General features: G+C 41.6%; 1 protein-coding gene across 1 annotated transcript; it reads right to left on the bottom strand.

Annotated features, from left to right (window-relative positions):
* Window positions 1-39,619: 39,619 nt before the first annotated feature.
* LOC309852223 (uncharacterized protein) lies at window positions 39,620-67,575 on the bottom strand (the record flags this gene model as incomplete). Its single annotated transcript, XM_082708522.1, has 6 exons — window positions 39,620-39,928; window positions 43,003-43,093; window positions 43,824-43,910; window positions 45,955-46,360; window positions 66,790-67,008; window positions 67,497-67,575. The coding sequence occupies 6 exons, from the start codon at window positions 67,573-67,575 to the stop codon at window positions 39,863-39,865; spliced, it is 948 nt and encodes a 315-aa protein (XP_082564648.1). The 3' UTR covers window positions 39,620-39,862.
* Between the last annotated feature and the right edge of the window lie 4,514 nt (window positions 67,576-72,089).

Genomic DNA, 72,089 nt, shown 5'->3' with positions numbered 1-72,089 from the left:
CCAGAAAAGATTAGCTGGTTTTAGAATGAATATTCACTTTATTAAAGTTATAAACTCAGAACCATAGTTTTCCCTTAAGTTTTTTTTATTCAACTTATAAATTTTACACCTTTTATAAATCTAGCAGATTTTTATAATTGCCTTTAAGGGGGTTTTGATTAATGTTTGGCCCAACTCACAAATTTGATTATTAATTCCTTTTAAACATTTTTAAACTGCACTTAGAAACTGAATATAGGGCGCCTGGGTGGCTCAGTAGGTTAAGCCACTGCCTTTGGCTCATGTCATGATCTCAGGGTCCTGGGATCGAGTCCCACATCAGGCTCTCTGCTCAGCGGGGAGCCTGCTTTCCTCTCTCTCTCTCTCTCTGCCTGTCTGTCTGTCTACTTGTGATGTCTCTCTGTCAAATAAATAAGTAAATCTAAAAAAAAAAAAAACAACAATATATTTGGTTTTATCTCTAAGTTCTTTAGTAGCCTGATTAAAAAATAAACCATTCACCCATACTTAGAGAATTATTATAAATCTAATAAATTAGACATAACTATGATAAATCTTAAGTTCTCATAAGTATTCAAATGCTGTTTATAAACCGGTATGATTTGAATGTAAAATCACAAGTTTGAATCAATGAGGGGCACAATTTTAATCCATCAGAGTCACAAATTTAATCCATCATAGGCTCTGATACATTAAATTCTCTTAAACATCACCCATTCCTAAGCAAAATAAACAGACTCTCTTCCCACCAATATATTTATAGAACAGGCCCAAATGACATCACTGGCTCTCTATTTTAATTCTGGAAAGCCACAGGGATAAGATGTTTTTCCATACTAAGGACATCATGGTGCCATTCACAGCAATGTTAGGACTGCCTTCTCTCAAAGGATTTGGGGGGCTAGTTCCCAGGGGGATGAAGCCTTCTCAGGTGACAGACAACCAGCCAGGTCCTCAGCGGGGCACAGACTTTGTCCCAGCCAGTGGGGGCGCTGGAGTGACCCAGCAGGCCTGCTGATATTTCCTGTAACAAGAGCTCCGTAATGAAAAACAATGGGAACCACCAGCCCGTGGTCCTGGATCAGGACATCCTACCATTGGCCTTCACTCCCCCGACCCCTGTGCTGCCGCTCACTCACATCACTCACAGCCTTGCTTCTGTTGTGTTTCTCTGGCTCGCTTAGATATTTAAGTATCTCATTTAATTCTGCATGTGACAAGGTTTTTCCTGCTTCTTAGGGTTCTACAGTCTTGCCAGTGACACGGTATAGTAGTGAATGAGGGAAGGAAAAGTGAGTCTTCCTTACCCAGACCCATCTCCAGAGTCACCCTTGGTTAGTTTAGAATCTGTTCCTCTAGATTCTTCTGTGCACAGAAATGTGTGCACTCTCTCTCCCTCATGCAGGAGGAAGATAACTACACTGTTTGGCAACTTGCTTTTTTCACAAAATATTGGTCACCTTCCCACATTGGCCTCATTCTTTTTTTTTTTTTTTTTTTTTAGTTATTTTTCAGAGAGAGTGGGGAGAGATAGAGCATAAGTAGGCAGAGTGACAGGCAGAGGGAGAGGGAGAAGCATGCTCTCCACTGAGCAGGGAGCCTGATACAGGACTTGATCCCAGGACCTGAGCTACAGGCAGCCCCTTAACCAAGTGAGCCACCCAGGTGCCCCTGCCTCAATCTTTTTGCAAGTAGCCTAGTTTTTCATTGTATGGTTATGTCATAATATTTTTAAACAGTTCCCACATTCGTGGATATTTGTGTTTTGAGATTTTTTTTGCCACTAAAGCAGTGCCATGATAAATATGATTTTATATTTATCTCTTTAATTTCACTATTATTTTTCTGGGAAAAAAGCTGTAGAAGAGGAATTGTTGAGTCCTAGGGTGTGTGCATTTAAAATTTTGACAGATGCAGCTAAGTTGCTGTCCAGAAAGCCTGTGCTTATTTTCATTCCCTCTTAGCTGGGAGGGCACTCGTTTTCCTGAGAGCTGGGGTATTGTCCTAGGCATCTTTTTTTCTTATTTCCGTCCTTCATGCCTGGCACAGAATCAGCACTCAATAGTGGGTGACAGTCGACTTCATGAAGAGAACAAACAGCATGTTTGCATAATGCTGAGTTAGTTTTATTGTTCTTAAAAATGAGGTAAAATTCACATAAGGTAAAATTCGCCATTGTGAAGCCTGTGATTCAGTGGCTTTGAGCGCATTTACAATGTTGTGCCATCGCCGCTTGTATCTAGTTCCAGCTGCTGTTTTAAAGTCATCTCTATGCCCAACGTGGGGCTGGAACCCACAAACCCGAGGTCAGGAGTCACATGCTCCACCAGCTGAGCCCGCTGGGTGCCCCTAGTTCCAAAATCCCAAAAGGAAAACCTAAAGCCCTCAGTCATCCCTCCCATTCCCTCTGACAGCCACTGACATGCCTGTCTGTCCCTGTGGATTTTCAAATCTGGACACTTCATATCAATGAGCTCGAACAATGTGTGGTCTTTGTGTCAGGCTTCTCTACTTCACGTGATGTTTTGGGGGGTCCACCCTTGATAAAGCAGGGGTCCGTGCTTCCTTCCTTTGTATGGCTGCATCACAATCTGTTGTATGGATGGACCACATTTGTTTCCTCCATAGCTTTTGAAGCGAGTTTCTCTGGGGAGCAAGGCAGACCTCCGCAAATGGGTATTCCCTGGTCCTGTTTTGCAGCATTCCTGTGCACACAATATTGACAGCTGCCCAGAAGGCAACGACATTGGGGCCATAGTATCATCCAGGATGCCAAATATCTGGCAAACATCTCTGATGCTGAAATCCAGTTATGGGGCACGTGGAGGCGGCCTCAGTGGGCTGGCGGGCCTATCAAGTGGGTCCTGATGAGCAGCTCTCCTTGGGCCATGTGGTGATGTGGTGCTCTCAGGGAAGGACCGGACCCCATGGCCCCTCGTTGGGGGTTCTCTTCCTGGGGTTTAGCTCATGTTGCCATGTTCCTTAGCCAAAGTTACATGGCTACCACGAGAGGTGTCGGATTTGTCAACAGCCTTCAGGAACCTTCTCATTCTCCTCCATCTGCTGTCACTCACAGGAAGTTTTGCATCTGGTGGTGGACCTTAGCCGTGGAAATGCCAGCAAGCACCTTCAACCTACTCAAAGAGTATGGTGTTCAGGTGAGCTCAGTTTGAGTGTGCCAAGCTAGTTTACAGTCACACCAAGCCCAAGTCCAAACGTACTTTTGGTTTTGCTGGCATTCAGTTATGGTTCAGTAGCACTTGTAAACAAAACAAACAAAACAAAACAAAACAAAACACGACCATATTCTTGATCTCATTTTACTCTTCTTAATAGTGAGCAATATTTTTTTGAGCATGTATTATGTGCCAGGTTCTGCTAATTTTGTTACAGCAAGTGTCTGACGCAATCCATGCAAATGTGCTGGGAAGGAGTTTTTTAATAACACAATGGACGGCTACTGTTAAGTACTAGGTAATTTGTCTGAAGTCACGGGCCAGCGGCCTTTCCTGTTCTAGACATGCTTTTAACTGCTCCTGAGACCCAGAAATTATTAGTCTCAGTTTGCTAGAAGCGACTTGCCAAGGACACCCACCGAGTCAACTCTTCCATTCTGCGTTGTAATACTCATCCTTGCACCCTTCGCTCACCACATGGCTGCTCAGTCCCTACAATGTGCCAGGCAGTGCAAAGTGCTCACCTGGGTGCAGGACCCAGAACCCAGTTAGAGGGCCTGGCTGACTGGGCTCTCCTGGGCACATGTCATGCTGTAGCTTCATGTTCACGTCTCTCCTTCTGACCCCTCACCTTCCCTCTAGGTCACCTTCCTCTCAGCTTTTATAAGCTGAGCTGATACAGTAGCCACCAGCCATAGTGAGTTTTTCTGTTGCTGCAAGAAACCGCTCTGAGACTTTTTAGAGCTTGCATTGAATCTATGGATTGCTTTGGGCTGTTGTCCTCTTAACAATCCATGAGCACAGTGACACCTGTGTGGCTCAGTGGGTTAAAGCCTCTGAGCTTCTGTTCAGGCCATGATCCTAGGGTCTGGGATTGAGCCCTGCATCAGGCCCTCTGCTCAGTAGGGAGCCTGCTTCCCCCCACCTCCCGCCTGCCTCTCAGCCTACTTGTAATCTCTGTCTGTCAAATAAATAAATAAAATCTTTAAAGCAAGTAAACAAACAAAAAACAAAAGAATCCACGGGCACAGGCTGTCTTTCCATTCTCTTACATCTTCTTGAGTCTCCTTCAGCAGTGCCCTTTGCAGCAAACAAACCCTCCACCGAAAGTTTGTTCCTAGGTCTTTTCATGATATCATAAGTGGATTGATGTTCTTCATTCCCTTCTTGGGTTTTCATTGCTAGTCTATAGAAACACAACTGCTATGTGTAGGATTTTGTGTCATGAAACTTTGCTGAATACATGTGGCTACTTGGATTTAAGTCAGTTAGAGTGAGATAAAACTAGAGATTCAGGGGCGCCTGAGTGGCTAAGTGGGTTAAACTGCTGCCTTTGGCTCAGGTCATGATTCCAGGGTCCTGGGATCGGGCCCCACATCAGGGTCTCTGCTCATCAGGGAACCTGCTTGCCCACTCTCTCTGCCTGCCTCTCTGACCACTATGTGATCTCTGTCTGTCAATTAAATAAATAAAATCTTCAAAACAAATCAAAAACAAACAAACAAAACTGCAGATTCATTTCCTTGGCATCACTACATTTCAAGTACTCCCCAGCCAGCTGTGGCCAGTGGCTGCCAGGTTTGACAGAACAGATGAACCAATATCTCGGTCACAGAGGAATGTGCTGTGGACAGCGCTGCAAGGCCCCAATTCTGGAAGGATTCTGCCATCTTCTGCCTGCTCTACATTCCTGCCCACCCCGCTGGACCGAGCCCTTCCATTTGGGCTTGAGTCACAAAGGGTGCCCGAGCTCTCAGCACAGCCCAGCTTTCTAGGAGGCTGGCTGTTTCATTTCTAGAGCAAACTGTCTCACACCTTCTCTTCATCTCTCCCCATCCCTTCCTATTCCTCTTGACTGATGACCTCTCTCATTTTGCGTTGAGAGAATGGGGGCCATCAGATACAAACACTGGCCTGTTCTCACTCTCAGCCTACAACCTGCTTCGTCCTCACCACTCTTTCCCGCCCCTCTGAGTTTAACAGTGGCCAGTGCCCGAGATGCCACTCCTCTCGGGCACCCAAGGCCCTCTCCTGCAATGATCCGCTCTCCTTCCCTCACTGGCTATACCCCGAGCAGACACACATGTGTTTGTTTCCCCGGTCTTTGGGGGACACCACTGATGGTGCATCACCCTCCGGCCTGGCTCTCTGCACCTCTTCACAGTTACATGTCTCTGAGGTGCTGTCTGTGCCTGCTTTCTGACTTCATCATGTCTCATTTACTCTTTTGTGCCCAAAATATTTGATCTCTTTATATTTTCATTGCTAAAGGAGGCATACATCCAAAATGTGTACATTTTAAGGCATGAAACAAAAGGTACCTGTGTGTTTACTGCCCGATGAAGAAAGAAAATCACCCAAACCCTAGAAATCCCTTTGTCCTCCTTCCACAGTCCTGTCTCCTAGTTAACTAGGGTTAACTAGTTAACTAGTGTCCCAGATTTTGTGTTACACATTCCCATGCTTTCCTGTATACTTTTGTCTAGCAAGTATCTCTCAGTACTTTCCTTTATTTATTTATTTATGAGAGAGAGAGAGAGAGAGAACGTGAGCAGGGAGGGGCAGATGGAGAGGGAGAGAGAGACTCTCATGCAGACTCCAGGCTGAGTGCAGAGTCTGATGTGCAGCTCGAACTCAGGAGTCTGAGATTCTAACCTGAGTCAAAATCAAGAGTCAGATGCTTAACCAACTGAGACACCCGGGTCCCTGTCACCAGTTTTTTAAAGTAGACTCCACAGCCAGCATGAGGCTGGAACTCAGGACCTTGAGATCAGGAGCTGTGGGCTCTACTGGCTGAGCCAGGCGGGTGACCCTCCCTCAGCACTATCCTATTTTGTTTTACTTGTTTTGTTTGGGGCATATCAGGAAACATAATTGCTTCATTTTGTCTACCTTGTTTCTGAGAATCATCCATTTTGATTACTGATCTATAATTCACTATTTTCATGCCTATCTAGTCTCTTCTACTTTGAATATAATATAGCTCATTTATCTATCCTACTGATGATGAACATTTTGGTTCTTCTGATCTGTCTTCCACCTACCCACAGCTCTACCAAATCTGTGCTTATCACAGTCACTGGCATTTCCAAGTGAAGCAAGCACTATTACATTGGCACGAGCACCGTTCCCAGTAGGTGCTGAAGACACCTTCCTTGGGCTCACAACCTTCCCTGAGCTACTCTGTGGCCTTATCCTCTTTGACTGCACACCTTCTAAATGCTGGCTGTCCTCAGGGTTGAGTTGTGGGAGCTCCTCTTATGGCCACACCTTCTTCCTGGGTGTTCTCATCCATTCCCATGACTTTTAAGTCCTGTGCACTCCCAAGATAAACCCGAAATCCTTCCTCCCCTCTCCATTTCCACGGCAACCACAGCTCCCTGCATGACTACAACATCCTTCCAGCTGAGCTGTGTTCACTCTTGTTCCAGTCCTTCCTGCCACCCTGCAGCAGCCAGAGCGACAGTTCTTAAGTGAGCTAAACAGATCATACCACTCTCTTACTTAAAGTCTTTGAGTGGCTTCCCTTTGTGATGGGGATAACCCTAAGCTTCCCTCCACCCATCTTCCAGCATCTACCCTCCTGTTTATTAATATCTGTCCATTTTTATTCCCTGGAGTTTTACAGAAATGGACTCTTTTTGTGGCAGGTGCTGACTTCTTTTAATCAATTTAATTTTTTTTATTTGATTTAATTTTTGAGATTCATCTATGAATGCAAAAATAGTTTATTTCTCTTTATTCCTCTTTATGTGTCCTTTAAAATGTGAATGCTGAGTAGTCATCAAATGGATATGTCACAATTTGCTGATTCATCTGTTAAAAGACATTTGCTCTGTTTCCTGTTTGTGGCTGTTGAAAACAAAGGTGCATGAACTTTCATGCACAAGTCTTTGTAGGATATATGCCTTCATTTCTCTTAGTAATTATCTTTGTTTTTGAAGGCTATTTGCCCTAACTATAGGGCTGTAGGGTAGTAGTTATTTCCATATGTTGAAGATACTATTGTCTTCAGACTTAACACCATTTCCACTGAGAAGTCAACTATCAATCTTATTGTTCCCTCTTCTGAAAGTTATGTATGTCTGTCCCCTCCTGCCCCATTCTGGCCGCTTTTAAGGTTTTCTGCTAATTGTTAGCAGCTTTTAAGGATGTGTCTCTATGTATATGGATATGTTGTTGATTTTTTTTAAAAATCCAAAATTGGTGTCTAGCTGGCTCAGTCAGTGGAGTATATGACTCTTGATCTTGGCTTGTGAGTTCAAGCTCCATGTTGGGCAAAGAGATTACTCACACACACAAAAAAAGAATAAATATATAAAAATGAAAATCTAAAAAACAAAAACGTATCTTCTGGAGTTCTTTGAACTTGGAATATTGTATCTTTCTTTAGTTTTGCAAAATTCTCTTCCACTACTTCTTTTAACATTGCTTTTATCACCTTTTTTTTCTTTCCTCTCCTTTTGGTACTCCAATTATACAGAAATTAGACCCGTCTTGTGCTCTATCTCTCTTATTGTCTATATTGTCTGTTCTTTTGTGCTTTATCCTTCAGTGTGGATATTTTCTCCTACAATTTGTCTTCCCATTGTACTGACTAATTATTTCTTTGGCTATATTTTATTTTCTGTTAAATTATCTTTTGAAGTTTTTTAAATCAGTTTTTTTTTTTTTTCAGATCTAGAATTTCCGCTTGATACTTTTTAAAAATAGAGTTACTGCTGAGATTGCCCATCTTGCCCTCTACTCTCTGGCACATCGTGACCACAGTTATTGTCAAGTCTGTGTGTGTCGATGTTATGCCTGCATCTCCTGGGGTCTCTTGCTGATGATTGCTTCCCTCCCGATTGTCAGTTGTTTGGAAATGTCTCTTTCATATGCCTGGTTGTGTTTCATCGGATGCCCAGTGACATGCTTTAAGAAGTCTAGGAATAATTTGATACTCAGGATGGCACTTTCCTCCAAGGAAGATTCACTTTTGCTTCTTGTTGGCATCTGACAAAGTTCACGAGATTAACTGATTAATTGCATCACAAATCACAGTGATTTGAGGCTGATTTCCAGCATTTTTGAGGACTTGTCCATGCATTTACTTCCAACAGTTCTTCCCCACCCCTGGCCACCCCATTCCTCCCGCCCCTGCCAAGGTTGATGAGCTGTCTTGAAATTACTTCTCAAACATTAGGTCTGGTCCTTCACATACCTGGAGCAGGCATGGAGTAGGTGATAGTGTGGTGAGATGAATGGAACTTAAGTCGTGTTTCTAGAAGTTGTCTCCCAGGGCTGCCCCCTGCATCCCTTCACTTCAGGCCGCAGCCACCCCCTCCCATACACATACCCACACAGGACACGTGCCTCAGTCTCCCCAGGGGGCTCCATGATGGTGTGGCTGTTGTTCAGCTTCTGCACTTTGTGGTTTCCTCACTTGCATGGTTACCACAGGGTTGATTTAATGGAAGGGAGCCAGGAGTCCATGCTATTCACCATGTTGGCAGGAATCAGAAACTCTTTCCAGTATTTGCATTCATTCCAAGTTACCTTGTGGCCTTGTCAAATTTAGAAATGTGTATGCAGCAGTTTTTGTCCAAAAAGACACAGAGTAAAGGTTATCAGTGAATATTGTGCTACTTTTGCTTGTTCCAATTTACAGATGATGAATTATAATAAATAAGACTAAATAAGAAAGGGGACACATTTGAGGCCATTAATTTTAATGTTCAGGTTTTCAATTCTATTCCTATTGCTTGCAAAATGCTGTTGTCTTTTCTGTTTTATATTCCTACTCATCTATTTAATATAATATAAATATTATTTATTTTTAACATTTAGCTTAGCCAGAGAGAAATAGAAAATTTGTCATAATGTAATATATTTCCATAATTTATATTTCAGAACTATTTTCCTTTTAATCCAACAAACAATAAAGAATTGGTGAGCAACAGTAGAACACAAGTAATATATTATTTGTGGGTAAGTAGAAATATTTTGATTTGTCTTAAATGTACGGACAAGTATATGTTCATTCCCCAAGTAGAGATGTTTTGGTAATGTAACCATACAGTATCTACTTAGGAAGCAATAAATATGTGTTAAAATGTTTTGATTTAATTATAGCATTTACTTTAGTCTCATTGGAAACTAGTGTATTAAGTCAGAAGCAGATAATTTTTAAAATTTATTTCTTATTTGTTTTAGGCATAACAGTATTCATTATTTTTTCACCATACCCAGGGCTCCATGCAATCCGTGCCCTCTATAATACCCACCATTTGGTACCCCAACCTCCCATCCACCCACCAATTCAAACCCCTCAGATTGTTTTTTAGAGTCCATAGTCTCTCATGGTTCACCTCCCCTTCCAAATTCTCCCAACTCCCTTCTCCTCTCTAACTCCCCATGTCCTCCATGCTATTTTTTATGCTCCACAAATAAGTGAAAGCATATGATAATCGACTCTCTCTGCTTGACTGATTTCACTCAGCATAATCTCTTCCAGTCCCGACCATGTTGCTACAAAAGTAGGGTATTCATCCTTTCTGATGGAGGCATAATACTCCATAGTGTATATGGACCACATCTTCCTTATCCATTCGTCTGTTGAAGGGCATCTTGGTTCTTTCCACAGTTAATTTAAATTTCATTTAATTTTTTAAAGTAATGAGGCAAATATTTATTTGAATGTATTTAACATGTTTAAAAAATACAGGGTTTTTCAAGACCTTGGTTTTTACCCCCTTTTAGAAAGGAATTAGCAAACAGATGAGCAATGTATATACTGACACAGGGCAGAATCATGAGATTAAAAAAAACATCAAACTTAAACATAAAATTACTACATGACCCAGCAATTCCCAAATCCAAAGGAATTTAAAACAGGCATTCAGACAAATACAAACATACAAACATTCATAGCAGCAGTATAATTGTCAGTAGCCAAAAGGTAGAAGCAAACCACATGTCCCACAGCTAAGGAATGCATAAACAAAATGTGGTCCTTCCATACAGTGGACTATGATTTGGCCATACAAAGGAACGAGGCACTGACACCCACTACGACATGGATGAACCTTGTATACATCATGGTAAATGAAAGAAGCCATACACAACAAACCATGTGCTTTATGAGTCCATCGATGTGAAATGTCTGGAAGAGGAGAATCATTGAGACAAAGTACAGAATGGTGGTTGTTGGGCCTAAGGGAGGGGCATGCATGATAACTTAATGGAGGGGGGTCTTCCTTTTGGGGTGATGAAAATGTCCTGAACTAGACAGTGGGGATGGTGCCCAGCGTTGTTAGTGTACTAAGTGTCACTGAATTGTATACTTTAAAATGACTAGTAGTTGGAATGCCCGGCTGGCTCAGTCAGTGGGGCACGTGGCTCTTGATCTTGGAGTTGTTTGGTGTAGAGATTACGTCAAAATAAAATTGTTATTTATATATTTATTTATTAAGATTTTATTTATGTATTTGACAGAGATCACAAGTAGTCACAAGAGGCGGAGGGGAAAGCAGGCTCCTTGCTGAGCAGGGAGCCCAATGTGGGGCTCGAACCCAGGACCCTGGGATCATGACCTGAGCTGAAGGCAGAGGCTTAACCCACTGAGCCACCCAGGCACCCCTCAAAATAAAATCTTTATAATTAATTGAATTTATATTTTAAAAATATTTAAAGCATAAAATCTTTTAAAAATTAATAAAATGATTAATGGTTAATTTTATGTTATGTGAACTTTACCTCAATTGAAAATGCAAAACAAAATAAAAAACACTGATTCAGTCACCAATTTTCAGTGCTAGTTGTAACTTCTGGTATTTATTGTAGCTTTAATGCCTTAGAAATGTAGCATTCAGATTTTCATTTACTACCATTTAAAGTCAAAATCATTTGTGGCATTTAAAAAAAAAAAACATATTTGCTTTTCTTTCCGAATGCTTTCAGATGTTCCTTGAGGCAGGTTCTCTTATCTGAGGAGGTTGCAAAGCTCTGACCCTGTTTAGATGCATTCCTTTTGATTTTGTGGTTATAGTAGTTCTTTCTTTTAGAAACCAGGTCTTTTTGTAGTAGTGATTATTTTTTCTGTACCCCTCAGTATGAAGAGGGAGATATACTAGCTCACAGTGCCCCACGTTTAACAGAAAAAGTGAGTAATGCTTCCTGCATTTTTGTATGTCAGATGTTGTAGAGAGTAAATATGTGTAAGCTTAGTCACTTCAGGCTACTCTTTGTTTGTCTTCATAGTACACCATGGGCAAATCATTGGACATTTTTACTTGGGTCCTTTACTGTATTGAATTGTCAGCTGAAAATAATGGAACTATTCTTCAAAATAAAATATTATGTAAAAGAAATTTGACTACCCTGAGAAAATACCCCCCAAAAAGTGATGCCTGTACTAATATATGTGTGCATACGACAAAGAATGAAAAGTTAGTTCGGAGTGATATAATAAAGAGTTGAATGTGAGTGGCTCATTTTTAGGCTATCCAGTTCTCAGAATAATAAAACATGATCTTACGTATTTAGACGTTTCAGAGCCAGTACAAAGGTGGTGCATCAGGTGCATCAGGCAAGTTATCTTGCCTGCCTGCTCACCTGGAGCCATTGTCGCATCTGAGGTGGACCTTGGGTCCCGTCTCCTGCCACAATTTCTGCATTTGACAACCATGTAAGCTGCCCTCAGTGAGCACCTGATGGTGTTTCTTCCGCTTCCTTTCTTCACGCTTGATAGGATTTATAGAAATTTATTTTTAAGAGGGCATGCAAAAAAAGTTTTTGAGATGGATGAATACAAAGATGATTCTGTCCAAACCTCTTTTTCATAAGTCAAAGTTACCAAACAATAAAGTCAATTCTCATTATATGTGGCAGTTAAGTTTCACAAAGTCTCTGCAGACCTCAGCGAGTACAAAATCATTGCTCCTAGGAGAGGTATAGGATTAGATTCCTGCCAGCCTCGGGTCATAGCAGTTTCCCCCACAGATAGATACATAACCTTGTCTTATGTGTGTTTTCTTTTGAAGACACCGTGTTTAATACATAATGTTGATGCATTAGCACTGACTCACAGCCAGCAGCTCTGAAACGCATGCCTGAATGACGTTTATCTAACTCAGGTATATTCTCTGGAAGGTACGTCATGAGACTGCCTTTCAGTACCATGTTTGCATTAGTTTAAATACTGCTCTCACCAAGAAAAAACACCTCAAAAACGTGACCCATGTGGCAGTAAGCAGACCCTGGAAAGACACTGTTTACAGTTTGAAAGCTGGAATAAGAAGGCAGCGCATGTCTTCACTGGACTCAGCTAGGAACGTGTGCACAGGGAGAGTCAGATTTTTGCCACTCCGCATTTGCACGTATCTGCAAACCATCATGAAGGGGCCACAAGGGTTGATTTTGGGGTTATAAATTGTAGTGAGTAGGTGAGTTTGCAAATACAGAATCCGCAAGCCATGACAATGCCTTGTATGAAAGTAGAGCAGCTCTTAGGAAGAACTTGATGGCCTCCCTTGACCAGTGATTGTTTTTTGACCCTCCTGTGTTCAGGGCAGAAAAGGTGAGCCCGAGGATCTTCTAAGTGTCGTTAGAGAAGGGGGGCAGCAAACTTACTGTATCACATGGCAAATGAAGGCATTTCTCTGATTGATTCATTCACTGTACATTCATTGTGGGGCTCCACTCACCTCTCTGAGTTCTTTCTACACTTCGTCTCCAAGACATTGCCTAAGAAAGATGGCTCTCGTGCCTTATTTTATGTAGCACAGATTTCATGAGGTGTGTGGGGCATGTCTGTGTACAGTACTTAATTTATACTGATGGAAAAATAGTTTATGGAAAAAGTTTATAGTTATAAGACTGGAGTAATTATTTTGTGATATCCTACAACCGGAGCATGCTTTTGCACAAGACAGACATTAGTCTCTTTTATCAGTCTCTGAAACCTCGGTAAGAGAAGTTGAACAGATATAAACAAGTGGTTAAACACTTTTTCATTTGCTTGAAGCAAACAGTTTAATGAAACCCGTGCACAGCCCTTCACTTGCTCCTAGCAAACCTTCAGAGGTTCAGAATTGCCTGCACCATGGCAATTCATGGGGAAGAGATTTCCTAGTGATTGGTTTTTTTGATTTTTATCTTTTTTCCTACTGTAAATTAATGTAATTTATAAAATATGCCATACTGACAAATTGTTTTATATTTATCACCAACGTAATGTGTAATCTGTCTTCTAAAAGGCAGACCTTCAACAAGCTCATGGGAAAATTTAGCCAGTCAGTCTTTCATTTGAATTTAACACGAATACTTTCCATGACAATGGAAGGGAAGCTGGTTGTCTGGGACATCCACTGCCCACCATAGCCTACCTCCGCTTCTGTGGGCTTTCCTCAAATCACACCTTGTAAATTGGTCCATTTTCAGAAAGAGGGCATCACTTGTGCCCTCTACGGTGGATCTGTAATTAACTTAATAAAAAAGCAGCAATCAGTAATTACGAAAGTATATTACAACCCTTTTGGATGTATACACATATTTTGTATATGCAGTGAATATTTCTGGAGAAAGTCCTTATTAACTGGGAATGTTTGGTGCCTCTGAGGAAATGAACAGAGAAGCGGGATCAAGGGTGGGGGTGGCTTCACCTCTTCTCATGATCTCATTTGTACTAATTGGTTTTTTTTTAATATTTTTATAAACATATAATGCATTATTAACCCCAGGGGTACAGGTCTGTGAATCCCCAGGTTTACACACTTCCCAGCACTCACCATAGCACATACCCTCCCCAATGTCCCAAACCCCACCACCCTCTCCCTCCCCCCCCACCCACAGCAACTCTCAGTTTGTTTTGTGAGATTAAGAGTCTCTTATGGTTTGTCTCCCTCCCAATCGCATCTTGTGTCATTTATTCTTTCCTACCCCCGAAAGCCCCCACGTTGCATCTCCACTTCCTCATATAGGGGAGATCATATGAGAGTTGTCTTTTTTCCAACTGATTTATTTCGCTAAGCATAATACCCTCTAGTTCCATCCATGTCATCGCAAATTGAAAGAATTCATTTCTTTTGATGGCTGCATAGTATTCCATTATATATATATATATATATATATACCACATCTTCTTTATCCATTCATCTGTTGATGGACATCTAGGTTCTTTCCATAGTTTGGCTATTGTGGACATTGCCGCTAAAAACATTTGGGTGCACATGCCCTTCGGATCACTATGTTTGTATCATTAGGGTAAATACCCGGTAGTGCCATTGCTGGGTTGTAGGGTAGCTCTATTTTCAACTTTTTGAGGAATCTTCATGCTGTTTTCCAGAGTGGTTGCACCAGCATGCATTCCCACCAACAGTGTAGGAGGGTTTCCCTTTCTCTGCATCCTCGCCAGCATCTGTCATTTCCTGACTTGTTAATTTTAACCATCCTGACTGGTGAGAGGTGCTATTTCATTGTGGTTTTGATTTGTATTTCCCTGATGCCGAGTGATGTGGAGCACTTTTTCATGTGTCTGTTGGCCATCTGGATGTCTTCTTTGCGGAAATGTCTGTTCATGTCCTCTGCCCATTTCTTGATTGGATTATTTGTTCTTTGGGTGTTGAGTTTGCTAAGCTCTTTATAGATTTTGGATACTAGCCTTATATCTGATATGTCGTTTGCAAATATCTTCTCCCATTCTGTCAGTTGTCTTTTGGCTTTGTTAACTGTTTCCTTTGCTGTGCAAAAGCTTTTGATCTTGATGAAATCCCGATAGTTCATTTTTGCCCTTGCTTCCCTTGCCTTCGGCGATGTTCCTAGGAAGAAATTGCTGTGGCTGAGGTCGAAGAGGTTGCTGCGGCTGAGGTCGAAGAGGTTGCTGCCTGTGTTCTCAAGGATTTTGATGGATTCCTTTCTCACACTGAGTTCCTTCATCCATTTTTAGTCGATTTTCATGTGTGGTGTAAGGAAATGGTTCAGTTTCATTTTTCTGCCTGCGGCTGTCCAATTTTCCCAACACCATTTGTTGAAGAGGCTGTCTTTTTTCCATTGGACATTCTTTCCTGCTTTGTCAAAGAAAATATATAATATAATATATATTAGTTGACTATAGAGTTGAGGGTCTATTTCTGGACTCTCTATTTTGTTCCATTGATTTATTTGTCTGTTTTTGTGCCAGTACCATACTGGTTTTTTTTTTTTTTAGATTTTTTTTATTTGACAGACAGAGAAATCACAAGTAGGCAGAGAGGCAGGCAGAGAGAGAGAGAGAGGAGCAAGCAGGCTCCCTGCGGAGCAGAGAGCCCAACATGGGGCTCGATCCCAGGACCCTGGGATCATGACCTGAACTGAAGGCAGAGGCTTTAACCCACTGAGCCACCCAGGTGCCCTAGGACCATACTGTCTTGATGATGACAGCTTTGTAACAGAGCTTGAAGTCTGTAATGGCGTTGCCCACAACTTTGGCTTTCTTTTTCAATATTCCTCTGGCTATACAAAGTCTTTTCTGGTACCATATAAATTTTAGGATTATTTGTTCCATTTCTTTGGAAAAAAAATGGATGGGATTTTGATAGGGATTGCATTAAATGTGTAGATTGTTTTAGGTAGCATAGACATTTTCACAATATTTGTTCTTCCACTCCATGAGCAAGGAACATTTTTCCATTTCTTTGTCTTCCTCAATTTCTTTCATGAATTATTTATAGTTTTCTGAGTATGGATCCTTGCCTCTTTGGTTCAGTTTCTTCCTAGGTATCTTATGGTTTGGGGTACAATTATAAATGGGATTGACTCCTTAATGTCTCTTTCTTCTGTCTTGTTGTTGGTGTAAAGAAATGTAACTGATTTCTGTGCATTGATTTTATATCCTGACACTTTACTGAATTCCTGTACAAGTTCTAGCCAATGTGGAGTAGAGTCTTTGGGTTTTCCACATATAGTATCATATCAGCTGCAAAGAGTGATAGTTTGACTTCTTCTTTGCTGATTTGGATGCCTTCAACTTCTTTTGTTGTCTGATGGCTGAGGCTAGGACTTCTAGTACTATGTTGAATATCAGTGATGATAATGGATATCCCTGCCGTGTTCCTGACCTTAGCAGAAAAGCTCTCAGTTTTTCTCTATTGAGAATGATATTTGCAGTTGGTTTTTCATAAATAGCTTTGATGATATTGAGGTATGTGCCCTCTATCCCTACACTTTGAAGAGTTTTGATCAAGAAGGGATGTTGTACTTTATCAAATGCTTTTTCAGCATCATATGGTTCTTGTTCTTTCTATTATTAATGTATTTTTATCACATTGATTGATTTGCAGATATCAAACCAACCTTGCAGGCCTGGAATAAATCCTACTTGGTTGTGGTGAATAATCCTTTTAATTTTCTGTTGGATCCTATTGGTTAGTATTTTGGTGAGAATTTTCACATCTCTGTTCATCAAGAGTATTGGTCTGTAATTCTCTTTTTTGATGGAATCCTTGTCTGGTTTTGGAATCAAGGTGATGCTGGCCTCATAAAATGAGTTTGGAACTTTTCCTTCCATTTCTATTTTTTTGGAACAGTTTCAGGAAGTAGGAATTAATTATTCTTTAAATGTTTGGTAGAATTACCCTAGAAATCTCTCTGACCCTGGGCTCTTGTTTGTTTGGAGATTTTTGATGACTGTTTCAATCTCCTTACTGGTTATGGGTCTGTTCAGGTTTACTATTTCTTCCTGGTTCAGTTGTGGTTGTTTATATGTCTCTAGGAATGCATCCATTTCTTCCAGATTGTCAAATTTGCTGGCGTTGAGTTGCTCATAATATGTTCTTATAATTGTTTGTATATCTTTGGTGATGGTTGTGATCTCTCCTCTTTCATTCATGATTTCTTTTATTTGGGTCCTTTCTCTTTTCTTTTTGATAAGTCTGGCCAGGGTTTTATCAATCTTATTAATTCTTTTGAAGAACCAGCTCCTAGTTTCATTGATTTGTTCTATAGTTTTTCTGGTTTCTATTTCATTGATTTCTGCTCTGACCTTTGTGATTTCTCTTCTCCTGATGGGTTTAGGCTTTCTCTGCTGTTCTTTCTCCAGCTCCTTTAGGTGTAGGGTTAGGTTGTTCATTGGAGAACTTTCTTGTTTCTTGAGAAAGGCTTGTATCACTATATATTTTCCTCTCTGGACTTCATTTTCTGTGTCGCAGATTTTGAACCATTGTGTTTTCATTATCATTTGTTTCCATGAGTTTTTTTCAATTCTCCTTTAATTTCCTGGTTGACCCATTGATTCTTTAGAAGGATGCTCTTTAGTCTCCATGTATTTGGGTTCTTTCCAAATTTCCTGTTGTGATTGAGTTCTAGCTTCAGAGCAGTGGTCTGAAAATATGCAGGGAATGATCCCAAACTTTTGATACCACTTGAGACCTGCATGTCATCTATTCTGGAGAATGTTCCATGTGAACTAGAAAAGAATGTGTATTCTGTTGTTTTGGGATGGAATGTTATGAGTAGATCCGTGATATTTATCTGGTCCAGTGTGTCATTAAGGCCTTTACTTCCTTGTTGATCTTTTGCTTGGATGATCTGTCCATTTCAGTGAGGGGGGTATTAAAGTCCCCTACTATTTTTATATTATGGTCGATGTGTTTCTTTGATTTTGTTCTTAATTGGTTTATATAGTAGGCTGTTCCCATGATAGGGGCATAGATATTTAAAATTGTTAGATCTTCTTCCTGGATAGACCCTTTGAGTATGATATAGTGTCCTTCCTTGTCTCTTACTATAGTCTTTGGCTTAAAATCTAATTGATCTGATATAAGGATTGCCACCCCAGCTTTCTTTTGATGTCCATTAGCATGGTAAATTGTTTTCCACCCCATCACTTTAAATCTGGTGGTGACTCTGGGTCTAAAATGAGTTTCTCATAAACAACCTATTGATTTTTTTTTAATTTTTTATTTTTTATAAACATATATTTTTATCCCCAGGGGTACAGGTCTGTGAATCACCAGGTTTACACACTTCACAGCACTCCATTCTGATACCCTGTGTCTTCCGATTGGGGCATTTAGTCCATTTACATTCCAGGTAACTATTGAGAGATATGAATTTAATGCCATTGTATTGCCTCTACAGTGACTATTATGTATATTGTCTCTGTTCCTTCCTGGTCTACTACTTTTAGGCTCTCTCATTGCTTAGAGGATTCCTTTCAATATTTTCTGTAGAGCTGGTTTGGTGTTTACAAATTCTTTGTTTTTGTTTGTCCTGAAAGGTTTTTATCTCTCCTTCTATTTTCAATGATAGCTTAGCTGGATATAGGATTCTTGGCTTTATATTTTTGTCATTTAGTGCTCTGAATATATCATGCCAGTTCTTTCTGGCCTGCCAGGTCTCTGTCGATTAGTCTGCTGCTAATCTAATGTTTTTACCTTTGTATGTTACAGACTTCTTGTCCTGTGATGCTTTAAGAATTTTCTCTTTGTCTTTAAGACTTGTAAATTTTACCATTATATGACAGGGTGTGGACCTATTCTTACTGATTTTGAGGGGGGTTCTCTCCTGGAACCTCCTGGATTTTGATGCTTTTTCCCTTTGCCATATTAGGGAAAATCTCTACTATAATTCTCTCCAATATACCTTCTGCTCCCCCTCTTTTTATTCTTCTTCTGGAATCCCAATTATTCTGACATTGTTTCATCTTATGGTATCGCTTATCTCTTGATTTCTCCCCTCATGGTCCAGTAGTTGTTTGTCTCTCTTTTGCTCAGCTTCTTTATTCTCTATCATTTGGTCTTCTATATCACTAATTCTCTCTTCTGCCTCATTTATCCTAGCAGTGAAAGCCTCCATTTTTTTATTGCACTTCATTAACAGCGTTTTTGAGTTCAACTTGGTTAGCTTTTATTCTTTTATTTCTCCTGACAGTGTTTCTCTAATAACTTTCACGCCTTTTTCAAGCTTGGCTAGAACCTTGGGAATCATCATTCTGAACTCTAGATCTGACATATTACCAATCTCTGTATTGATTAGGTCCCTAGCCTTCAGTACTGCCTCTTGTTTTTGTTTTTTGTTTTTTGTTTTTTTTATTTTTGTGGTGATTTTTTTCCACCTTGTCATTTTAATCCAGATAAGAATATATGAAGGAGCGAATAAAATACTAAAAGGGTGGCAAAGACCACAGGAAAATGTGCTTTAACCAAATCATAAGAGAGCCCAAACCATGGGGGGAAGAAAGTGGGTAAAAAGAAGATCAGGAAAAAAAATTAAACAGTAAACAAACAAAAAATATTTATATTATACTGTTGAATAGAACAGGGTCACTCACTTAATTTTGGGAGTATTTTGGTCTCTTAGAAGAAACCACCTCCCCAAATTTTAAAGAATGAAAAGCATATATAAGGGTAAACACAATGAAGGGATGGAATATGGTTATGAAGATGAAAAATATTTTTAAGTTTCTATAAAAGGAGTTGATAAGGATAAATTGGTTGGGAGAATAAAGAAAAAGAAATTGGAGACAATTTGCTCAGGCTGGAGACTATAACAAAGCCTTGTGCTAGATTTAGGGTGTATTTTGATCTATTAGAACTTGTAGCCCATATTATTTTTAGAAGAAAAAACCCTATGTATATAAAAAATAAAGTTAGATACAATGAAGGATAAAATATGATTTTAATAATGAAGGTTCCAATTTTTTTTTTCTTACGAAAGGTATTGTTAAGAGAAACTAGTTAAAAACGTTAAAAGAGGAGGGGGTAAAAGTTAAAAAAAATTAGCAGAAGAAAAAGAAATAAAATTAAAAAACTTACTAAGTTTGCAAGACTAAAGATTCGTGGGGAGAAAAACATGAATTCTCCGATTTGCTTCCTCCTTCTCTGGAATTCTGCTGTTCTCTTGGTATATGAACTTGGTGTTTGCTGGATTTCTTGTTGACCTTCTGGGGGAGGGGCATATTATAGTGATTCTCAAGTGTCTTTGCCCAAGGTGGAAGTGCACTGCCTTTATCAGGGGCAAGGTTAAGTTATCCGCTCGGGTTCACTGTCCCTGAATGCTTTCTGTAGAGTTCCAGAGGTCAGGAATGAAAATGGTGGCCTCCCAATCTCTGGCCCAGAGGAGCCGAGAGTTTGGGGCACTACTCCTCAGTGCACCCTCAGAGAAAAGAGCTCAATCACTCCCATCTCCCTGGCCTCCAACCTGTGACCAAACTTCTCTGTCTCTGGCACACGGTCCTGCCTGGAGTCTCTGAACCTCGCCAATCCCTGAGTTTTTCCAGGGGGGTCTCCCTGGATCTTGTGGGGTCCCTGCTCACAGAGCAGTGTCCTGTGCCACAGATCACAATAAGGTAACCCCTAGCAGAGAACTCGCTGCTTGACTCCATCTCTGTAGCTGGCTTCCCCACTCTAATACCTATGAGCTCTGCAACACTCAGCCCCCATCCTTCTGTGAGCCCGAGGGACCTGAGGCCCCGCTCTGCTGGCGTGGGCTTCACCCTGGCTTAGCCTCTGGAGTGATGTCACTCAATGGAACAGAATTTTAAAAGTTCTGATTTTGTGCTCCATTGCTCTGCTGCTAGCCGGGAGCCAGCTCAGCTCTTCCCCCTGCGGTCTATCTCCCCATCGCTTTGGAGTCACTTTTCCACTGGTCCTACCTTTCAGAAAGTGGTCAATTTTCTGTTTCTAGAATTGCTGCTCTTCTTCTATTTGGTCTCCTGTTGGATTTGTAGGTGTTTGGGATGGTTTGATAAGCTATCTTTCTGATCTCTTGCTATCTGATGTTGTCTCAGCCTGCTACTTTTTCGCCATCTTGACTCCTCTCTGGTTTGCCTTTTTTTTTTTTTTCCCATTTATTACTTTTAAAGAACTCCTTTGTGTTGGTGAAACAAAAACTTGCTTTTTTCCTTCCACACTCATTAGAGTCATTTTAACCATAAATATTATGTACTTTAATTTTAAGGAAATGAAATAACTATATTGTTTCTTCTGATTACAAAACAACACTTACCCATTATGAAAATATGAAATACAACAGAACTTTATAAAGTTTGCTGACTGAAGAGGCTGTGGGGGCTCAGAGAGGGTCATTAGAGGCCTTGGTCTCAGACAGAAAAGGATTCACATTCCAGACGTATCCCTGACTTGCTGAATGACTCGGGGCAAGGGACTTACCTTGGCTGAGCCTCCATTTTTCCAGTGGAGCAGACTTTTAAAAGTTCTGATTTTGTGCTCCATTGCTCTGCCACTAGCCCGGAGAAAATGGGCATGATGACACTCTCCCTCAGAGTGATTTTATGAGAATTTTTGTGAGACAAGCCACATAAAACTCTAGCACCTTGCCTGGCACAGGGGAGCTCTAGATGAAATCATCATTATTACTATGCTTGAGAAGTTCCCGACAGGGACAGAGGACTCTCCCTCATGACAGGGACCATGTGCATGTGTTTGCTTTTCAAAAGCCCTACTTTTTTTTTTTTTTTTTTCATTTAATACAGAGAGCGGTGAGGTCCTGGCATGTCTTTACAAAGAGAAATGCAAGTTGTCCTCACTCGGGGCTGTAGAAAATACAGTAGAAGAATTGCAGCTGATGATGAATCAGCCTTTAATTAGTTGGGGGGCTAGGGCCCAGTGAAGACCAGGCCTGTACTCCCCTCTCTCCATGGTAAATAAAATCCAGCCAGGACCAAGGAGCCCACCAAGGATATTGAAAACACTTGGCCTGTTTTGCCATTTCTTTCCAGCAGATGGCAGTGAAAGATGTTCTCACCAATTACTCTGCCCACCGGCCTTGCTGATCAATCAGAAACTGCATTTAATCACTTTGCATCTATAAGAGGATCCCCCATCACGCCCCCCCCATGACCGTGATTAGACTTATGCCAGTACATAATGCCAATCCCCATTTGGGATGGATCTGAGAATTGGAAATAAAAGTCATTATATCACAGGACTCTGCCTTTGGCTGTGACCACTGGACAGGGTTTTATATGGCTCTGAGAGCAGTGCCCTCCTGTAAAGTGGATTGTGTGCTTTTGCCAAGATGTGTGATTTCAGAGGGCTGGTGGATGGACTCTGATGTCCTCTGTGGTCTAGTGGCAAAGAATATCAATCAACGCCCATTGCCACTGCATGTGGCTGATGGGAGAGGGCGGGGAGAGGAGAGCGACACCGAGCGTGTGCTTTGCATTAGGTACCCCTGGGTCCCTGCACAGTCTAGCCACGGGGCCTGATGGGGCTGCCATGTGTAAGTCGGTCCCCAGCGGTATTTGGGATATATTTGTACTGAAAGATTACTGCTTGTTTCACTGAAATTCAAATTTCATTGGGCATCCTGCATTTTTTATTTGCTAAATCTGGCAACCCCAGGCCGTGAGCAAATTTCTCAAATTCTCTGAGCCTTAGTTTCCCAGATGTAAAGTGGAATGACTATAAAATCAGCCACAGTGTTAAAGTGAAATTTGTACAACACCTAGATTCCAGAGCTGGACATAAAATGAGCTGTTCACGAGATGGTACTTACTACTGTTAGTTCCCAAACAGATGTGTTTGTTCATTTCAGCTATATTGTCACAGGTGATAATAGAGGTAACATTAAGTTCTACGATTATACCCTGTCCATTGTTACCTGGTAAAGCAACTTCAGACTGAGCTCCATAATGATCCTGTCATTTTCCAAGGCCCCAACAGCTCCCCCCACCAAAAAATCAAACTATCCTCCAGACTGCACTCTAAAAGGTGAACTTTTGATTGTAAAGTAACTTGTTAATGAATCTAGGGCACCTGGGTGGCTCAGTGGGTTAATCCTCTGCCTTCAGCTCAGGTCCTGATCCTAGGATCCTGGGATTGAGCCCCATATCAGGCTCCCTGCTCAGCAGGCAGCCAACCTCCCGGTCTCCCTCTGCCTGCCTGTTTGCCTACTTGTGACCTCTCTCTCTGTGTCAAATAAATTTCAAAAATCTTAAATAAATAAATAAATAATAAAAATGAATGGTAAAATAAATTAAAAAGTAAAATTAATAAAATAAAAAATAATTTGCAAATAAAATATTAAAAATTATTAAAAATAATAATAAAACTAATAATAAAATAAATAAATTGATAATTGCCCAGGTTACATTTCAAAGCAGAATTTTCAGGACACCCGACTGGTTCAGTGTGTTAACTCAGGTCATGAGGCCGGCGTCCTGGAATGGAATTCCGCATTGGGCTCGCTGCTCAAAGGGGAGTCTGCTTCTCCCTCTGCCTCGGTCCCTCCCCCATACTTGTGCTCTCCATCTCTCTCTCACCAATACTTAAATAAAATCTTTAAAAATTTTTTAAGGCAGAATTTTAGAAATAACCTCTAAAAAGACGAGCTGCCCAGATGGCTCATGCGGTGGAGTGTGTGATGCTTGGTCCCAGGGTTGTGAGTTTGAGTCCCCCCCTGGGTATAGAGATGGAATCAGGCATGAGAAATAACCTCTAAAAACAAAGGATTTTGTCATTTTTCTGTACGGATAGATAAAAATCTATATCCACATATAAAAATATGTGAGCCATGTTATGTTGGGACTCCCATTACTGAACAATTGGAAAGCATGTTCAAATACAGAGGATCTTTGGTCAAAGCAAACTGTTGGACTATTACCGATGGGATTACAGTTCAGGATTTCAGAAACCCACCTCCCAGGCTTCCATATGGGGTGGGGGGTTGCCCTGCTACTCCATGGCCACAGACTATCCAAGAGCACAGCTGGCTCCTGGCCTGGGGGGAATCGTTTTCAGCAGCAAAACGCCAGGGAAAGAAATTCTCTTCCCAGGCCAATTTTTCAGCCTCCTGAGTCCCCAGCAGCATGTCTGTGGCCTCAGGAAGTGTCATTGCTTGAAGTTTCTCTGTGTGCCCCTGGTGTGGGTTGGGCCGTGAGCAGATGAAAGCTCTGGTACTAGGCCATCCCTGGACACAGGGAACGGTAGATGCCACCCACTCGTGCAAGCAGGTACAAGGTCCCACCAAACTGCTATGCAGATGAGGAAGAGACTGACTAGGACACAGCGGGGGTGACCTGCCCACTGGGGACCTGACGTGCAGCCAGGAGGAAGGGCAGGATCTAGATGGCCTCACTGTATCCCTGGGTCGCTGCTCCTCCCCTCTTTCCTATCTGCCCTGTGTCTCTGTGTGTGCGTGTGCGTGCATGTGTGTGTGTGTGTATGTGTGTGTTGTCAGTCCCCCCGTTCCTCTCCCCTCCCACCTCCTTCTGCAGTGCTGTCCCTTCTCTGCTTCTCTGTCTGCTTGCTGCCCCATCTTTCCCAACTACCTGCCACTGTGTCCACAGCAGTCAGCATCATCTCTCAGCCCCCAGGCCACCTTTCTTGCATGCTGAGGCCAGCACCATTAAAGCCCAAGCCGTACTTCCTGGGAGAGTGGCAAAAGGGGGCCCTGTGAGGGACAGGGGTAAACCCCGCCTATGGGCCACACTGCAAATGTAGCTGTCGGGGTCCGGGCCAGGCAGGGTACAGGGAATGGGCCCCACTCAGGCTCCAGTCCCAGTGTGGGGACTGATCAGCACCTTCTCCCCCTTCCCACCCTTCTCCAGCAAGTTCTAAGACCTATACGGATGAGGGACAGTCAGGGCCTGAGTTCTAGCCAGGCCTTCAAACCTCTAGGACCCAGCTCTCAGCATGGACTCAGGGTGGCATCAGCCTACCAGCTGAGTGACCTGCGACAGGCGGTGAATCATTTGCGTGTCTCAGCGTCCCCAACTACGGAACAGGGAAGAGAAGACTTTCTCCTTCTTAAAGTGCCTCTGAGGACTGGATAGGGATGAACAGACATGAAGAACTTGGCACGGCAGTTGCCGCAGTCAGTGGCGAGAATTCAGTTCTGAGTGGCAGCAGCAGCGAGAGAGAAAAGCCCAGAGAGCACCAGGATCGCAGCTGTAGCTGACTGGGGGGCTTATCACCCATTGCTGTGTGGACCCACACATGCCAGGGGACTGCTGGGGTCTCTGTGAGAGGGTATTACCAGAAACAATTGCCCTTTGGGTTTCAGTGGGTGCTTGTGGGGACTGTCCAAGGAGACCACACCGGGTGCTGTCAGAAAGTAAAGAAAGTTCTGTGAATGGGATCCAGTCCGTGGCATCTTCAGCTGTAAATGTAACCACAGACGTGGGTGGGCCAAGTTTACACGAAGAGCATGGCAAGGGCAGGCCAAGGGCACTGGAACAAGAATGGTGGACAAAAGGCAAGATGGAATGCCCACTTGGACCTTCACCCTGTTGCTGGATTAATCAAAATGGTTTCCCCTAAAGGTCTTCAGAGTGTCTCCTAGAGGCCAGCGTTGCACAACATGTGAGCCCACCGTCCAAGATGTCACCCAGAAACAAAGGGCCTGACACCCAGAGAAGGAGGCAATGGGGGCACTTGCCAAGGGAAGAGAGGATGCGTGCAGCCCTGCCATGCCCAGCTGACGGGTCCGCAGGGGCGCAGCTATGGGACCAGCTCTTGTCCCTTAGTGCTTGGGTCCCAGCCAGGGGAGATGGCTGGCACCCACTGCACCCCCATTCCCCTTCCTCAGTTCAGCCTTCAAGCCCAAGAGATCTGTTCCCATCCCGAAGGTTGGGAATGAGAGGTTCGACCCCTCCACGGCGCCTTTGCAGGCCTGATTCTTGCACTGGGTGGCGACCCAACAGAAGCTGTGCGCATGCACAGGGGTTCCTGCACGTGTGCTCACTCCACAGGTTCCAGGTTCCAAAGCTGTGTCCTGGCAACAAGCCCCACATTGTGCTCTAGGCCTTCGGGCACGACTTGGCAGCTGAAGGAGAGCGCTGCGAGCCTAGTTCGCTATCCCCAGCATCTGGGTTTACCAGACTGCTCTATGGGCACCTCCTTGAACAGGCCATGCCCCTCCCCACAGCCCAGGGCTCTGCGGGATCCGCATCTGCCAGGAGGGCTTGTCCGCCCCCACCGGGCTCCCTGTCGCCGAAGACAACTCTTGGCGCCCAGGGCTCGCCCAGCGGTCCACGCCCCTGGGTCCACTCACAGGCGGTCCTCCAAGTATCCTGCAAGTTGGCAACCGCGCTCAGTCCTAGCAACTTGGAGAAGGTACTCCATGATCCTGGCGACCCCGCGCTTTCTTCTGGGGCTCCTCACCTCCTCCTGCAGGTGGGGCTGCCAGCTGAAGGTGATGCTATCGGCTGCTGGATCGCAGGTGTCCTGCCACCACCGCTGCGAGTCCATCATGGACACGGTCACCCCCTGTGTGCTGCAGAAGCAGGTCGTCACCGGGCTGCGGCCCTCAGCACCCAGGAATGTCCACGGAGTCTCCAGAGGGGAGAGGATGTGCAGAGACCCCAGAGAGAGCGGCAAAGGGAGGGCCCAGATAGAGACTCACAGAAGGGACCCTAAAGGTGCTGGGGCCTCACAGGGGGCATTTAGGCCCGTGGGGGTCCACGGAGGGCTCTCTTCTTTTGTGCCCAGGCCTGGGCCTCTGCTGAGAGCCATCCCCCGGAAAAAGAGCTCAAAAGACCCATACAATAAGAAGTCCCCCAGCTCCCATAGGAGCTCCTGCCCCACTCGATATGCCATTACCAGTTCTTACAGTTCCATCAGGGGCTGCTACCCGGTGCAGAGGAGGAGGCATCTGGCCACAAGTCAGGCCCCGCGGCCCCCGAGGTCCCCCAAAAAAGTCAGCCAAGAGAGACCTTTGTGTCCTGCCGGAGTACCTGCACTTTTCCAGAAGAACCAGCCGGAAAAGGCTGCCGATACCACCACGGGGCAGAAGGCAGCGCAGAGGAACTATTCATCCCCAGCTGACTGTTCCAGGCCCCGAAAACGCAAGTTTCCTCTGCTGCCACACAGCCGAGGGGAGCCTCTGAGGCTGCCATCACCCCCTGAGCCGGGGTTTCGAGTGACTGCTGAGGACCTGGAACGGGAAAAAAGAGCTGCTCTCCAGCGCATCCAAGATGCTCTTCGAGGGGACACAGAGGCCACCTGCAGCTGTGGCCCAACTAGCCCATCCAGTGCCTTGGCCCTGCCTGCTGCAGTGGCTGCTCCCCTGCCAGCCTCTGACTCCCAGGTCACCTCTGTGGACTGCTCACGTTCTTCCCAGCCTCTCCTCTTGGGGTCTCACCCTGGCTGCAGTGGGAGCAACTTTGCATCTACCCAGGCCCTCTCAATGCCATCCGGGGACATCACAGCCTCAGTCACAGTCCCCCCAGGGCTGCCTGCGCTGCCTGTGGGGAGTGGCAACCCGGGATCTACTGCCCAGGCCCCATTCGGGGCTGTTGGTGGGCAGTGGCCCGGAGCCAGCCCCCTTCACAGCTCTCCCCCGCATGGACAGCCGGCAGCTCAGGCTCCAAACCCTCTCCAGTCCCTGAGCACAGCAGTAGTCCAGCTGTCCTTGGGTAGTGACACCCAGGCAGGTTATGCGGTTCCCTTACCCGCATCTGCCTCCCGGGGCACCCGTGCCAGTGCCCAGCCAGGTTCGGCTACCTCTCTTGCTGTACTCGCCCCTGGTGCAGCCGCTGCCCCTGGCTTGACAGCTGTCACCCAGCTGCCCGGTGCCGTGTCCCATGCTGGGCCCATTAGCCAGCAGCCCTGCCCCCCAGGAGGCAGCACAATGCTGGCCCCCATCATCATGGGGCTTTCCGCAGCACCCCCAGGTTTGGGGAGAGGAGATGATGCAGATCTGTGCTCCAGCTTTGGGGCTCTCAACATCACAGCAGGAACAAGCAGGGCCCCAAGCAGCCCACAAGGCTCCAGGGCAAGCCTGGGCCACCCACGCCAGAGCACGCTGTCGGGAACCGCTGGAGCCAGCACAACAAACCAGCCTGTGTCGGGAGCCCCGAGTGCCCCTAGCTTCAGTCACAGCCCCAGGCACCTGACCAAGAAGACCAAGAAGAGCTCCAGATCAGATGGCTGCAGCACTTCCAGCAAGGCCGCCTGCAGGGACGGGAGCATCCTGGCCTCTCCTCCTAGTGGCCCCGCCTCCCTGGTCAGCAAAGCCCAGAGCAGCCTTGCCAACAAGAACCCCTCATCCCCTGCCCAGCACCGGAGAGGACGCAAAAGATCTGCATCGTGCAATAAGCCATTTTCCTCCACATCACAGCCCACTTCCTTGGGGCCCAAAAGGCAGAGGCTCGGCTGAGCCAATACCTTCCTGGAGAAGTAGCTGGTGTTGCACTTCCTTCCTGTTGACACCGGTGCAAGACTAGTGTGGAATGGGAGACACAAATCAAGCCCAGTCTTGGAGCAAAACCGGGCTCCCAGACTGCCACCCAATGTTGGGAAACTTCCCAATCCCTGATCCACCAGTTTGAAGGAAGGTGGAGGCCTGAGGCCTTGTCTGTGATCCCAGCAGCCATGGGCCTTGGGACAGTACATGGAGATCTGTGTCCCTTTGGCCTCCAGTCCCACAGCTCCTGGGACTTCTGCCGCTGCCCACAGATTTCCCCTCCCTTCTCCCCATGTTCTTCGCAGAACCTTTAGGTAGTGTTAATTTCATTAATTAAAGCCTGTTCTAGTTTCTCTGCATAGCTCTCCTGCGTCTCTTCTGTGGGTCAAGTGGGCAAAAGTTGGGAGCCGAATGGGTGCTGGTATGGGAAGCCCGATGTCATGGTTTCCAGGTTCCCGTGGCCCAGCAGAGGGGGTAGGGCAAGAAAGACGGACCCTTGAAGAGTAGGTTTTCTGTTTTGGGGATGGGCCTGGGAGAACACTGGCCTGGGGAGGGCAAAGTGGGGAGACTCACCCTTGCCTATTGGAAGCGCTGCTCCTCTCCCACTGGGGACCCCATGGAATCTTCTTGCTTCACAGCCCTAGGGCAATGTAAAGACACTCCTGGCCTAGAGTATGGGTCTGGCATTAAAAGTTGTGGCTCAGGGCACAGGAGGATGGCTTTGCCTTGAGGGTGTGACAGCTCCCTGAGCGCTGAGTTACATCCCACTTCACACAAGCACCAGGCCTCCTCCGTGCATCTCTTCCCTCTGCCAGGCATTTGGGGGCCCCTTCCTGATGGCACTGGGGAGAAGAATGAGGAATAAACAAGTCACCTGGGAGAGGGAGGGAGCAGGGACCACGCTGAAAGGACTGTCGCCCCCGAAAACTCCTCAGTCCCATATTTATTAGATACAAGATCACAACCAACAAAGGAGGATGTTATACATTAGTCAGGAATGGGAGGCCTATGTCGACCTATGTCGACCATAGTCTTGTAGGTAAACGGAGTAGGCTGTGCCTGGCCCAGCAGCATGGAATTTTTGGTTGAGCAAGGGCACATAAAGGGATTATTCTAACAGCAGGCTTTCATGAGGCAGGGGAGACAATAGAAAAGGGAAACAGGTGATGTTCCACCCTGAGCGGCTGTGCTTCAAGGACTTGTATTCTCCTCTCCACTGGAGGCTGCTGGTAGTACAGGTTTTCTCAAGGTCATCGTCAAGCATGCTTGCGTGACCAGTACAATTTCTCATTAGTGATATTTTAAGCAGTCTATCATTCTGAGGGATGGTTCCATTTCCCCCTTTTTGTTAATGCAGAAGCAGCAAAATCCGTTTATCAAGTTCTTGAACCATTAGTCATCAGAAAGATTTCCGTGAGCATCTGAGGACTAAGCATAATATGATTATAGCAATAAAAAGTGTCATCATTCCACCTATAATGCCAGCACCAGTGTTTTGATCCAAGCAAAGGGGTTTACATCAGACAGAATCATTTCGCACATTATTTGTGCGAAACTCACTCTTGAACTGAGTGTAAGGATAGCAAGGAATGCCCTGAATAGAATCTTGAAGTTCTTTAATATCCATAGTTAAATTACCGCCATAATGACTAGTAATATGGTGAAATCTTGTTCCACGGTATTTCTGATTTATTATAGGTGTAGGAGTAACACAGAAGGAAGAAACATTCTAATCACACGGAAGGTGAAGCCTTATATTTAGAAGATCTTCTCTCCTATATATATTATGGCTTCTTCTAAATCAGAGACTCTTTCATGAAATCTTTGATCTAGGACTGTTTGTTGATTCCAAGCCTTGCTAGCATTCTCATGTCATTTTTTCACAAATTGTGTGGTTTGTACGGTCTGATGCAAGGCCAATCCCACAGTGGTAGCCGTAACAGAAATGGCTGTAATTCCTAGAATAGTTCGGTCGGAGGCACAGATGACAACCCAGATTTGTGACTCTTGTCTGAAGTGTGAAATATGTGTGTGGCAGGGGGACAGTTTTGTGGGACTGAGGCATGATTGATTGCATTATTGACTATTGGCCATTGATCTTCATGTCCAGTTGTCTTCTCTCCCCAGAGGTCTGGCTGGTGGGTTCAAGGGTCCATGCCTCTAATCACAAGTTGACCCCACTGCCAACCAGCCCCAGTTCCTAGGTGAGAGCCAAAAGCCACCTCACTAACATAACAAAAGAAACCTTTATTGCTATCCTCATTGGAAATTACAGAGGTTTTGTGCCTGAAATGGAGACACAGAACAAATAGTTCTGTTATATTTCTATTTCAGAGAGATAGAAAGCAAAGGAATAACCTAAAGAATTTAAAAAAAAAAACCTAGATCAGTGAATAAACTTGATGAATTTTTGTAAGTTTTCAATAACTTTCTTTTTGTAGCATGCTTATAACATATTGTAAACGTAAATATAATCTCATTTGGTTATCAGTGATATTTAAAACACAGGGATATGCAGGCAATATTAGTTTAAATATTGTCTTACCTCTCCAGATACTTTAGTCCAAGAACATCCATTTTTAATTATATATGTTGTTTTGAAAATTTAACAACTGAACTAAGAAAAAAACTATGAGTTCTTTCAACAAAGTGAATATTTTGTTGGAAAAAAAGACCAGAAAAATTGTATAGTATTATATACCAAAATCTTATCTCATAGAACTTACCAACTTAAAAATTCTTAAAAATTTAGAAGATTAAAAAAAATTTAAAAGTGTGCCTGGGTGGCTCAGTGGGTTATAAGCCTCTGCCTTCAGCTTGGGTCATGATCCCAGGGTCCTGGGATCAAGCCCCATATTGGGCTCTCTGCTCTGCAGGGTGCCTGCTTCCTCCTCTCTCTCAGCCTGCCTCTCTGCCTACTTGTGATCTCTGTCAAATAGATAAAATATAAAAAAATTAAAAGATATCTTTGAAACTTTTATTTGTAGCTTCTTTTCATGAAAAATTAATTAAATGTTACAGGGCGGGTTTTTTCACATGTACTATTAAAATGACAGAGACTCCACAAAATAATTATTTGAGATCTCCTATTCAAAGATGTTTAGATTTCAAATTTCCTGGGACCAAAGGAGAGAAGAAAGCAAGAGCCTTATATTTCTGAAAACCATCTTTGAATATTCTTATTCTCCTAATAAAAATATAAATAGACTGAGTCCATCTCAAATGGGAAAACACAGAGGATGGCAGGATTTTCTTCAAATATTTAGAATTAACCAGAAATGTCAAGACTGCTAAGCAACAAATATTGAAATAAGTCAGTTCTAGAGATCTAATTGGTTTTATCAAATGATTCATGAATCAGCCAACATCCTATCTAACACTAGAAAGGCATTCCAAAGTCTACAGATAAGGAAAGGTTTTTAAAGACAAGTCAACTAAATCATAATATATATATATATATTTTTTTTTTTTTTAAATAATTGCTCCGGGTGAAGTCACCTTCCTTTTGAGGATAAAAGGGTATATTAGGGGGATTACTTCATTTTCTTTTGGAGGAGGGAAAGGAGCCATGTGGCAGATTACATCATTGGTGCTGACCAGAAAATTCCACACTGACCAGTTAAGACTATATTTCTGAGGGAGGTTGAAATAGGAATTAGCTTAAGATATTAAGTCTTGGTGGGTCTAGCACAAATGACTCCATTTTGGGCCTGCTATTTTTTTTTAAAAACAAAACCTTTATTTGTGCGTTCTCAAAGCACGTAGTAAACAGTATACAATAATGAATTTTCTCCAGGACAGATTGTTTCTTTTTACAGATAAAAGCCCTTTGAAAATCAAGAATTGAAAACCAAACTTGAAACAGCCACAGTGACTTGTACAACTTTTTTAGACAAATAATTAAGCCTCATCGTTGTTACCTTAATCTGTGACAGTAAATAAACACAAAATCCCACTGGTTGAACAAAATAGATGTTAGTCTCTGGATGCTGCCTTCTGAACACAACAGAAACTTTCCCCATCCTCCCTCCTCCCCATCTAGGTCTCTCTTCTCCTCCTCCTTCTCCTCTTCCTCTTCTTATTCTTTGTCTCCTTCAGATTTATTTACTTATTTGATTGTTTATTTATTTATTTTAGAGAGGGTGGGGAGGGCTAGAGGGAGAGAGAGTCTCAAGCTGACCACCTGCTGAGTGGAGCCCAACTTGGGGCTCCATTCCAGGACCCTGAGATCACGACCTGAGCCCAAATCAAAAGTAGAACCCTTAACCGACTGAGCCACCCAGATGCCCATCTAGGTCACTCTTTTGGAGGAGGGAGTGAGAGAAAATCTCAGAGAGCTGGCTTCAGTAAGATACCAACAGTGACAAAAATAATGCAAATACCAACAAGAGGACACTGAACTGTCATCTTGACATTTTAAGCACTTCATGTATATTCATTCACCCCTCTCTTATGTCTACCCCAGGAGGCAGGTACTATTATTATCAGCATTTTTCAGATATAGAAACTGGGGCACTTAAATTGGGTAGCTCACTAAGGTCACAAAGGAAATGATGTGGCCAAACTGGAATCCTGGTGGCCTGGATCCACAGTCCATTCTCCTAGTCACTATGCAAATGGCGCCACTCAGGGGAACAGTTGGCCTGGGTCACGCATCATCCTCACGGGCCTCTGGGTCTCTGGGGGCAGAGGTGGGAGGAGGCTCAGGTTACATCTAATATATTTTCACCCTTTATTGTCCTTTTTTTTCTGCCTGTGCAACTATTAATCTATTCTATACCATTTGATATGTTCTTAAATATCTCTGCATTCCTCTTCTGAGGCTTTTTCATAATCTCTTTTAGGATTCTAATTTACTGAGAGATGATAGCTGCTATTATTGCAGTGAGGACATTGGAGTCTGCATTTACGAGTGAGGCTGAGGGAGGGAGGCTTTCTCTACTTGGTTGTGTCACGCAGCCTTCGTGATCCAGGCTACAGGGCTTCATTCAAAGAAATTGGGAGGTTTCCTTCCTCCTCTGGGTCTGGGATGTATCACAGAGCACAGCATGGCCTGGGACTTGAGCATAAGTAGAAGTACTTGACTGTGACATTTAAATATGAGGAATGTGGCAAACCTCTGGCTTTCAATGATATTTCTATATCCATCATTTTCATATATTCTCTACTCGATTTTAGTTAATGTCTAAATCTGCACTCTCATTCTATCAGTCCTTTTTTTTCCTCCTTAAGATTACTTTAGATTGAGTTCCTCTGTTTCTTGGTCAAATAAATCATTTGAATTTTTTGTTTAATCATCAGTTAAAAGGGATTTTAACTTTCCCCGGTGCAGGTTTCCTGTCTTTGTAAGAAAAATTTTAAAATACCCATCTGTCCTATTAAATTGCTGATTTAATCTGAATTGAACCCAGATTTCCTAATTTAAATGAGAATTGGTTGAACAAGCATTTTTCATTTAATTTTCTATTCAATTTTCATTTCATTTCATTTTTCATTTGCAAGTGGTCTCCTCTTTGGGTTCATCCACTTGTTGTTCTGTTCTGTTTCTCCTGTAGCTGACATAGGATGTGGCCTCTTATCAGTCCACTTGGCAAATAATAAGGGCTTCTCGTGGCCCTGGGAGAACATGGCAAACTACCCAAAGCCCCCCTAGGACGGAGCTGTGACAATGCAGATCCACGATCTGGACCACAGAGTGATGTTTCCATTCACTGTGGCGGGAACTGCAGATCTGTGTGGTCTAAAGCTGTTTAGGTCAGAAAGGGCATCTAACCGGGATCCTCATTTCCCAAAGAAAGGAAGGAGTTAAATCAATGGAACTAAGCCAGGAGGAGGAATTGAATGTGTATTAGTCGGCATTCTTCAGAGAAACAACTGACTGTTTATACCTACATCTCCATGTCATCTTTCTCTAGAGAGGGATTTATTAGAAACTGGCTCACACATTTATGACCCAGGCAGGAGAAGACCAATGTCCCAGCTCAAAGACATTGAGAGGGTTAGAAGGAGGGGCGTCTCCCTTACTCAGCCTTTTTGTTCTGGCTCAGTCAGTTGGATGAAGCCCAGGAGCATTGGGTGGCAATCTGTTTTACTGAGTAACCGATTCCAATGTTAGTCTCATCCAGAAACACTCTGATAGGCCCAGAGCAAAGTTTCACCCAATTGGTCACCTTGTGGTCCAGTGAAGCCAACACAAAAAACGAACCATTGCAGCATATTCCACAAGAGTGAATGAAGCTTCTGGGTCATGGGGAAATGATACCAAATGAAATCACGGAGGAAGAAAAGAGAGATTCCCATCTAGGAGGCTCTTTGGTTCACATTCTTTACTGTTGTGTGGGTTCTGTTTATTTTCTCAAAAGTTTTTCAATAGGAATATATTAATGCCTGGCTTTAAAGCACATTCCTGTAGAGTAAATTTTATACGTATTCCTCTAGGTACCTCCAATGTGAGTAGATGTAGTAAGTTCATATTTTGGGTTAGATTTCTCAGTCCACACAGGCCATGTGTAATTTTCAGGCTATGAAGATTAATAAAGGGGATTTATAAATAACATGAATGGAAATTAATATGTAAGGGCTTAATTGTTCATGTTAAAAATAACATGGTTCCCCAGTGCATTTTAGGGGATGACCTTAATCATCCCATCTTGCAACCTGGAGATCTTGCCTACTGGAAAAGAACTCCAGAAAAAAAAAAAAAAAACTCTTCAAGCCCTTTGGAAAGGCCCGTATCAGGTCTTGCTAAGCAACCCTGTGCTGCCAAACTCCAGGGAATAGGCTCAAGGATTCACGTGGCACACTGGAGGAAATCTCCAGATTCTGTGGGACCTGCACACCATGAGGTGACCTAAAAGTACAGATTTCCCAGCACTGAAGTGGATGGCATCTCAAGAGACAGCTTTGCCACGATGCCTGGACGAGACCCATGTACCTTTTCTCACCCTTGCTTCCTCTCTCCTTCATGGAAAGACAGTGCTCCATCCCACCTTTACCAAACCCTTGCAGAAGGGGGCAGCATTTTTTTGTTGTTGTTGTTGTGATCTTTCAGAAACAGCCTCCTCATAATGCCATGACAAATCAATCTTTCCCCTTGTTTTTGCTGGAGGGCAGAGGTTTCTGAATCCACAAGTCTTTCTTTATTCGGAACCACTAACAGACTCTGGATTCTTAGCCACATTCACGGTCTCCACATTTGCACACTTACAGGCTGTATTATTGGATAACATTGGTTTCTAGACAGTACTTTGAGATAATACAATTCTAATGCAGCTTTGACATCTTGCTGTTTTGCAAATAGTTGTCCACCTGTTGTGTCATGTCTATACCTGTGCTGCATCTTCCTGAGGGCACTCGGTTAATTCTCTGACAGGCTGCTTGCAGGGCCCAATATTCTGTTTCTGTTTTCATGACTGTTTGAAGCAGGGGCTCCAGGAGGCATGCATGGCTCTGGGTTGGCCTCCATAGGGAGAAATGTTCTCTTGTAAGTCACTTAGTCTCCTAAGTGCCAATAACTATTTTCAGTTGGCTACTTTCTGACCTAGGGTCCTGACTTAGAACCACAATACAAGTTGGAATTTTCATTTGAATTTTTATTTTTCTTAAAGATTTTATTTATGTATGTATTTAAGAGACAGAGAGAGAGAGTATGCAGCGGGAGCAGCAGGCAGAGGGAGAGGAAGAAGCGGACTCTTCTGCTGAGCAGGGAACCCAATGTGGGACTCTATCTGATCCTGGGACACCAGATCATGACCTGAGGCAAAGGCACATGCTTAACCGACTGAGCCACCCAGGGGTCCTGGCTTTATTTATTTGAGAGAGACTGCATGTGCTAGCTCTTGTGCGAGCAGAGGAAGGTGCAGAGGAGGAGGGAGAGGGATAGGGTGAGAGAATCTGGAGATAAAGAAAGATCACCCATGACAGAATGGGAACTACTTACTGACAGCAGGAGAGTCAGGGAAGCAAGTATGTAGCTTAGTAGTGGAAATGTGGGAGAAAGGAAGCCCATTCATGTCCCCATGTTCCCAGAATCTCCTCTTCATTCACTAGTCTTGCCAGAAGTTTGTAGACCTGGTAGATCATGATTTACTTAACTGCATTTCCTGTTACATATATAGGTTTATATTATTTGCCATCATAAAAAAACATGCAATAAGCATATTTTCTGAACATCAACTTTTAATCTACTGTTGAATGATTTTTTTTCTTTTTTCCCTTTCTCTTTCTTTCTCTCTCTTTCTTTCTTTCTTTCTTTCTTTCTTTCTTTCTTTCTTTCTTTCTTTCTTTCTTTCTTTCAGATTTACTTATCTGTCAGAGAGAAAAACAGCAAGAGAGAGTTCACAAGCAGGGGGAGCGGGAGGCAGAGGGAGAAGCCATCGAGCAGGGAGTCTGACACAAGACTCAATCCCAGAGTCCTGGGATCACAACCTGAGCCAAAGGCAGAGGCTCAACTGACTGAGCCACCCAGGTGTCCCTTGAGTGATTTTCTTAAATTATATCTCAAGACTGAAATTATTGGACTGAAACATTTTTATCATTCTTGAGATTTATTCACACAGTCCCTTTCTAAAGAGTTGTATTAAGTTGCATTGGCTAAAATCTCTGTTAACCTTGTAACAATGACTTCCTTCTCATAGGAGTTCCTAGTCAGAGGAGCAACAAGTTCTTAGTTGCTTAGCTGCCCTTAGTAGTGATAGCAGCTACACAGACTTTGCCATCTTGGCAGAGGACAATGTAATGTTTATCAGCCTGGCCATGCTTCATTGATGAATAAAACAGGTCATGAGAAGTTCAAGGAAAGCTGGCCTTAGTTCATTATTAAACTTTGTCTGCCTTGACCATTCTCTCTTTCAATTCAGATATGTTTTACCTCTTCATTATTGAGGTTTTCCAAATCATATATTTCAAGATATTTCTTTTCCCTACCTGAAATAAGAATCAATGCCCCTACACTTGTGAAAGGAGGAAATTGTTGACTTTCAGAAAGAATTCCTATAATGAATTTAAGGATGATTAAAAATATTGTTCTGCAAATTTACCATTCATGATAAAGGGCACACACACACAAATTTAAACATATGGCTTGATTTTGATAGGAATTTTAAGGATAATACGGATCACTGTATTTCCATTACTTTGAGATTCCTTTCCTTTGTCTGCCAACATACTTAACAATTGACAATTATGAGTAATATCAGACTGGTTTGTGTTAATCAGCAGCTGACTAATGTCATATAATAAGTTCATTTGATTTTGTAAAGAAAATAGCTGAAAATATTAATAATTAAATCTTGTTACCCATCTTATCTCTTCATGTGGAGTCACTACACAGGGGGGCATTAAACACCAGAAGATCAACTTTTTCCTTCAATCTCGGTAATAAGACTTTGACCTAAATGTTTCAATAGTCAGAATTTTAAACTGGACTCAGAATTAAAACAGATAAATCCATAAATCTTTAAAAATACTTTCTTCCCATGTTTTTAGAGAAAAATGTGTTAGAGGGCTAAAACTGTATACAGAGATAAATATTTTTACATTTTCTTTCAGATATAGGTTTTTCGAAGATTAAATAAGGAAGAAAGCTCTCCTATGTTCTATATAGATATACATATGCTTTTTTTTTTTAAAGATTTTATTTATTTATTTGTAAGAGAGAGAGAGTGAGAGCGAACACAGGCAGACAGAGTGGAAGACAGAGTCAGAGGGAGAAGCAGGCTCCCTGCGGAGCAAGGAGCCCGATGTGGGACTCGATCCCAGGACGCTGGGATCATGACCTGAGCCGAAGGCAGCTGCTTAACCAACTGAGCCACCCAGGCGTCCCAGATATACATATGCTTTAAACCTATTGCTCTAACTTAAACATTTATTTTCTGTAACCAAGAGAAATGTTTTATGAGATAACAAAAAACATCCAAAAATACATATGTATAAAAATAGATACACATATATTTGTGCATATATATGTGTGTGTGTGTGTATTTACATACATACATACATACATATACATATGCACATACATATACACACACACATATATATATATGCACAAATATATATGTATCTATCTATCTATCTATATATATTTGCTTTCTACTTTACTCATAAAATAAAGATACATAAATAAATATATTGGATGGGACAATTAGAGAGGCCTGAAAATTGTGGAAGAGACACTGAAAATCTCAGTTGTCTGGCATTTTGTAAATCTTTAAACCACTGGGTGCAATTTTCTGTGAACCTGCAACAAAAGTGTCTTTTTAAACAAAGTGCTTTCAAGGCACAATGCTATTTAAAGTATTCCTTTGGTGCCTCGGATGACTGAATTATATACATACTCACAAAACCATGTTTCGTCATGCCACCCTGCACTGTCACAGGCACAGTAAACTAAAAACACTGTATCTGGATGGGCTCTCACCCCTAAAGCCATTTCCTTCAATTACCACTTTGTACAGACTCTCATCCATGAACTCTAAAGCTATTTCTTAGTTTCTTTCTTTCTTTTTTAAGATTTGTTTATTTGAGAGAGAGAGACAGAGCGCACACACATGCACACATGCCTGAAAAGGGCAGAGGAAGAGGAAGCCGACTCCCCACTGAGCATGGAGCCTGATGTGGAGCTCCATCCCACAAACCCTGAGATCATGACCTGAGTTGAAATTAAGAGTCTGTCACCGAGCAACTGCACTTAACCAACTGCGACAACCAGGCGCCCCCTGAGGCTGTTTATTGAGATGGAATAGCTGAAATACTTCAAGGCAGTGTCCAAAGTATCAGGTATTTTATTAACATTCTTACAATTCTCCTATATATGTATAGAGACCTACCATTATTCACTAAATATTTTTCTTTAAATAGACCTTTTTTTTTTGTTGTTGTTAAATAAATTTGCTCTAAAGGGAAATCAGTATTACTTCCTGGAAATAGAAATGACTACAAGAAAAAATGGGATATAAATTTTTAAAAATGTCATGGTTATAGTTACTGCTTCCAGTCTGAGGGTGATGCAGGCCTTCTGCCTCTTTGTTAAAGAGACATTTGGAGGGGCGCCTGGGGGGGCTCAGTCAGTTAAGCATCTGCCTTCAGCACAGGTCATGATCCCAGAGCCCTAGGATTGAGTCCCACATGGAGTCCCACAGGGAGCCCCACATGGAGCCCCACATGAAGCACTCCCACACCCACCTGCCCACTGTGGGGGGAGGGAGGCTTCTCAGCATGGAGACTGCTTGTCCCTCTCCTCCTTCTGCTGCCCTGCTTGTGCTCTCTCTGTCTGTCTTTCAAATATATAATAAATAAATACATAAGTATGTAAATATGAGACTGATTCGCTACCTACTGTGCTAATGAGTAACCTCATAAATATGTAAATAAATAAAATCTTTAAGAGAGAGGGAAAAAAGAGACATTTGCAAGTGTTTAAAAGCTGTTAAAACTGAGACCTTCTCCCAGATGTAATCAAAATGGCTGTAGGAGGATTAGAGAGGAAAGAGCTTTTACATCATGTGATTCAAAGTTATTTAACACTCAGTCTTACCATCTCAGCACTGGACACATCACTGGGCTATATACACACAGCCTTACAATTTCCGTTTTATCCAGGTTTCTAAAAGCATTTCTGTTTGTCGTTTTAATAGGCCTGTTAACTGTAAAGTTCAAAGAGAACACATGAATAGTATCTTTGAGGAGGGTTACAGAGGTACCTCTTCTTTCTCTATTCATTTAAAAAGTGAAAAGTAACATTTTTTAGGGAAGTGATTCAGGAACACCTTTGTCTGCAAGTAGGAAGATGACTAGTTATCTGCTGTTCCTTTTGGTAGTGATACTGCAGCATGAGGAAATACATTTGAAATAACCAATTTTCAATTACATAAAGAAATTAAGTTTCTCACATTGTTAAAAAAAAAAAAAAAAGTCCAGAAGGTAATTTTCCGGAAATGTTAAGAAGGGAAACTAAAAAAGAATTTTCTTTGTAATTGTTTATAATGGCTTTGAGGTGGGGGTGCCTGGGTGGCTCAGTCATTAAGTAGCTGCCTTTGGCTCAGGTCATGATCCCAGGGTCCTGGGAATGAGCCCCATGTCAGGCATCCTGCTCAGTGGAGAGCCTGCTTCTCCTTCTCCCTCTGCCTGCTGCTCTGCCTACTTGTGCTAACTCTCTATCAAATAAATAAATAAAATATTTTAAAAAATTGTTCTGAGGTACTATATATTAATAATCATTGCAGTATGGATTTTAAATAAAGGGCAAAATTGATATGAAGATACAGAAAATTATGTAGTTTAAAAAGAAAATGGATTAAATGAGAAAGTTACTATAGACTGGATATAAGGTCTAATCACACACACCCTTCACCCATCCACATTCAGCTTTTGGGTGGTCTCAGAGGATTAGAACAGATCTAAAAATGGGGAAGTAAGCAAAAAAGGCCTCTGACAAAAAGTTTTAAATTCAAACAGCAAAATGCACTTTATTTATATGAGAGGCTCTTATTTAGGGCCCCTGAACTCTTAGCTTAAATACAAGTTTAACTAAATCACTTGTTTGGTCTTCTAGCAAACAGCACATGGAAAGAGAGAGCGGAAATGCCACTAACAGGTAACAGTAAAATAAGACAACATAAAGCAAGAGAAAAGAGACAAAGAGAGGAAATGAAAACTCAAAATCACTGTAGGCTCTAGCTACTCAGTGTAAGGAAGAAAGCCCTGAGTAATCCTCATCACAGCTAGCACAGAATAGCAACTAATGTTCATTTTAATGACTCTGAATCAATCAAAGATAAAGTTATGTTTAGTTTATTTTAAGTTATGTTTATTTTAGGAATGTCAGGAAAGCCATATGCTGTATCTGAAAAAAGTCTTTTTTTCTAAAACTAAAAAAGAAGCAAAATAAAAGTACTACTTTGTAAACAGGTAAGCTTAGTTATCTAAAACAATGATTTTGGGGGTGCCTGGGTGGCTCAGTGGGTTAAGCCTCTCTTGCCTTTGGCTCAGGTCATGATCTCAGGGTCCTGGGATCAAGCCCCACATTGGGCTCTCTGCTCGGCAGGGAGCCTACTTCCCCCTTTCTCTCTGTCTACTTGTGATCTCTCTCTGTGTCAAGTAATTAAATCTTAAAAACAAAAAAACCAAAACAAAACAAAAAACAGACAAACAAAACAATGATTTTTATCATGGCTGTGATAATCTATGCCTAGTGTTCTGAATATTAAACAAACACAGAGTTTTGTAAGTGGATCATAATACCTACGCTAATGCCTCCTTCTTCCTTCTTTCTTTGTCAGCATTCAGGGTCACCATCACTCAAACCACAGAAAGAGCTGACTGGCATGGAAGACCATGAGCCATGTCCTGAAACAGCCATGAGACTTCTAGATTTAGACTCAATTGTCGGGGCTTAAATTCTGTAATTATCACTCTATTAGTTACATGACTTTAAAAAATGAACCTCACCTCAGTTTCCACCTCTGTTAAAAAAAAGATATTTTGAATTTCTTATTTAAAGTTTTTATATACCAAAACCATATATTTAACACTAGTCATAGAGACAATAAAGAAGTTAAAATTTTAAAGGGCAAAACCTTTAATGTAAATTAATGTAAATCATGTAACTCACCTAAGTACCTTTCTTGATAATCTAGTTTTTAATAGCAGTAACAAGTTCTAATAGGTAAGAATTTCTTACATATTTTGCTTAATTCCTTCTAAGCTGAAAAATAACTTCTGAGTTTAAAAAAGCAGAAAAACTAAATACTCTTAACAATAAGAATACACGTCAAGAAGCACGGAAAGCATTTTTATTTCTTATCCCTATCTGATACATGGTGTTAAGATTTTTTGCTTACAAAAAAGCACTTATAACAACAACAAATATCCAAAATTATCCAAGTCCTACTAATTAAAATATTAAAGGAAAACTGTGACTGGGAAATATATGTGTAACTTGAAATGGTGGTTCTGTAATTGTGAAGTGTTTTTTTTATCTCTCCAGGCCTCATTCTCCTCTTTCTTCTGATTTCATCTCCTTGATCTCTAATGGGTAAATTCTCTATCCTCACATTCTCAATCCATTTAGCTTGGGTAGGGCTTATCCCAATGCAGCTGTTGGGGTGGGACTATGACTCAGGCCTAAACCAGTCATCTGCATATTTCAATCCCCTTTGGCCACAGTGAGACATTTTTGAGATGGCATATGATCCAAGATGATCCAAGCAATACTCATTCTGGGGCTTGTAAGACTAACTAAATAGAAAGAGTTTCTTTCGATGGAAGGATAAGGAGGTGTTTGCTGAGAACTGAGAAAGTTTCTTCTTTAAACTTTCCATATTCTCAAATTTTCTTCTTACCAAGAAGAAAAAGACTACCTAGAAATAGCGCCAACAGAGAAGTTCAGAGTTAAGAAAAACATGCCTGTCATATCATTTGAGTTCCTGGAGCCAGCTGTGCCTGAAGCCACACACTTTACTTAAGCCAGTTTAAACTGGATTCTCTGTCACTTCTGACCAAAAGATGACTGATCCTCCCAAGACAGTAGAAGTTTCCTTTGAATTTTGGACAAGATGAATTACATCAGTTAAGAATTTACTTTGTAAATTATGGTGTATACTATTTAGTGGATTAAAAGTTAATTAATTTATCACTCAAGCTTCTTTGACCTAATCATCTTAACCTTCACTTATTTAAAAAAAAATTAACTGTTATTGGACAAGGATGAAAAGCTCACCAAGTCTGTAATTACTGGCTGAATGTGGACTTTGTTACAGTGTGCTGTCTCCAGAGTGCAAGCTGATGCTTCAGGGTTGATATCAGAGCACCTAGAAACAGAAAGAAAGAAAACTGTATTTTGCGACCATGAGGCAACCTATTACTGAAAAATTTTAAAATGTTCCACTGCTTTTTTAAAAAGCAGATTTAGAAAAAATGAAAATGCTTTAATAATGGTGGAGGAAAAAGAAATAAGATGTTATATTAATGAAAAAGATTGTTATATTGATATAATGTGCAAGAATAGAAACTACACATACATGCATACACAACTGAAGGAATTATGAATCTAATGAATACTATGCCACCCCAAAAATGAAATTTAAAAGGAATTTTTGAAAAATAGTCATGATACAATATTTAAAACATAGGAAATGGGAAAAAAAAAGAAAGAAACACACTTTGGACCATGTGTGATAGAACTGCAAGTGATTTTTATTTTCTTCTTTAAACTTTCCATATTCTCAAATTTTCTTAAAAATTTAAGTAATTTTCAATTTTTTTCTGGTAATCAGGCTATTTGCCTAAAAATTTTCAAATTTAGAAATGCCCTCAAATTATTTTGTTGCTTCTATAAATTATGTAGTATGATGGAACAGTTTTGGACATGCAGTTAAAATGTTTAGGGAAGAATAATTTATAATCTGAGTCCTTACTACACTTAAGTAGACCCTTTCAGATATATACCATTCATTTACAAAAATGATTTCATTCAGGCAGTCATACCCCAGTGAATTTCTTAGTGGAAGATGTGGATGAATTTGATATACTTATACTTACATGTACAAAGCTTGAGACCCTATCATAGAGGCTAGGAATGCAGATACCACTCCAGACCCTGATCCTACTTCAAGGCATATTTCCACTCTAAAAAAAGCAAAATAAAATAAATGAGTATAGTAGGATAAAAATATACATCACAGAAAATGACGCTCAATCTACTTTTAATGTGCATTTCTCCAGCATCACTCGCCTGCAAATATATGGAAATACAAAAGAAATTTATAAACACACTAAATTCTGACAACCACTTTGTGCTCATTTAATACTGTTTAACTCAGAATTGTTTGGGGTGTGTAATTAAAGTCCATAAAATAGATGGATTCCAATTAATTACCACAAAACATTATATAAAACGATGGAATAAGGTTGAGGGTTGAAAATATTAATATGAAAAACATCAACCCTTCTCACAAGGGTTTAGTAGTTTAGTACTTCCCTAAAATGATAGGGTTGGTTATTATACTCTTTATTTATGATGTTTTCTCTATCATTTAAAAGTACATAACAGGGGCGCCTGGGTGGCTCAGTGGGTTAAGCCGCTGCCTTCGGCTCAGGTCATGATCTCAGGGTCCTGGGATCGAGTCCCGCATCGGGCTCTCTGCTCAGCAGGGGCCTGCTTCCTTCCCTTCCCCTCTCTCTGCCTGCCTCTCTACCTACTGTGATCTCTCTCTGTCAAATAAATAAATAAAATCTTAAAAAAAAAATAAAAGTACATAACATTCACAAATCCATTAGGATATCCTAGGGGAAAAAAAAAGTTCCCCCTTTCTCTTAATAGATTTAGAGCAGGGAAGAAATTCATTATTTGTACAGCTGTACTCTGAAGAGAGAAAGTCTCACAGAATCTGATCTTAGAATATTAGTATAACTTTAAAATGCTTTTGAATAAATTCCTTATTACACTCTATTTTATCCTTCAATTAAATTTACTTCCCTGTCTATAATCTACATATGCATCAAAAGCACTAGTTACTCCATCACAGAAATGGGTTTAATGGGATTTAGGTCTTGCTGGCTACTAACGCCTCAGACGACTACCCAAAAATAAACTCTAGGAGCTTCTAACTTTTGGAATCAATCCACACTATCTGACAACCTTACCTGTTGAATTATCTGTTGAACCTTACCAGGAAACTTTTATTTGAAAATAACTATCATGCTTTCATAAACAGAATCCCAAGAACAGAAATAACCTGACTTTATAACAAAATCAGCTCCTTTCTCAGCCTACTTTGCAATGCAATTTGTGCTTGTACATCTTTCTGGGGTATCTTGAAACTTGAAAGAAATTTTATCTTGAAATTTAAAAGACAAATTACAAAAAGAAATATACCATTCGACATTCCAGTAAATCCCAAAGTTCCATCGTTTACAATGAAAAGCTGATTTAATAAGCGTTGGGGCATTTTACATATGGAAAAATCTGACCAGATTTCAGAGAGAGAAACACAATACAGAAATACAGATCTATGAAGCCTGACTGCTGTTTCATCTTGAGATACCAATTTCAAGTCTTGATCTTTAAATAAATCTAATTACTCAAATTCCTTTCATTAAAAAAAAAAAAAGCAGGTATTCATTCTTTTAATGTCATTTAAAACTTATGAGGGGCACTTCAACAAGTCAATTTTGTTATCTACAAAGTGCTAGGGAAAATTCCATAGGCTGCTAGCTCTGTAGCTATTTAAAATTTTAAGTTAATGAAAAATTACGCTCTGCAGTCGCACTAGCCACGTTACAAGGGTTCTGTAGCCACACGTGGCGAACTGGCTAGTTGTTCAGGGCAGAGTATGCTGTTCGGTGGGTTTCAAAATACTTATCCACGCCATGATCCCACAATCTCACTTCATTCTTGTGTCCTTCCCTTACTATAGGGTGCTTTTGTATACTGAGTAAATTAAATGCCACGCACCTTCTAATAGTTACGAAAAAAATTATATTAATAAGCCACGTTTTCAGAATATTTAGTTTTGAACGTGTTATCACATCACTGCTCTGGGGGCTTGTGGAAAAGATACACGCTGGCGTAGTTAGGGGCGGTGGAGCTCCCCAGACCAAAGCAACACCTCAGCAAAGTAGAGACACCCGGTCCGCTCAGGACAGATATCTAAAGGAAGATCGTCTGCACCGGCGTTCTGGTATCCATGTTCGCCAAGTCTGCGGACACCGCCTCCTCTCCTGCGGACTGCACGCCTTCTTTCCCGGGCTCTCCTTTGCCGCCGCCTCTCCAGAACGCTGAAGCCCTCTCCCACGGGGACCCTCGTCCTCCTCGCATCCTGTCAGTTCAGCCGCTGCTGCCTCCAGCGCCTCCAGCAGCAGGAACCTATCCTCCACGGACTCGTACACATGGGTGAAGGCGCCTCCGCCCACGCGACCATGCAGCGGTGCGGGGAAGCTCGGAGCTGCGGTCTTTCTTCCCTCCGTCCCACGCGCAGGCGCCAAAATTCCACGCGCGCAGGTCCAGCAGTGGAGGGCGGGGCAAGGGGGGCGGAGCCGTGGGGGCGGGGCGCCAGAGGCGGAGAGATGAATCCCGGCTTGTTATTTCTAAGTCTGTCGGTAAATGTTCTTGGAAATTCTAAGGGTTATGGAATCTGCAACTGCTGACCTTTGCTTTCTTATTTAGGATGTTTAAAATTTATTTTATTTTATAGGTTAGCCCTTGATGCAGGGCATCCTCGATTGTTTTTGACTAAGGGGAGTGTTTTTTCCTTTACATTCAAAAGTTTTCTTCTATTCCTTGTTTGCAAAGAATTGAACAACTACATATGGTTATTAAATTTTACTTTTTAAATATCAATTGAACTTTAAGTTTTGAGCTTTAAGATTAAAATTTTGTCTCAATTTTTTACTTTAGTGTGTTATAGAAATTACCTTCCTAATGTTGAATCATGAAGGCACTTTTTATCAGTCTCACTCAAGCAAGATGATTTTTCTTTTAATATCCTACTGAATTTGGAGTGCTAATAATCTAGCTCTGTTTTGATTATGCTGTCCTCACAGGATGAGTTAGGACATTGTTTCTGGAACATTTAGTAGAACTCACCCATAAAACTGGATGGATTTAGTGCTTCGTTTTTGTTTGTTTGTTTGTTTGTTTTTGATTTTAGTGGATGGTTCTCTACTGTTTTGGGGCATCCTCTATAGATTGTTAGATTCTTCAGGCACTTGCACTCTTTTTGAGTCAAATTTTGTAATTTCCAAATAAAACATTTTTACATCTAGTTTTTAAAATTTGAGTAATAAAGATACAAGTAAATATCTAGATACCATTTTTAAAAACCTGAGTATCTGTTACCCAGAATTGATAATTAATACTACTTTCTCATATTTCCTTCGGAGTGTTTATTTTATTTTTAAAATACATTACTATTTAATAATTGTGTTAAATGCAATATTTATTTATTTTTTAAAAGATCTTATTTATTTATCTGACAGAGATCACCAGTAGGCAGAGAGGCAGGCTGAGGGGGGGGGGGGATGCAGGCTCCCCGCTGAGCAAAGAGCTGAATGTGGGGGTCAATCCTAGGACCCTGGGATCATGACCTGAGCAGAAGGCAGAGGCTTTAACACACTGAGCCACCCAGGAGCCCCAAAATGTAATATTTATTATAGCGAATTAGCTCACATGGTTATGGAGACTCACAGACCCAAAATCTGCAGAACCAATTTCCTATCCTTAAAAGAGTTTTTAAACGTAAGAAATAACATAATACAGATGAAGTGGGTATTTTTTCTGTATTCACCCTCAGTTTCATTTTGTAAACCTCTCTCCAACCCGACTTCTCTCACAAATTTAGCGTGTATCCCTCTAATTAATATTTTTACGTTTTTACATTCAGATATTCATGAACAGTGAATGGCTAGTATGTTTTCAAATTTGTTTTGCTGGTAATAGGTTGGACAAACTGTTCTTCACAATTCTTTTTCACTGAAAGTTCTCACTCTGTGTTTTCATATATATAAAGTTGGTTTACTCCTTTTCATTCTTTTTCAATGCCAGATATTTATATGTAAATATAAAATATCTTATCTGGAATGGATAAATATCTATTGTGTAAACATTTAATCCTCTCCAGATTTTCATTATTTTAAGCAACACTGTGATTAACTTTCTCAAACAAGCTTTTTTCTGATCCTGTACAAAAGTTTCCTGGATCCAAGCCAGAGTGGATTAGCAGTATTGTATACACATTCAATTTTCAAATTTCAAATTTCTTTCCAATCTAATTGTGCTTAGTTGGTGGGAGACTTAATATTTGACTTTTTATTATTAGACTTATTTTTTAAATTTATTTTAAAACTAATTGGCCTTGTTGTCATTGAGTTTAGGCATGTGTTCATATGTTCTTCGTTTGAACTTCTTTCTTTGTGAACTGTCTGTTCATTTTTGCCTATTTTTTCCTTTTGAATTTTGTTTTTATTTCCATTAAAATTGATACATGCGTAATTTAATAAGCCAAATAGTGCTACATGAGTAATGAAAAGCAGTCCAGTCGAGTACACCAAGATCTAATTCCTCATGTCTTATTCTTCAGAAATGACCATTTTCAACTTTTATCTCCTTCTTTGGCCACTTATTCATATCTCTATGTACGAAGCTTATAACAATATTACTTCATTTCTCAATTTTCACATTATCTATTGAGTTCTTATGATAGAAGGTAAAGTTCACGTGATAGAAGGCAAGAATTTGATTCTCCTGCTGCCGAAAAACAAATATAATTGTCAGGCCCCCTATCCCTCTTTTCCCAATATGGTTATATTGTAATTGATTGATTGATTGATTTTTTACATTATTCTGTCTATAGAAATGGTATCTGGACCTGATTTCTGTATTATACCTGTTACTTCCTTGCACAACTCTTTGTATTTCCTTAAAGTTAATAATCATCTGTTGTTTTATCTTCCTAGGTCTGCCATAACAAATTATTTCAAACTAGATGGCTTAAAAGAACAGAAATTTATCCTCTCTGTTTTGGAAGTCTGAAATCAAGGAGGTAGAAGGGCCATGGCTCCCTATGAAAGCTATAGGGAAGAATCCTTCCTCACCTCTTCTAACCTCTGATGGTTGACAGCAATCTCTGGCCTTCCTTGGCTTGCAGCAGCAGCATAACTCCCATTTCTGCCCTGGTCTTCATGTGGACTTCTTTCCAGTGTATCTTTCTTCCTCCAAACCTCTTTCTTTATAAGGACACCAGTCATGAGGTTTAGGGCCCACCTTAATCCAGTATGACCTCATTTTAATTATTACATAGACACATGTACATGTGTGTGTGTATGTATATGTGCATATATACACACATTATACATATATGTATATATATGTATATTTATATATATTCAGGATTTCAGCATTTCATTTTGGAGAATGTGATTGAACCCACAACACCTAGTAATAACTGCTCTTTCATTTGCATAGTTATCTATATATCACAGTTCAGCCTCAAAGTCTTTTCTAGTTATTTACCCCCTGCCTGACTCTCCCTCAGGCAGAGTTTAAAGACATTGAGCATCCTGGTTAATTCTATCTAATCTATTTAGGCATCAGTGTATGTCTCTGGGACTCGTTCCTGGGTTCTGTTTCTTCAGCTCTGATGTCAGGATGGTTGCATCTTACAGCTTCACTCCATAAATTCAGTGGCAGAGTCTTTTTCAGTTGCTTGCACTCAAGTCCTGTCATTCGCTCCTTCTTACTGGCCCCCAATTGGTCCTATGCTCATGTTTGAATTGATCCTGTGGCCAGGTATATGATGAATTGATTTCCTCACACTTGCCCTGGGGCCTGGAGGGAGGTCTCATCACCACCAGATAGTCAGAATGGTACCCCAAGAGCAAAATTGTAGTGCTGATATAGGTGCTGGGCAAAACCACAAAACACACTGAAGCGTGTTGGTGATTATTTTACTCTGGCTTGCTATTGCTTTTTTGTTTTGTTTATAATATCTCTTACTCTGCAGATGTTTTTAAATGCTTAAATCTGCTTTTTTTTTGGTTTCTGATTTATGTGTTGTGCTAAGAAAATACTCTCTAAGAAAAGTTTATTTTCTGGTTTCAAAGTATACACATTACTATATTAATTGGATCTACCTTATTAACTAGGTCTTTAGATTTTTTTAAGATTTTATTTATTCACTTGCAGAGACACAAGCTGGGGCAGCTACAGGGAGAGGGAGAAGCAAGCTCCCCACTGAGCAAGGAGTCTGATGCAGGACCCCATCCCAGCACCCCTGGATCATGACCTGAGCCTAAGGCAGATGCTTAACTGACTGAGCCACCAAGGCGGCTCCATGTAAGTCAACATATATAATATATATATATATAATATATATATTATATATTATATATAATATATATATATTATATTATATATATTATTTTTCATCTTGGTAACTTTTTCAATATGATCAGTATCTTTCTTTCATCAATTCTGGGAATTCTATTTATATGTTCTTTGTTTTTCCTTCCCTTCCATTCTCTGTTCTTGTCTGCTGGAATTCCAATCATATAGATGGAGACACACTCGATGTCTTCAGGTCTTTTTGTTTTTATTTTTTCTATCTGCCTTAGATTGGGCTACCTGGAAACGGATGCTGAGATGGAGATCTGCAGATAGAAGGCTTATTGCTTAAGTTCTCTTGGAAACAATATCTGGGAGGGAAAGATAAGGAGGGTAGGGTAAAAGGAGAGTTGAACTGTGTTGCAGTTGTAAGAAAAGCCTCAACTGACTGTTCAGGGAGCTTTGGGGCTGGGATGACCTTTCAGATTGTCCTGAATCCAAGCAAGGGGGCCTGTGTGCCTTTGGAGAAAGGACATAAACTTGGACAAAGCAATTCTCTTTCTCATGGGTAATTCCTGGAGAGAGACTTGGCTGTGAGCTGCCAGCAGCCAGCAGGTGGCAGAACATTTGGGTCCCTGGCAGGGATCTGGGTGGTGGACCTCAGCACCTATTACACCATCTCTGTCATTCTGAGCACAATTTAGGCTTCCAGCGAGCATGAATATATTCTGCTTTTGGCTTACCTATTAAGATTTTTATTTGGTAAGCATTTTCTTTTTTCTAATCTGGGGTTCTTAAAAACAGTATTTTGTTTCACGGATACAGGATCCATTCTCATCTCTCTGTGGTTTTCAGTTGTACTATTTTCAAAGTTTCCATTTGTTTACTGCATAAATTCTCCCTTAGTGATGTTCCTTAGCTTGTATGTTACTCTTTCATGGTGTTTGCTTACTTTAGACGTTTACTGTCTGCTTGCATGGCTATCTTTGTAATTCAGGTTGGGTCAGCCTGCCTATGAAGGTATTATGTACACCAGAGTCAGCAACAGGGATTGTAGAAGAGGGGGTTTAGCTGCCAGACAGGGACTCCAAGTAGGCTTCTCTTAGGGAATTAGAGCTCCCTCCTCCTCCTGAGTTTGGCCTCTGGCCCAAATATGCTCCAGCATATTTGTGTTTCCTACTCCAGATGGAAATGAGCCACTCTGGTGGTTGCTCCATGATTCTTTCCAATAAATTGTGTCCATGGCCTCGACACTTACTCTTCTGGAATTGCCCTGGCTTTCCTTGAACAATTATATGCTTTTTACTCACTTTTCAGGATGGGTGGGATGGTGTATCACCGCACTGAGTATCCTTTCCATCTTTCTTCTAGAAGGCCTTCTTGAAATACTGGGGCTGGAACCCTCAAAACTACGTTTTTAAAGACTCCTTTGAAGCTCTAGTTTTGGATGTGATTTCGGTTACACTGATCACTTACAACACGTGAGCTTTAGAAGGCACAAGCGGAACACTCTGAAGCAGAGGCTGACTTCTCTTGTCTCTGTTACTTTGGCAGGCAAGCCAAGTTGCAGGGGAGCTTGATTTTCTGCAACAATTGTGGTGAGGGTCTCAGCGTTAGGGCTCTAGCTTTGTAGGTGCTGAGAGGCAGGGTGCATCTTTCTTTTGCTGCTGTGGGTGGTGGCATAGGTGGTCTGAGTCTGGAGCCAGCAACAGCAGCCAATTCCTTCTGGCAGGTCCAGAAGCTCAGTCCTGTAATGTGACTTTATGACATTAAAGTCATAAGTCCAGCCGAGAGCTGATCTTCTTCAGCCCTCCCAACTGCTATGATACCCATTAGCTATCCTGTAATGAATCCCCTTTAGCTTACCCAAACTAGAGTGAGTTTTGTAAGCAGTAAAACCATCACTGATATATGGGGATTCCAGGCATTTTCTGGTATATTACAGTACTGCTTTCTTATTTCAGAGGTGTTTTAGACTTGTTATTTTAGGGGTAGTGTTAGTGGTTTTGGTGGTATGGTAGTAGGATCAAATGCTTAGACATTTTGATCTCATCTTCCTAGTGAGAATTAATTTTTCTCAGAGATAACAGATTAACTAGCATACTGTAACAAGAGATATATTTAATCTTATAAAGGCTTTGGTCTGGGGCACCTGGGTGGCTCAGTGGGTTAAAGCCTCTGCCTTCCGCTCAGGTCATGATCCCAGGGTCCTGAGATCAAGCCCCACATCGGGCTGTCCCCTTGATGGGGAGCCTGCTTCCTCCTCTCTTTCTCTGCCTGCCTGTCTGCCTACTTGTGATCTCTTATCTGTCAAATAAATAAAGACTTAAAAAAAAAAAAGCCTTTGGTCCAAGTCTCTTGCACTATAAAAGATAATATCCTTGCGCTTTTTTTTTTTGAAAGTTACTTTAACAGGTTCTTGTCCCATCTATGCCTGCGTGCATTTTAACAGAAACCACAAGTTGCTGCTGGTGCTCTCCATGAATCAAAGACTGGCACCCATCTTGACTAGATTCCAATCTCCTCTTGATATAAGGGGACTCTTTGGGAGATTTCAGTTAATTCCACCATAGTTTAGTAGTCAGTGAGATAGCCCATAAACCTAACATAGTCCATTTTCAGTGCATCTTTAAAAATGAGTCTAAATTTTTACAACCAAAAAATTCTTTCTAAATGTTTTTTTGTTTCCATAAAATATCCATCCTTCAGGGTTGATCATTACACTTAAAACACTATGATGCAAGCTTGGAAAGAGTATTTGCAAAAGACAAATCTGATAAAGGATTGTTACCCAACACGTATAAAGAACTCTAAAACTCAAAAGAATAATAATTAAAAAAAACCACCAGATTTAAGTATTCCACAAATGTTCTGAACAGACATCTCACCAAAGAAATAATAATGATTGCAAGTAAGCATATGAAAATGCTCTCGACATTATATGGTTTACCTATTAGAATGGCCCAAATCCAGAACACTGACAACACCAAATGTTGGTGAGCATGTAGACAATAGGAACCTCATAGACTGCTTTGGAAATGCAAAGTGGAATAGCCATTTTGGAAGACAGTTTGGTGGTTTCTTCCAAAATTCAATATACTCTTACCATACAACCCAATAATTATGCTTCATGGCATTTACTTAAATGAGTTGAAAAGTTATATCCATGTAAAAACCTGCACAAAGATGTTTGTAGCAGCTTTATTCATAATTGCCAAAACTTGGAAGCAACCAAGATTGTTTGGTCCTTCAGTAGGTGAATGCATAAGTAAAACAGTGACACATCCAGACAATAGAAGATTTTCTTTTAAAGATTTTATTAATTTATTTGAGAGAGAGAGGGAGGGAGAGAATGAGTGATGGAAGGGGCAGAGGGAGAAGCAGACTTCCCTTTGAGCAGGGAGCCCAATGTGGGGCTTGATCTCAGAACCCTGGGATTGTGACCTGAGCCCAAGGCAGATGCTTTAACTAAGTGAGCCATGCAGGTGCCCCCAGACAATAGAACATTTTTGAGCCCTAAAAAGAAATGAACTATCAAGCCATGAAAAGATATGGAGGAAACTTACATATATATTATTAAGTGAAAGAAGCCAATCTGAAAAGGCTAAGTATGTTATGATTCTAATTATATGACATTGTTGAAAATGCCAAACTATAGAGACAGGAAAAAGATCAGTAGCTGCCAGGGGTTAGTGAGGAGAAAGGGATGAATAGGTAAAGCACGGAAGATTTATAGGGCAGTAAAATTATCCCATATAATACTGTTATGGTGGAGAATATGATATATATATATATATATATAATTTCAACAAAATCTCTAGAATGTACAACACCAAGTGTGAGCCTTCATGTAACCAATGGACTTCAGGTGATAATACTGTTTCACTGTAGGTTCACTGATAGTAACAAATGTATATCTTTGGTGTGTGTGTAATGTTGATAGTGGAAGAAGCTTTGTTTGTGTATGTGTGCAGGAGGTATGCTGAAAATTCAAATGCTTAAAAATTCACTCCACAAACTATGGAATTGGTCTTATAAGAAAGTGATCTTTGGGCTGATAGGGAAGTCATGGTACTAGATGTCTCCGCTTGGTAGGTCCTATTGAATTCTTAAGATTCTCAATGAATATAATTGATCCAGTTGGAGTAGCCAAAAGAGTAACAGAAAGCATATGTAGTGATGATAAATCAGGCCTTGGAATTTGCAGATCAGGTGCAAAATCCTTATTAATTTCAGTCTTGTTGACATTAATAGAATTTAGCAGTCTATAGTATAACAAAAAGATTGTGCATAGTTTTATTTAGCTCTTTGTGTTGCAAAGACTAGAGTCAAGTATTCCAAACAATTTTTTAAAAATGTTTAATGGCATTTAGCAATTTAGTGTCTCAGAAACCCAAGAACAGAGTGCAGAGCAGAACAATCCCTGTGGAAAATGGAACAAGAACTGGAAAACACTTTGGGATCCAAGACAAGTCTGAGATTCTCAAAAGTAGGAGCCTATTAATTTCACTGGGTGTCCATCATTAAGGTGAAGACAATATGCATGTAGTGTCTGCTCTATGGCTACCAGATGGCCTGCTTTTTCTGTATTTCACTATTCAGATTCCTGGAAGATGCATTTTGGTCTATTTAGGTAAGCATTTATTGGGCAGTCCAATAAGTCTGCTAGTCCCTGAGAATCTGTTTTGCTTGGGTTTGATCTATATGCCATCTAATTTTCTGATTACATCTCTCCATAATCACTGAGGCACAAGTGGATCTCTCTTTATTTGAGATCACATCTCTCGAGTGCCTGCAAATGTCAATGAAGCTTGAGATACCTTCTCTGGATAGGGTTCAACCTATCAAGTTATCTACCTTACAGTTGTAAACCATAGATTTCCTACAAGCAAGTGACAGAGTAGAACCCATCTACAAATAAGTGAAAGAGCAGAACCCATCAAAGGACCAAGCAGGCAGCGAGGTTTTGTTTTCAGGATTATTATTTCTTCTCAAACCAAGAGCCATTTTATATCCTAGTAAATTAAAGGCAGCTGTAGTTTGCTAGGAAGAGGATGTGACTTAGTGTGAGGAAATACCCTTAAATCACACCTTTGCCTATATCTGGTAGCCTTGGGTAAGTTAATGAGCTTCTCTGAGCTTGTTTCCTCTTTATAAAATGTAACTATTATATAAGGCTGTTTTAAATACTGTATGGAAGAGATGGGCATATGGTAGATCATTATTTAATAAATGCATATTAAAAAAACCAGAAGGAGATTCTGGTTTTCCAGATAGAAACAGGGTCCAGACATGTGATTTCACTTGTTTAAGTCCAAGCAACTACTTGATTGTAGTCAACACTGAAAATCAAGTCTCCTGACTTCCCAGACCAAAGTCTCTACAAGTTCCTTCTTGGTTTCTACACAATTCTCAAAACTTGCTCCGTAAAAAGAATGGGCGTATGTGTGTAAAGTTACAGCTTTTAGTTTCTTTCAAAGTTTCTTTCAATGAACAAGACATATTTTTACAATTAGGCTAAGAATTCCTGAGTTCTTTTAAAAAAAAGTATAGGGTTCTTATTTGCCGTGAAGAGTGAATAAAAATTAGTCTAGAGGCACCTAGGTAATTCAGCTGGTTAAGCATGTGACTTTTGATTTCAACTTAGGTCATGATCTCAGGGTTGTGGGATTGATTCCCACATTGGGCTCTGTGCTTAGTGTAGTCTGCTTATCCCTCTCCCTTTGCTCCTCACTTGCTTGTGTGCTCTTTCTCTGAAATAAATATAAATAAAAAAATAAAAAAATAAATAAATAAATCTTAATTACTAACTGTCCTCAAAGAACATGTGTTTGAAAAGTAACTCCAGTCTTATCAGTGTGAATCTTCTCAGCTAGGTGTCCCTGGGCCTCCTGCAGTAACTCTGGGTATATTTTGGTGCTAAGGTCAAGAGCAAAGCCAAGACTCCAATTGGCAGCCAGATGGTGCAGACTGAATGGCCATGAAACCCAAGGTGATCTGGGCCTCACCTGGCTGAACACCACAATCCACAAGTGTGCTCCATGCCACACATTTCTCTGCCTCTTGAGCAAAACATGGCATGATGCCATGTTAACTTCATGTAATTCATTATGTTTTCAAATACCAAAGAGTTGAGTTTTCAGAAATGTTAACACACTAGATTTCAGATCTCCTTAGCAGAATACAATTGGTTTGTCCACATAATTACTTTTTTTGGCCAGGAGTACAAGATTTTCGAAGCATGTCTTCCTCCTTCTACTCATTATGATTTCCTCATAAACATTTATTGGCTGTTTTGTGCAAAGCACCCTGGGAGGTACAAAATGACATCTGATGTACTCCTTCCTCATGGAACCCATTTTCTTATTGAGATGAGAATGGAGGCTCCTTGAGGTCTGGGATGTTGTTGATCTTACTCACTCGTAGGGTTCAGAGTCTAGAACAGTATGTGGCATAGGATAGGCACCCAGGAAATACTTGTGGAGTGCAGTAATGGATTTACCTAAACGAGAAGCTAATCATGGCTAACATTTATGTTTACTAGTTTTCTCAACACTGCCTCATTGAGCCTCAAAACTCTTGAGGTAGGAAGTATTAATATCCCCATTTTGGAGATGGGGAAACCAAGGCTTAGGGGATTAGGTAACTCTTCCATTGGTGACCCAGGGCTTTTTACCAAAGTCATCTGGCTCTGAAGTCCACACCTTTGCCACTCTGTTGCCCTGCATGTTATGCTGCCATCTTGCTTGGGGCAACAGATACTCTTACCATGGTTTTAGAACTATAATCAAGGAATGTTTACAATGGAATCTCACTTGTGGTATAAACAGTAAGCTCATTAGAAAGTTTTGTAGAGGGGTGCCTGGATGGCTCAGTGGCTGTGTCTGGAGAGAGGCCCTCTAAGGAAGTAACTAAGGTCAAATGAGGGTATAAAGGTGGGGCCCTGATCAGATAGGGTGAGGGTCCTTATAAGAGACATCAGAGAGATTGTTCCCTCTCTCCATAAAAGGGCCATTTGAGTACATAGCAAGAAGACAATTGTCTATAAGCCAGGAAGACAGCGATGACCTCCATCTTGCACTTCCCAGCCTCCAGAACTTTGAATAAATTTCTGTTGTTGAAGTCACCCAGTCTGTGGTATTTTGTTATGGCAGCTGACTGATAATACAGATTTTGGTACCAAGAAGTGGGATGCTGCTATATAATTACCTCCACCTGCGGATGTGGCTTTAAGACAGGAATGGGCAGAAGCTGGGAGAGTTTTGGAGAACATGCTAAAATTCTTGGTTGCCCTGAAGGGAGTGTTGATAGAAATATGCACCTTAAAGGTAATTTTGGTAAGATCTCAGGTGGAAATGAGGAATAAGTTAACAGGAACCGGAACCAAAGCAAACTTCATTAAAAAGTGGCAAAGAGGGAGGAGTCAAGATGGCGGAGAAGTAGCAGGCCGAGACTACTTCAGCTAGCCGGAGATCAGCTAGATAGCTTATCTAAAGATTGCAAACACCTGCAAATCCATCATCAGGTCGAAGAGAAGAAGAACAGCAATTCTGGAAACAGAAAAACAACCACTTTCTGAAAGGTGTTTTCTTTTTTTTTTTTTAATTCTTTTCTTTTTGTTTTTTTTCTCTTTTTTCTTTTTTTTTATTTCTTCCTTTTTGAACCTCTTTTTATCCCCTTTCTCCCCCCTCACGATTTTGGATCTCTTCTAATTTGGTTAAAGCATATTTTCCTGGGGTTGTTGCCACCCTTTTAGTATTTTACTTGCCCCTTCATATACTCTTATCTGGACAAAATAACAAGAAGGAAATATTCAACACAAAAAAAAGAACAAGAGGCAGTACCGAAGGCTAGGGACCTAATCAATACAGACATTGGTAATATGTCAGATCTAGAGTTCAGAATGACAATTCTCAAGGTTCTAGCCGGGCTCGAAAAAGGCATGGAAGATATTAGAGAAACCCTCTCGAGAGATATAAAAGCCCTTTCTGGAGAAATAAAAGAACTAAAATCTAACCAAGTTGAAATCAAAAAAGCTATTAATGAGGTGCAATCAAAAATGGAGGCTCTCACTGCTAGGATAAATGAGGCAGAAGAAAGAATTAGTGATATAGAAGACCAAATGACAGAGAATAAAGAAGCTGAGCAAAAGAGGGACAAACAGCTACTGGACCACGAGGGGAGAATTCGAGAGATAAGTGACACCATAAGACGAAACAACATTAGAATAATTGGGATTCCAGAACAAGAAGAAAGAGAGAGGGGAGCAGAAGGTATATTGGAGAGAATTATTGGGGAGAATTTCCCCAATATGGCAAAGGGAACGAGCATCAAAATTCAGGAGGTTCAGAGAATGCCCCTCAAAATCAATAAGAATAGGCCCACACCCCGTCACCTAATAGTAAAATTTACAAGTCTCAGTGACAAAGAGAAAATCCTGAAAGCAGCCCGGGAAAAGAAGTCTGTAACATACAAGGGTAAAAATATTAGATTGGCAGCTGACTTATCCACAGAGACCTGGCAGGCCAGAAAGAGCTGGCATGATATTTTCAGAGCACTAAATGAGAAAAACATGCAGCCCAGAATACTATATCCAGCTAGGCTATCATTGAAAATAGAAGGAGAGATTAAAAGCTTCCAGGACAAACAAAAAGTGAAAGAATTTGCAAACACCAAACCAGCTCTACAGGAAATCTTGAAAGGGGTCCTCTAAGCAAAGAGAGATCCTACAAGTGGTAGATCAGAAAGGAACAGAGACCATATACAGTAACAGCCCCTTACAGGCAATACAATGGCCCTAAATACATATCTCTCAATAGTTACCCTGAATGTTAATGGGCTAAATGCCCCTGTCAAAAGACACAGGGTATCAGAATGGATAAAAAAACAAAACCCATCTATATGTTGCCTCTAAGAAACACATTTTAAGCCCGAAGACACCTCCAGATTTAAAGTGAGGGGGTGGAAAAGAATTTACCATGCTAATGGACATCAGAAGAAAGCAGGAGTGGCAATCCTTATATCAGATCAATTAGATTTTAAGCCAAAGACTATAATAAGAGATGAGGAAGGACACTATATCATACTCAAAGGGTCTGTCCAACAAGAAGATTTAACAATTTTAAATATCTATGCCCCCAACGTGGGGGCAGTCAACTATATAAACCAATTATAACAAAATCAAAGAAACACATCAACAACAATACAATAATAGTAGGGGACTTTAACACTCCCCTCACTGAAATGGACAGATCATCCAAGCAAAAGATCAGCAAGGAAATAAAGGCCTTAAACGACACACTGGACCAGATGGACATCACAGATATATTCAGAACATTTCATCCCAAGCATCAGAATACACATTCTTCTCTAGTGCACATGGAACATTCTCCAGAATAGATCACATCCTCGGTCCTAAATCAGGACTCAACCGGTATCAAAAGATTGGGATCATTCCCTGCATATTTTCAGACCACAATGTTCTAAAGCTAGAACTCAACCACAAAAGGAAGTTTGGAAAGAACCCAAATACATGGAGACTAAACAGTATCCTTCTAAATAATGAATGGGTCAACCGGGAAATTAAAGAAGAATTGAAAAAAATCATGGAAACAAATGATAATGAAAATACAACGGTTCAAAATCTGTGGGACACAACAAAGGCAGTCCTGAGAGGAAAATATATAGCGGTACAAGCCTTTCTCAAGAAACAAGAAAGGTCTCAGGTACACAATCTAAGAACAAGAAAGAAACCCTAAGCCTAGCAGGAGAAGAGAAATCATAAAGATCAGAGCAGAAATCAATGAAATAGAAACCAAAAAAAACAATAGAACAAATCAATAAAAGTAGGAGCTGGTTCTTTGAAAGAATTAATAAAATTGATAAACCCCTGGCCCGACTTATCAAAAAGAAAAGAGAAAGGACCCAAATAAATAAAATCATGAATGAAAGAGGAGAGATCACAACTAACACCAAAGAAATACAAACTATTATAAGAACATACTATGAGCAACTCTACGGCAATAAATTTGACAATCTGGAAGAAATGGATGCATTCCTGGAAACATATAAACTACCACAACTGAACCAGGAAGAAATAGAAAGCCTGAACAGACCCATAACCAGTAAGGAGATTGAAACAGTCATTAAAAATCTCCAAACAAACAAAAGCCCAGGGCCAGACGGCTTCCCGGGGGAATTCTACCAAACATTTAAAGAAGAACTAATTCCTATTCTCCTGAAACTGTTCCAAAAAATAGAAATGGAAGGAAAACTTCCAAACTCATTTTATGAGGCCAGCATCACCTTGATCCCAAAACCAGACAAGGATCCCACCAAAAAAGAGAGCTATAGACCGATATCCTTGATGAACACAGATGCGAAAATACTCAACAAAATACTAGCCAATAGGATTCAACAGTACATTAAAAAGATTATTCACCACGACCAAGTGGGATTTATTCCAGGGCTGCAAGGTTGGTTCAACATCCGCAAATCAGTCAATGTGATACAACACATCAATAAAAGTAAGAACAAGAACCATATGATACTCTCAATAGATGCTGAAAAAGCATTTGACAAAGTACAGCATCCCTTCCTGATCAAAACTCTTCAAAGTGTAGGGATAGAGGGCACATACCTCAATATCATCAAAGCCATCTATGAAAAACCCACCGCAAATATCATTCTCAATGGAGAAAAACTTAAAGCTTTTCCGCTAAGGTCAGGAACACGGCAGGGATGTCCATTATCGCCACTGCTATTCAACATAGTACTAGAGGTCCTAGCCTCAGCAATCAGACAACAAAAGGAAATTAAAGGCATCCAAATCGGCAAAGAAGAAGTCAAATTGTCACTCTTCGCAGATGATATGATACTATATGTGGAAAACCCAAAAGACTCCACTCCCAAACTGCTAGAACTTATACAGGAATTCAGTAAAGTGTCAGGATATAAAATCAATGCACAGAAATCAGTTGCATTTCTCTACACCAACAGCAAGACAGAAGAAAGGGAAATTAAGGAGTCAATCCCATTTACAATTGCACCCAAAACCATAAGATACCTAGGAATAAATCTAACCAAAGAGACACAGAATCTATACTCAGAAAACTATAAAGTACTCATGAAAGAAATTGAGGAAGACACAAAGAAATGGAAAAATGTTCCATGCTCCTGGATTGGAAGAATAAATATTGTGAAAATGTCTATGTTACCTAAAGCAATCTACACATTTAATGCAATTCCTATCAAAGTACCATCCATATTTTTCAAAGAAATGGAACAAATAATGCTAAAATTTATATGGAACCAGAAAAGACCTCGAATAGCTAAAGGGATATTGAAAAAGAAAGCCAACGTTGGTGGCATCACAATCCCGGACTTCAAGCTCTATTACAAAGCTGTCATCATCAAGACAGCATGGTACTGACACAAAAACAGACACATAGATCAATGGAACAGAATAGAGAGCCCAGAAATAGACCCTCAACTCTATGGTCAACTAATCTTCGACAAAGCAGGAAAGAATGTCCAATGGAAAAAAGACAGCCTCTTCAATAAATGGTGCTGGGAAAATTGGACAGCCACATGCAGAAAAATGAAATTGGACCATTTCCTTACACCACACACGAAAATAGACTCAAAATGGATGAAGGACCTCAATGTGTGAAAGGAATCCATCAAAATCCTTGAGGAGAACACAGGCAGCAACCTCTTCGACCTCAGCCGCAGCAACATCTTCCTAGGAACAACGCAAAAGGCAGGGGAAGCAAGGGAAAAAATGAACTATTGGGATTTCATCAAGATCAAAAGCTTTTGCACAGCAAAGGAAACAGTTAACAAAATCAAAAGACAACTGACAGAATGGGAGAAGATATTTGCAAACGACATATCAGATAAAGGACTAGTGTCCAGAATCTATAAAGAACTTAGCAAACTCAACACCCAAAGAACAAATAATCCAATCAAGAAATGGGCAGAGGACATGAACAGACATTTCTGCAAAGAAGACATCCAGATGGCCAACAGACACATGAAAAAGTGCTCCATATCACTTGGCATCAGGGAAATACAAATCAAAACCACAATGAGATATCACCTCACAGCAGTCAGAATGGCTAAAATCAACAAGTCAGGAAATGACAGATGCTGGCAAGGATGTGGAGAAAGGGGAACCCTCCTACACTGTTCGTGGGAATGCAAGCTGGTGCAGCCACTCTGGAAAACAGCATGGAGGTTCCTCAAAATGTTGAAAATAGAACTTCCCTATGACCCAGCAATTGCACTATTGGGTATTTACCCTAAAGATACAAACGTAGTGATCCAAAGGGCATGTGCACCCGAATGTTTATAGCAGCAATGTCCACAATAGCCAAACTATGGAAAGAACCTAGATGTCCATCAACAGATGAATGGATCAAGAAGAGGTGGTATATATACACAATGGAATACTATGCAGCCATCAAAAGAAATGAAATCTTGCCATTTGCGACAACATGGATGGAACTAGAGCGTATCATGCTTAGCGAAATAAGTCAAGCAGAGAAAGGCAACTATCATATGATCTCCCTGATATGAGGAAGTGGTGATGCCACATGGGGGCTTAAGTGGGTACGAGAAGAATAAATGAAACAAGATGGGATTGGGAAGGAGACAAACCATAAGTGACTCTTAATCTCACAAAACAAACTGAGGGTTGCTGGGGGGAGGGGGTTTGGGAGAAGGGGGTGGGATTATGGACATTGGGGAGGGTATGTGCTTTGGTGAGTGCTGTGAAGTATGTAAACCTGGTGATTCACAGACCTGTACCCCTGGGGATAAAAATATATGTTTATAAAAAATAAAAAATTATATTAAAAAAAAAAGTTTAAAGAATCATTAAAAAAATAATATCACTGCATACTACAGAGGAACAATGATGTGATAAAAATCTAAACCAAATATGTTCTTTTTTTATAAGATTTTATTTATTTATTTGACAGAGAAAGCTCACAAGTAAGAGAGAGAGAGAGAGGAAGGAAGCAGGCTCCCTGCTGAGCAGAGAGCCCGATGTGGGGCTTGATCCCAGGACCCTGAGATCATGACCTGAGCTGAAAGCAGAAGCTTCAACCCACTGAGCTGCCTAGGCGCCCCTAAACCAAATATATTCTTAATACTACATACATTTTAATTAACTCATTTAAAGTGTTTCTAATAAACCCGTAAAATAATTATTTTCATGAGAATGCCAAGTAGAGGAAACAGAGAAAAATATTATATATAATCAAGAAATTAATTTAAAAAACACTTTCTTTTCCTAAAAGTTCAGAGAAATATTTTGATCTATCACTCTTCTTTTCTTGTCATGAAAGAACTGAAGAAAGACACATTTTGAAAGAAGGAGGAATTATGTATTCGTTTTGGACTGCATTGATAAAAGGAATTGCATAAAATATTAAACATATGAATTATTTTTTATTTATTGTCATGAATACATCACAATTGTTAGACTTCATTTTTATTTTTGTTTAAATTTTTAAAAGATTTTATTTATAAATTTGATAGAGAGATACAGGCAGGTGGTGTGGGAAATGGAGAAGCAGGCTCCCCATGGACTAGGAAACCAATGTGGGGTTCGATCCCAGTACCCTGGGACCATGACCTGAGCTGAAGGCAGACGTTCAAGGACTGAGCGATCCAGGCACCCCTATTCTTGTTTAATTTAAATATAAATATTACCTGATTAAAATAAAGAAAAAATCAACAGGTATTTGAGAAGTTATTATTCATTTCAGTCTAAATTTATTGTTCTTTTTTATGTCTCCATTTGTGAAATAAATATTTAATACCCAAAAACATATATCAGAATCTTTATTGAAAGTTGAGTAAGATCTATGTTTAGTTACATATATAATTGATAATAAAGAAATAAACAAAAGCTATATTTGCTCTTTCAAATTAAGAGACTTTATTAAAGAAATCAAGGAGACATGATAGATAAAAAACTGTGCAACTCTAAATGTACTGGAAGCTTTAAGTACTATTTTGATAAATGGACCCAGCAAAATATTGGTTGACCCAGAGGTTGAAATCAGATTCTGAAAGTCCACTCATGGAACCAGATATTAGACTCATAAAGATGAAATTTAATAAAAGATAGAATCCATATCCGCCATAGCAAGGTGGGAGGCAGCAGGTATATCTGTAGCCTCCCCAACCACAGCCACAGCCCCATCTGCAGGAGCTGCCACAGCCCCACCCACACCACAGCCCAGGTCTCTATAGTAGTTGCTGTGGTAGCTCATGCTATCAGGGGTTGAAGACTTGGTTTGCTATGGAAGCTGTTTCCTGAGCATGAATCTCAGCATCTGCACAGAGAGATTTTTACACCCTAAGCCATGCATGCGGTAAGTCATCCCAAATATACCTCATTTTCCTCCCACAGAAGAAATTTCATAAAACAAGTATTTCTGGATTTTTTGTTTAATATGCATGCAGTGATCTTCCACTGAAGTAAAAGTTTTAAGCTAATCTTTAGTTCAGTTAGCTCAATTCCTTTTATTAAGTTGTTTTTATAAGGAGAAATATTTATTTGCAACTTCAAAGACCATTCCGACATTAAGATTCATATAAACTCCCCCTTACTTCGGTTTCTGAGGATCTCTACAGCTCAGTCAAGGGCTGCCTGACAACATCATCTAGATGAGGCTATTTGACTGCACATGCTGTCTATTTTTTCATGGAAATGGCAACTTCTTATTATTTGAGGTAGGCAGGACAGTTATTCTTAAATCCATGCCCCATTTGAGACCATAACCACTTAGATGTCAAATATACAGACACGTTGACATACAAACAAACTTTACTTTACTTTTATGCCATTCAGAACCAGTATTGAACCAGTTATGCTTACAGTGTCTCATTAGAAATATTTCTTAATTTTTGAGAGACAATATTTGAAATCTTGATGCCTCGTTAGAGAAGACACTTCCAAACTCGAGGAAAAAAAACAAAAATAGAGGGAAGAAGAAAGGGAGTGAGAACAAAACAAAGATATATTCTTTGTTTTCTGTTTTTAATTCTAGTCAGAACAAATGGTACCTCAGTTTAATAAATGTCAATAATCTTTTACAATTATGACCTGAAAGATGTCAAGAGAGCATCCTGGCAATTTAGGAACTTTTTTCTGGGATCCAGGATTATAGCATTATGCCAGAAGAAATAAATAGCTCTACTGATCTTTTTTGTGCAGGAATTAGGAAGAGAAACAAAAACATAGACAAATGACAGTCATAGTGATTTCTCTCAAATACTACTGTAAGGATGTCTTTAATATTTTTATGTGTGTGTTTAATTCAGACACTCATATTAAATCCATCACCCAAAAGGATGAGAAAATTAAAGAAATATTTGTTAAGGATTTACACATAATGTTAATGGGGTACTTGGTATTTTACTGCCTGATATCCATGTGTTAAAAACCTGTTACTTAATGACAAGGGCATATTTAAAGTTCTTTGGAGGAGAGATTACCACATGATTCTAAGATAATTATGGTGATTTTTTTAAAATCACAGAATACTTAATGCCATTGCTTTATTCAACAGTTCAATTTTGAATTCTGTTGAGCTATATCAAAGTTATAGTTTTTGTATATTGACCAGTCAATAAAGTCATTAGTACTGGTTCCACCTCAGGCAGGACTAATAAATAGAATATAAACTAGCCCAATTTTCCAAAGGCCTTCTTAATATCAAATGAAATAGAAGCCTAAGTTGCATTCTGATTTCTATACTGAAATATAGTTTTACTGCATAGAAGTCAACAATTTCTCAAATAAAAACTTTACTAAGACTGACACAAGAAGATATAAAAACCTTAAACCTTATCTCTTAAGGAAATAAAGTTTGTATTAAAAAGAAAAAAAAAGACTTCTAACAAAGAAAACTCAAGGTTCACATTGCTTTAATGGTGAATTTTAGCAACTACTTAAATAATACTAATTATTGCAAAAAATAGTATTAATTTTGCACTAATTATTTCAGAAAATAAACTAACAATACAAATCCAAAATTCAATTATATAAGAAAAATTAGAAAATAAAATGCAAGGATATCACTAACAATATCAGAAAAATAAAATAAAGATAATTTAATTTATGGGTAGAAACTGAAGCTCGCCCGTCACTTCATGCCTCATCCAAAAATTAAATCAAAATGCATCAGGGAATTCAGTTAAAATGCGAAATCATAACATTTTTAGAACAAAAAAAGGAAGACAAAAATCTGACACCTGAGACGACGCAAGCAGCTCTCAGAGTGACACCAGAAAGCATGGGAAATGGGTGAGCTGGGGCATATCAGAGTGGGAAGGACCTTGGAAAAGGGAGGGAAAGACGAGCCTGAGACCCGGAGGAGATGTTCGCAAACCGTCGTGTAGGACGTGGCCACAATATACCGAGAAACTTCAAAACCCAACAGCCGAAACCGAACGAGCAATCCAATCAGAAAATGAGAAAAACACGTAACCAGACATTTCATTTTTGAGAAAAAAGCACACGAAACATGCTTGGCATCAGCAGTCGTCAGGCCAGCACAAAGAAAAACCATGGTGAGACATCACAGCACATCTATCAGCTTGGTGGAAACGGACATGGCGTAATTATCTCAACAAAAATTTCAATTAAAAAGAAAGCTAAACACATACCTGCTGTAAGATATGACCGTCCTGTCCCTCGGTGTGCATGCACACAAGGAAAGCATGGAACCGTCTTTACGATGACTTGCAAATCGATATTCGCTGCAGGTTCATTTGTTTTCGTCCCAAGCTGGAAACACCTCCTGTGTACCTCCACAGAGGATGGGGAAACCAGCTGTGAGCATCGTGGCATGGAGTACGAGTCGGCCATATGACAGGAGGGAAATCCTATCAGGGGAAAACATGGAGAGTGTTCATGACAGAGGAAGACGGAGGCAACAAGGAATAGGATTCTGCTTACAAAACTCTAGGAACTGCTAAGTGGTCTACAACGAAAGAAAGCAGGTCAGTGGGCAGCTCGGTGTGAGGAGGGGGCAGCAGGAAGCTTCTGTCCTAAGTGTGCTGACGGCTTTGTGGGCGTGTGCACCTCAGGCTGACCTAACTGTGCCCTTCTAATGTCCAGAGTCTTGTGCCTCAATACAGCTGTGGGTAAGAGGAACATGGGATGTGCACATGAATGACTGGGAAGGTCAGGAACGAGGGTGCGTGTGTTTAAATGGACAGGCGGGGGGAAAAGCAGATCTGAGGTGGGGTGAAAGGAGGGAGGAGCCTGTGGAGAGTCTCCAGGCAGAGGCCAGACCCAGACAAACACTCTGGCCCAAGCCTGGAGTTCAGACTGTCGCTGTCCAGGGTCCTGACCAGGAAGCCGGTCTCACCCGGGACCTTCAATTCCACTCCTCTGGCCCCCAGGTTCCCTGGCACTTCTAGGGCAACGCTGCCAGGATGCTGGGACATGTACTCAGAGCACGAGGGGGCAGGAGCCACCCACCGCTCCCACCATAGGACGCAGGTCCAGGGAGTGGTGGTCACTGAACGTGGCTCGGATCCTCCCCAGGAACGGCGGGCCTGCTTCCCACCACCTGTGCCAGATGAAGGGGCCCCCAGCCAGTGGGCTGCTCAGGACCAGGGCTGGGACACGCAGGAGGGTTCCAGAACAAGAGAACTGGGATGGGGAGGACCTGACCGGGAGGTGATGTGGGTGATGCCTGGGGGCAGGAGCTGCTGGGAGGGACCAACTGCAGAGCTTGGGGTGAATTCCCAGATGGGGTGAGGACAGAGGAAGCCCCTTCCCAGAGCCATGCAGGCCACCTAGAAGAACCTGCCAGGCAGGAGAACGTGTGGTGCCTGCCTTGAGGGCAGGGAGAGGGTCCGGGCCCATCCGAAAGACTCCAAATACCCTACCAGGTACTGCAGACCGTCAGAAGGCCCTGGAATGTGCACACTTAGCTGTGCCTGAACCTGAGTCATCACGTCCCCTTCCCCATCCAGCATTGGGGAAATGCAGCTGCCTGGAGCCAGGACAGGGGAGACAGCTAGCAAATGCCTGTGGCATGAGGGGGAGAAGGAGAAGACAACCCCAAGTACACGCAAAGACAACCCAAAGTACACGCAGGCACACACCCGTACATCCGTGCACACACTTCAACAGCTATTGGAATGGTAGAAGCATGGGGGTCCCAGACCCAGCAGCCCCTGGGGCGGAAGGCCTGGTAATCCTCTCAGTTAGCACCCCACCCCCGGCTCTCCGGGGTGGTCCTAACCTACAGGACAGCTGCAGGGGGTTGGCTCCTGATTCTCTGCCTGGGGTTTGGGAGGGGCGGCGGGGAAGCTGAGTTTGGCCCTGCATTGGACCTAAAGGCTCCTTGCTGGCTCTGGGGCTGAGGGTTCTGGCCTTGTGGCTGAACTGGTCACTTTGGAAGTGGCAGCAGTAACTCTCCAGGTTGGGGGATGGATAGTCCGGTCCTGTAGCAGTGGCAGACCCGCAGGGCTCGTGGCCGCTGAGACCAGAGGGGCCTCTGGGGCTCCCAGGAAACTGCTGGCCCGGCTGTGCCCATCCAGGGGGTGCAGACACATAGTCATGTTAGAGAAGGCAAGCAGGGCCAACACATGCAAACTGGGTGCTCAGACTGACCCAGGGAAGGGGCTGTGGGTGGGAAGGAGCCTGGGATGCAGCCCCACCAGCCTTGGGGGGCACCCCCTGGTGCTTAAAATGAAAACAGCAGTAACAATCAGGCAACCAAGCCCCAGCCTCACAGAGCTGCTCCCACTTGTCTCACCCTCCATCCAGCCCTCCTCCTGTCCTTGTCACTCTGCAAGTATAATATGTACGTCATTTTGCATCCGGGGTTGGGAGTGCAGTCCACTTAACAATATGTAATAAACATTCGTCAAGTTTCCACACAGGTTTCATAATCAAATTTAACAGCTGCACTAACAACACCGCATAAATGGCCCTAACTTACTTGATAACCCCATCACCGGGTGCACTGGTTTTTGCCGAACTGTCTGCGTTGCACATCTCCAGGGGAACATTTTTTCTTTCCAGAAGTAAACACTGGGCCAAAGGACGGCTGTTTCTGACTATACCGCACACCATCTGTGTAGAGCAGCGATGTCTCCTTCACCACTGAGAGGAACCCATTCAAGGGCGACGCCCACATCACGCCCCAACCCGGACCCTGCCAGGGCACCTGGTGGGGGGGGCACTTTCTGCCAGCTTAGCAGGTAGCATGCAGCACCTCAAGACGGCTTCGACTGCCCTTGCTCTGACTACCAGTGAGGCTCCCGGTTTTCCCAGAGCGGCTGGCACTCTGGAGCACCCCATGTGAGCAGCCGGGCTGGAACACAGAGCCTGCTGGCTACCGGGTTATCATTTGCCTCTCGTGAACCATGACGAGCCCTTCATGGGCACAGCTATTCCTGCTTTGCACACCCCAGCTGGCGCAACCACCTCCCTCCCCCTGGCCTTTCCCCATGTACACGGGTCTTGGTTTTGTTCTTGCTGTCATCTACCCATGTTTCCCTGTGCGGCTTCTTGTCAGGCTTCAAAGCTGAGAGTGGTCTTTCTTCGTTAGTATAATAAATATTTCAGTATGCACTAACTGTTCTGTTTTTTTCTTTTGTATTGTTTTGTTTTTTTTTAAGAGGTTTGGCTCTTTGAGGCATCTGTTGTCTATTCCAGCATGACGGGTGGGGGGGCAGATCTAAATTAAAATTCTTCTATGTTATCTGGTTTCTCAACATCACTCATTTTTAATTATTATTTTATAAAGTGTTCTAACGTCAGAAAGGTGAGGCCTTCTGACTTGCTCTTTTTATTTTTCAAGCGTCCTATGAAACCCTTATCTGTTTGCTTCTGCAGAACCCACAGAAAAATATGGTTGAGACTGATTCCAGGGAGGCTGTGTCTGCAAATGAAGCTGGTGACGTGTTCTCCCCCTACAACGTGTGCTCATCGTGAGATAGATCATGTCTCTCACCTTGTCCCTACCCCACGGGGGCTGCAATTTTCTTTACAAAGGTCAGGCGTTTATTATGTTTATTCCTAAGTCAGTCAGATCACCTGTTTCTGCTACAAATGGATTTTTTCATTATATTTTCCGGCTACTGCTCGTGCTCAGGAAGACAACCAGCTTTCGCGTGTGTGGCTTGCAATCGTCTTCCTTCTTAAACTCTCAACTGTTGCCGATTCCTTTGTAACCACTGACCAAGGCTCTCATATCGTGTTTCCCTCCAGCTTATCTTGTCCTGCCTTCTGAGTTGACTAGATCGTCCAAACGAGACCAGGGTGAACTACCTTAAGGGTGTTTAGGAGCCTGGGAGGGTGTTCCTTAATTATTATTCATTAATCATCAGTGCAATGGTAGCAGGAACTCATTTTTTTCCTAAATTTTAAGCCACTTTACCGGAGCTGGTTGTTTCCTTGTGCTTCACCCTAGCGAGGAGTCCTTTCATTCTTTAGTTTTCATTTGTTTGAAATGGTTGAATCTTATCACTTTATTTTTCAGGTAGCTGTGAGTTCGATTTTAGGCCTTTTATGTTGTCCTTTGTGTTGAATGAATCATGAACATTTCTTTCCAGGGACAGAGCTGGGCTCCCCACCCCGGTCTTCCATTTCCCACCCCCACATGGTTTGACGGAGTCCCTCCTCTAAAAAGGTCTGTTCTGGTTCACAAAGGTGGAGTGTGGCTCAGAGTTGTGAGAGGACCAGTGCAGGGGAGCAAACTCTGACAACCAAGAGGAAGCCTCTCTGGCATATTATTTTAAGCCGGTGGTTTTTAAGAAAATGCAGACCCAACAGGATTGTAGAAATCAAGTAAACATTGCCCTTTGTAAGAGACATTTCCACACACAAGGGAATCTCCATTTGGAAGGGTGTCCCCATTGTTTTGCTGATGATTCTAGATCTCTAGAAACTCTTACCTGTGGAGGAGTCATGGACTTAAGTCTGCAAGATGGCCTCACCCTTGTTCACTGTGCTTTCCCAGCAACCTTCCATAGCAGACTCCCCACCCCCAACCCTTTTGTCTTGAGCTGAAGATGGTATTTAAGGTGATGGCTTCAGCCATTTTTTGGGGTCTCTCCCATGAGTAGAGAGAGAGTGAGTAGGAGGTATACTCCTGAGGTATCCTCTCCTGAGTAGGAGGTATACATGTAAACCTGTGGTTGACTTTCTCTTGCCAGTCTGTCTCACATTGACGTGAGGCTCAGGCCAACCGGAAGAATCCCGTAGGGCAGAGGAAAATTCTTCCTCCACAATACCAGCAAAGAGGCAGATGAAAGGTGCTTCTGGATAGAATTCTTTCTGCCTCAAAGCAGCACCTGGATTCAATGGCAGTGGTGAAACAGGCAGTACCAGGCATCTGCGTGAGAAACAAAACAAACAACAAAACAAAACAAAACAAAACAAAAAACTTGCAAAGACCAGAGGATTGATGGCAAACACTCTCACTCTGAATGGAGAATTAGGCTCTTTTGACGAAACTTTAACCGAGGCCCAGGTGCAAGTGGCAGAGGAAGATCCCGCACTCGGCACCCAGATCCCCTTCTCTGTCTCCCCTCCAAGGCCATCAGCCTTCCCGTCAGCTCCCCCAGCCCCTAGTCCTCCTCTGCAATCTGTAGCTCCTGCCCCCACCCTCTCTGGCTGCCTTCTCTTTGCTGCACCGGGGGAGACTTTGCTCTGCTCCCATTAGCCAGAACAGTACTGCTCCCTGGGATCCAGCAGGGCACAGGACAGCCCGGGGAGCGCTGTTCCTGCTGCTATGTGGGCACCTGGTGGTGAGCTGAGTCACCTTCCTGCCGACCCTCTCTAGGACACGGGTTTCCAAAACATCCCTGCAGACATCTCATTTCACTTGATCCAAGGCCTAGCCCGTGGGGCAGGCTGACGGGGTTACCACTAAGGCTCTCACTAGATGGATGGACACGAAACACACACAGCTAAGAAATGGCAGGGAGAAATTCCTAAG

The sequence above is a fragment of the Mustela nivalis genome (genome assembly GCF_964662115.1).
Source record: "Mustela nivalis genome assembly, chromosome: 17".
NCBI classification, from domain to species: domain Eukaryota; kingdom Metazoa; phylum Chordata; class Mammalia; order Carnivora; family Mustelidae; genus Mustela; species Mustela nivalis.
This window is presented reverse-complemented; position numbering and strand designations above follow the sequence as displayed.